This window comes from Tachyglossus aculeatus, chromosome 25, assembly GCF_015852505.1.
Source record: "Tachyglossus aculeatus isolate mTacAcu1 chromosome 25, mTacAcu1.pri, whole genome shotgun sequence".
Classification (NCBI taxonomy): Eukaryota; Metazoa; Chordata; class Mammalia; order Monotremata; family Tachyglossidae; genus Tachyglossus; species Tachyglossus aculeatus.
In genome coordinates, this window is record NC_052090.1 from 24,620,621 (window position 1) to 24,684,767 (window position 64,147).

Consider the following 64,147-nt stretch of genomic DNA (forward strand, 5'->3'; position numbering starts at 1 on the left):
TTATTTATTTTTTATTGATTTTGACACCTGTCTACATGTTTTATTTTGTTGTCTGTCTCCCCCTTCTAGACTGTGAGCCCGATGTTGGGTAGGGACCGTCTCTATGTTGCCGGCTTGTACTTCCCAAGCGCTTAGTACAGTGCTCTGCACACAGTAAGCGCTCAATAAATTTGATTGAATGAATGAATGAATTTAGAAATTTAATTCATTTACTTATCTGTACATTTAATTATTCATTATACTTGTATTTATTTAGAGATTTAATTCATTTACTTATCTGTATACTTAGTTATTAATTTATCAGTTTAATAATAATAATGGCATTTATTACGTGCTTACTATGTGCAAAGCACTGTTCTAAGTGCTGGGGAGGTTACAAAGTGATCAGGTTGTCCCACGGGGGGCTCACAGTCTTAATCCCCATTTAATCCCCAGTGATAACATATAATCCCCATAGTAATAGTAGTAATTATGGTATTTATTAAAATCTTATTATGTGCCAGGCACTTGTTCTAAGTGCTGGGATAGATACAAGCTAATCAGGTTGGACTCAATCCCTGTCCCACATGGGGCTCACAGTCTTAATTCTCATTTTCCAGATGAGGGAACTGAGGCCCCGAGAAGTGAAGTGACTTGCCCAAAGTCACACAGCTGACAATTGGTGGAGCTGAGATTTGAAACCATGACTTCTGACTCCAAAGCCCACGCTCTTTCCACTGAGCCACGCTGCTTCTCTGTTTCATCCTCCAGCTTTCACTATCTGCCAATAATTTCTCTCTGTCTCTCCCATTAGACTATAAACTCCTTGGGGACAATCAAACTGATGGTATTTATTGAGCGCTTTCTTTGCATAAGACACTGTACTAAGACTTTGGGTAGACACAATCCCTGCCTAATGGAATGACTTAGAGACCGACTTCACTTTTAGCAAGAGGTTCACACTTCCCCATGCAGCTTCAGAGGAAAGAATAGTAATAACCGTGATATAGCCTAGTGGCAAGAGTCCGGGCTTGAGAGTCAAAGGATATGGGTTCTAATCCTGGCTCTGCCACTTGTCTGCTGTGTGACCTTGAGCAATTCACTTCACTTCTCTGGGCCTCAGCTAACTCATCTGTAAAATAAGAATTAAGACTGTGAGCCCCATGTGGGACAGGGACTGAGTCCAACCTGATTAACTTGTATCTATCCCAGCACTTAGAACAAGCACATAGTAAGCTTTTAATGAATACCATAATTACTACTATTACTATCACTATTATCATTATTTGTTAAGCGCTTACTCTTTGCCAAGCACTGTACTAAGCACTGGGGTAGATGCAAGATAATCAGATTTCACACGGGGCTCCCAAGCTAAGCTGGAGGGAGAACAGGGATTGAATCCCCATTTCGCCGTTGAGGAAACAGAGGCCCAGAGAAGTGAAGCGACTTGCCCAAGGTCACACGGCAGACAGGTGGCAGAGCCGGGATTTGAACGCTTGTCCACGGATCCCATCTTTTCAAGCCTTCTAGAGAACGTGCTCTAATCTAAATGAATGCCCCGATGAAGAAGAAGAAGCCCCCTTCCCGATTTACTCTTGAAAACACCATCTGTTTTACATATCTCCCATAAGCGGGAGGACTTTAATTTGTCAATCTCCACGGCCACTTAGCGGGTAAGAATATCCAGAGGACAGCGCGATTTATGGCGTGTTTTGTTGTGAAACGCGATGACAAAATGGGGCGGCCTCCTCCCCCCACAACCACCCCCGAATCAATTTTTAAAATCTCTGAAACTTCTGCACTTCATTAGCCGGCTACAGATGGAGCAGGAGAAAGACTCTCTAATGGAGAAAATGTCAACTCCTCACAGCTGTTTGCCCGAGACAGGTAGCCTAGCCGCTTGTAAAACCCATTAAGAGTCTTGCCATTTTCCACCCTGCGCATGAAAAGTGATAACATATAGATCTCCCGGTCATTAAGGCCGTTTCCTTATTCCTGCAGGATTAATTTGCACTGACCTAGAATTCTGTATTTGCTTAACATGAGCAGGGCTTCTTTGATGTTATCTGCTTCTATAAACAGCAAATGCACAGTCCTCTCCTGGGTTAAGACAGCTCCAATTCTACTGAGAATTCCCGGTATTAATCATCCGAAAGTATCCATCATAAGCTCCGTGCCGCGATCTCCCGCCAAATCCCCAGACTCCCATTCATCAACTCTCCTGTTTTCTGCCTGGATATTTGGGGTATAAAGGGTAATTTATTGGAGGAGAGGGGGGACCCATAGGACTCCTTGCCGAATAAATATTGATTCTGGGGCCTTCCGGAAGGAGGCTCTGGCTGGCCGGTCGGATGGCTACAGTCTGATTACCTCAAGTGGACCGGACGGAAAATGGAAACCCAGTCCCTGCCCGGCCGTGTGTCCAAACGAGAGGAGAGCGGGAAAACCGGGAGGGAGGTGGGATTCGGGATGGGGGCGTCAACCGAAATGCCAAAGCTATCGTGGAGAGAATGGGCTGGCCGGGAATGTCCAGAGAGAGTGAGGTGGAGGAATTGTCGTCCGGTCTGTGGCATCCGGGGGGTCAGAAGTCAGTCAGTCAGTCGATCGTATTTATTGAGCGCTTACTGTGCACAGAGCACTGGACTAATCGCTTGGGAGAGGACGATATAACAATAGAACAGATACATTCCCTGCCCACAGCGAGCTGACAATCTAGAGAGAGACACACACACAAATAGAAGTAAATAAAATGACAGATGTGGACGTAAGTGCTGTGGGACTGGGAGGGGGGTGAATAAAGGGAGAAAGTCGAGGTGACGCAGAAGGGAGTGGGAGAAGGGGAAAGGAGGGTTTAGTCAGGGAAGGCCTCTTGGAGGAGATGCTTTGAAGTCGGGGAGAGAGTTTGCTTGTCGGATTTGAGGAGGGAGGGCACTCCAGACCAGAGGAGGGACGTGGGTGAGAGGTGGACGGTGAGGTAGATGAGACGGAGGGACAGTGAGAAGGTTGGCAGTAGAGGAGCAGTGAAGTGAGGTAGGAGGGTGTGAGGGGATTGAGAACTTTAAAGCCAAAAGTGAGGCATTTCCGTTTGATGCTCTGGTGTATAAGTAACTGCTGGAGGTTCTTGAGGAGCAGGAAGACATGAACTCTAAGTGTCCGTTGTATGCAGAGCACCAAATTGGCTGCCTATTGAAGGCAGAAGGCTTTGCTGGGCATCTACTATGAGCAGAGCTCTCTGCTGGGAGTCTGCTATATATGGAACACTGTGCTGAGCGCCTACTGTGTGCCTGATACTGTGCTGGGTGCCTTCTGTGTGCAGAGGAATATCATTGATTAATTGATTGTCCTCTCCCAAGTGCTTAGGACAGTGCTCCGCACACAGTAAGCTGTCAAAAATACTAGTACAAATAATAATGATGGCATTTGTTATTTGTTAAGCGCTTTTTAGACTGTGAGCCCACTGTTGGGTAGGGAATGTCTCTATATGTTGCCAACTTGTACTTCCCAAGCGCTTAGTACAGTGCTCTGCACACAGTAAGCGTTCAATAAATAAGATTGATTGATTGATTGATTACTATGTGCCGAGCACTGTTCTAAGCACTGGGGTAAATACAAGGTAATCAGGTTGTCCCACGTGGGGTTCACAGTCTTAATCCCCGTTTTACAGATGAGCTAATTGAGGCACAGGGAAGTTAAGTGACTTGCCCAAAGTCACACAGCTGATAAGTGGCAGAGCCAGGATTAGAACCCAAGACCTGTGACTCCCAAGCCCGGGCTCTTTCCACTAACCCATGCTGCTTACTGATGGATTGATTGATTGAAGGGGTAGAGTGGGACAGCTCAGGCCAGAGTGTAAATTGAAGAGTTTTCAGCCACCAGCTAGAGAATGTTTTCCAGTAATAATAATAATAATAATAATGATGGCATTTATTAAGCGCTTACTATCTGCAAAGCACTGTTCTAAGCACTGTGGAGGTTACAAGGTGATCAGGTTGTCTCGGGGTGGGGGGGCACTCTCACTCTTAATCACCATTTTACAGACGAGGTAACTGAGGCCCAGAGAAGTGAAGTGACTTGCCCAAAGTCACACAGCTGACAATTGGCGGAGCCGGGATTTGAACCCATGACCTCTGACTCCAAAGCCCATGCTCTTTCCACTGAGCCACGCTGCTTCACAGTAGCCACCTCGGTAGCTGCCAAGAAACCCCAGCATATACAGGACTAGCATTCATTCAGTTCTATTTATTGAGCCCTTACATATACATATATACATATTTATTTATACATTTTATTTATACATATTTATTACTCTATTTTATTTGTACACATTTATTCCATTTATTTTGTTAATATGTTTTGTTTTGCTCTCTGTCTTCCCCCTTCTAGACTGTGAGCCCACTGTTAGGTAGGCACCATCTCTATATGTTCCCAACTTGTACTTCCCAAGCGCTTAGTCCAGTGCTCTGCACACAGTAAGCGCTCAATAAATACGATTGAATGAATGAATGAATGAATGAAAAGCACTAGTCGGGTAACCTGCTTTCTAGTCCCACCTCTGCCACTTTACCTGCTGGGCAACCTTGGCCAAGTCACTTAACTTCTCTGGGCCTCAGTCTCCTCATATTGTACTCCTTATAGCGGACTCTCCCTAGCGCTTAGTCCATACCTCTGCCCACAGGAAGTGCTCAATAAATATGACTGACTGACTGACTCAGTCCAATGATGGGTATGTAGCTGCCGCTCAGTACAGCCCCCTGCACACCGTAGGCACTCAGTAAATACCTCTGATGGATTACGAATATCCCCGTGACCCCATTCTGGCAGCCACATAGGCAGAGCATGGGGAGGATGAGGGCCCGCAGAGACGTGAGCCCCCTCCCCGGGGACGTCTCTAAAGTCTCTGTGTTACACCCTGAGCGTCTGAACACTTCAAGGTTCACCCTGTCCGGCGGCCAATGTGTGGTTGGCAACCTTTGCTGCGCTCCCAATTTATCGGTGTGTGAGTTTATTTTACATTAAGTACTTGAAGAGGAAAAAAAATCCCACCCTTAAATGCCAACAGAAATAACAAAAATATAAATAAATCATTGCGTCCAGCCGTTTGGAGCTGGGTAATTCCTTTCTCTGGCCTGGGACGCCCTCCCTCTTCCTATCCATAGGGTAATTAATCTGCCCACCTTCAAAGCTTTATTGAAGTCACGTCTCCTCCAAGAGGCCTTCCCTGACTAAGCCCTCCTTTCCTCTTCTCCTACACCCTTTTGTGTCACCCTGATTTTCTCCCTTTATTCACCCTTCCTTCAGCCCCAAGGGACTAATGTCCAGATCTGTAATTTATTCATTTATATTTATGTCCACCTCCCCCTCTAGACTGTAAACTCCTTGTGGGCAAGGAATGTGTCTACCAACTCTGTTATATTTTCCTCTCCCAAGCGCTTAGTACAGTGCTCTTCGCAAAGTAAGCACTCAATAAAAAGCACTGATGGATCGTACTCTCCCAAGTCCTTGGAACAGTGCGCTGCACACAGTAAACGTTCAATTGATACACTTGATATATTGATAGATTGAGTGGGTAGAGTGGGATAGGTTTGGGCCGGAGTGTAAATTGAAAAGATTTCAGCCACTCATTAGATAAATTTTTTCCAGTGCAATATTAATAATAATAATTGTGCTATTTATTAAGTGCTTATTGTGTGCCAGGCACTGTAGTAAGAGCTGGGGGGGATACTAGCAAATCAGGTTAGATCCAGTCCCTGTCCCACATGGGGCTCACTGCCTAAGTATCTTAGATATTGATATTCTGATATTATATTGATATGTGATATTCTGGATCCTGCCTAGATCACCGGCCATGGGTGTGGTGTGAGAGCGAACAATAATAATCATTATAATGATGGTCTTTGTTATGCACTTACTATAAGTCTAGTACTGTACTAAGCTCTGGGGTGGTTACAAGTAAATCGGGTTGGACACAGTCCCTGTCCCACGTGGGGCTCACAGTCTCAATCCCCCTTTTCCAGATGAGGTAACTGAGGCCCAGAGAAGTGAAAGTGACTTGACCAAGGTCACCCAGCAGACAAGTGGCGGGGCTGTGCGCTCTGCACGCATTAAGCACTCAATAAATACGTTCGATTGATTGACTGTTCGGCGGCGATGATCAGTGGATGGATTAATCCCCGCTTCTGCCTTCCGCAGACTAGATTCCCCTGTCTTGTTTTCCGGGAGAAAGCACGGAGCGCTTTGAGGAGTCCAAGAGGAGATTTCTGTGTAAACCAAAGGCCCAGGAGCACAAAAGCCGAATTTCCAGTGTGTCCCCCAGTTCTCTCATTACCTCCTTGACCTTTCCCTGGGGAAACGGGGATACGAGGAGAAACTAGGGAACAGGAAAAGGGGCACTCTTGGGACCTCCATTAAGTTGATTTTAAACCAGCTGAATCTTGTCCAGGACCTCTGGACCATCAAGCGTTACAAAGACTGTGAAACTGCCAGGGAAATATTTTATTTAAAGGAACCTACTGTCTCCCAAACCAGCTCTCTGCGTCTTACCTTTCCGCCCTCTTCTCCCACTACACCTCAACTCTCACTCTTCACTCACTCAGTTAGTTAATCAATCATATGTATCGAGTGCTTATCGGGTACAGAGCACTCTACTAAGCGCTTGGGAGAGGACAATATAAAAGGTAGTCACTTCTCCCTAAAAATAATCATGGTGGTATTTGTTCAGCACTTACTATGTGCCGAGCACTATACTAGGTGCTGGGAAAGATGCGAGGCAATCCGTTCGACAGAGTCTCTAACCCTCATGGGGTTCCCAGTTGAGGTGAAAGCAGAACCAGTTATTAAATCCCCATTTCACAGATAAGGAAACTGAGGCACAGAGAAGTGAAGTGACTTGCCCAAGTTCATATAGCAGACAAGTGGTTTCACGCAGCAAACAAGTTCTTCTGACTTTCGGTTCTGTGCTCTTTCCACTAATACTCAAGCGCTTAGTACTGCGATTTGCACACAGTAGGTGCTCAATAAATACCATTGATTAATTGATCGATGCTACTGCTATCAATCAATCAAGGGTAATTATTGAATGCTTATTGTGACAGAGCACTGTTCTAAGCACTTGGGAAATAACAATTCAACAGAGCTGGTAGATGCCTTCCCTGTCTACAAGGAGCTTACAGCCTACATGTATACTTGTATATATGTTTGTACATATTTATTACTCTATTTATTTATTTATTTATTTTACTTGTACATATCTATTCTATTTATTTTATTTTGTTAGTATGTTTGGTTTTGTTCTCTGTCTCCCCCTTTTAGACTGTGAGCCCACAGCTGGGTAGGGACTGTCTCTATATGTTACCAACTTGTACTTCCCAAGCGCTTAGTACAGTGCTCTGCACACAGTAAGCGCTCAATAAATACGATTGATGATGATGATGATGATACAGTGGGAGACAGGTATTAATCCATCAATCAATTAAACAATGGTATTTATTGAGCTCTTTCTATGTGCAGAGCACTGTACTAAGTGCTTACTACAACAGAGTTAGCAGATGTGCTCCCTGCCCACAACAAGAAGCAGCATGTCTTAGTGGAAAGAGCCCGGGCTTGGGAGTCAGAGGTCATGGGTTCTAATCCCTGTTCCGCCACTTGTCTGTTGTGTGACCTTGGGCAAGACACTTAACTTCTCTGTGCCTCAGTTCCTTCATCTGTAAAATGGGGATTAAGACTGTGAGCCCCACCTGGGACATCCTGATTACCTTGTATCTACCCCAGAGGTTAGAACAGTGCTTGGCACATAGTAAGCACTTAAGAGATACTACCATTATTATTATTTCATTATTAACAAGCTTACAGCCTGGAAGAGAGCTTATTTTAAACTAGATTATCTACAGGGGACTACCCCAGAGGTTAGAACAGTGCTTGGCACATAGTAAGCACTTAAGAGATACTACCATTATTATTATTTTATTATTAACAAGCTTACAGCCCAGAGGAGAGCTTATTTTAAACTAGATTATCTACAGGGGTCTATCCCAGAGGTTAGAACAGTGCTTGGCACATAGTAAGCACTTAAGAGATACTATTATTATTATTATTATTATTATTCTAATGATTATTATTATTATTATTATTAACAAGCTTACAGCCTAGAGGAGAGCTTATTTTAAACTAGATTATCTACAGGGGACTACTACTACTATTATTATTATTATTATTACTACTACTGCTACTATTACTACCACCACTCCCCCACCACTACTTACTACTGCTACTACTCATTCATTCAATCATATTTATTGAGCGCTTACTGTGTGCAGAGCACTGTACTAAGCGCTTGGGAAGTCCAAGTCAGCAACATATAGAGACGGTCCCTACCCAACCACGGGCTCACAGTCTAGAAGGGGGAGACAGGCAACTAAACAAAACACGGAGACAGGTGTCAAAATCGTCAGAACAAATAGAATTAAACTCCTACCACTACTACTATCCCTATTATCACATCATTCCTGGAGGAAAGTTAATGTCCTTGGTGTTCTATAATTCTATAATATATTATATTCTGTAATTCTATTTATTGATATTGATGCTATTGATGCCTGTCTATTTGTTTTGTTTTGTTGTCTGTCTCCCCCCTTCTAGTCTGTGAGCCTGTTCTTGGGCAGGGATTGACGCTATCTGTTGCTGAATTGTACTTTCCAAACGCTTAGTACACTGCTCTGCACACAGCAAGCGCTCAATAAATACCACTGAATGTTCAGAAAGTGCAAGTCGGTGTGAGGGCCGCCTGCTCTTCTCCAGATCCCCAGGAGACGAAGCCAGGAGCCAAGTGTCTACTTGAACTGTTTAAAGTCTAAAGGGCTTTACTGATGACATTATTAAGAAGTGTTTATTATTGTGCTATGAAGGGAAAAGTGTGTCATAGCCCGCTCTGCCTCCAATCCCTCTCTCACTTCCTAATAGGGAAGAGCGCAGGCCTCGAAGTCTGAAGGACCTGAGTTCTAATCCCGGCTCCACCACTGGCCTGCCGGGTGACCTTGGGCAAGTCACTTCACTTCTCCAGGCCTCAGTTCCCTCATCCGTAAAGTGGGGATTGAGTCCGTAAACCCCATGCGGGACAGGGACCGTTTCCAACCCGATTTCTTGTATCTCTACCTCAACGCTTAGTACGGTAACTGGCACCCAATAAGCACTTAATAAATTACATAAAGAAGGGTGCTTCTCTGCTACCCTGTGGCAGTTATGTTTTCTCCAATCTCCGTATTATCGAAAATCGGGTTTGGTCCAGGGAAGGTAAGCACTGACTGGATAGGAAGATACTTGGAAAACAAATGTAATGTTTGTGACTCCTGTCGCAAAAACGTGAAATTCCCCTCCTGGACTTTAAGCTCCTTGAAGGCAGGATTGTGTCTACTGCCTCTCTCGTTCTCCACCAAGTGCTCAATTCAGCCCACTAGACTGGAAGCTTTTTGAGGGCAGGGATCATGTCTACTGATTCTACTGTACTCTCCCAAACCCTCAGTACAGTGCTCTACACCTAGTAATCACTCAATAAATACCAGTGATGGGCTGAAGAAGTAATGGGAGATGATAAAGCTTTCTATCAATCAATCAATCATATTTATTGAGCACTTACTGTGTGCAGAGCACTGTACTAAGCACTTGGGAAGTACAAGTTGGCAACATATAGAGACGGTCCCTACCCAACAGTGGGCTCACAGTCTAAAAGGGGAAGACATTTCTACATTTCGTTTGGAGTAGTCTGCCCCTTTCCAGATAATAATCAGTGGTTATTAGCACTAGTGGGTAACCAGATGCTTATTTACACTAGCATAACACCTAATGGTCTGCGTTATTTTATAGCCCATTTTCATCCATAAGCGCTTAGTACAGCGCTTTGCACACAGTAAGCGCTCAATAAGTACGACTGAATGAATGAATCCATGTTCAGTTAATGCATTCCCCTGTTCTTCTGTCGGGCCGTCACGCTTAATAAGTCTGCGATCTGCTGTGATTCCTGGACTTCGCTCACCCTTCAAGACAATCAAAAGACTTCAGATACTGTCAGGGAGAGGAAAGGAAGTCTTCAAGCTAAAGCAAACCTTGCAGCATTACTCTGAAGTGCAAAAACCTTTTGAGAAACATCGAAATCACAATTCAATCATGTTGTGGTGAAAAAGCACTTAAATAATAATAACAGTGATGGTATTGGTTAAGCGTGTACTATGTGTCAAGCACTGTTCTAAGCACTGAGGTAGTGGCAAGATAATCAGGTTGGGCACAGTCCCTGTCCCACCTGGGGCTCACACTCTTCATACCCATTTTACAGGTGAAGGTAACTGAGGTCCAGAGAAGTAGAATGACAGAGTGTTATAATGGGGGATGGTTGAATGTATACATAACCACATTCTGGCAGGTTCTCTACAATTTGGGTGGTGGGCTGGGGTTGGGGAAAGGGGTTGCTCATCAATTTGGTGGAAAAGTGGTTGACTGTAATAATATTAATGGTAATGATTGTGGTAATTATTATTATTATTATTATTATTAATGATAATAATAATAATGATAGTATTTTTTAAGCTCTTACTATGTGCCAAGCACTGTTCCAAGCTTTGGGTAGATACAAGGTAATCAGGTTGTCCCATGTGGGGCTCACAATCTTAATCCCCATTTTTACAGATGAGATAACCGAGGCACAGAGAAGTTAAGTGACTTGCCCAAAGTTAGTGGCGGAGCCGGGATTAGAACCCATGACCTCCGACTCCCAAGCCCGTGCTCTTACCACTAGGCCATGCTGCTTCTCTATTTGTTAAGCACTTACTATGTGCCAAGGACTGTACTACACATCGGAGTAGATGCAAAACAATCAGGTTGGAAACTCCCCCCTCCCTTGTGGCTCACAGCCCAAGAGGGAGGGAGAACCTCCCTTTTATCCCCACTTTACAGGTGAGGAAACTGAGGTCTGAAGATGCGTGAAGTGGCTTGCCCAAGGTCACACAAGCAGAGAAATGGCTGTGTCCTCATTCTTTCCACGAGACCAACCGCTTAACTGCCATGACCCAGTGATGACATATTTCCTGCTTAGAAATTTCGAATAAAAGGATGGGAGATTTGAATTCAGACCAGGTATACGGCAGATTCAGCACGTGTTTCGATCGGGATTTGGCTGTCAGAAAAACACTACCATCAAATTCGGGGATAAACGGTGAGGATCGGAAGGGCTTCGAAGTTTACGATAAAGGCCCCCCCGGGCAGCTCCAAAGTTCAGCCGACAAGCTAGTATTTGTTTAAAATGCCTGTCAGCCGTGTTTTATTCTCTTTTGAAGGATTCCAGATGCAAATGATCTCCACTTCTGTACAGTCCCGGAGTCCCCGTTAGCTGGAAAATGCTTTCAGCAGCCTGCATCCCGAGTAGCTGTTTGGACTATGTAAACCGACTGTTGGAAAGTTTACATTTTGGAGCTGTTCTGTCTCCACTGTGTACACCGAATATGACAAGTTTAAGTAGATCCAAAGTGGATAATATTTTTAATCTTCTTGCTCCTTTAATGGTGACTTTTCAACCCATCTTTTGAGATCTAAGCAGAAAGCACCGTGACATCTGGCATTCCATTTCCCTTCTGTCATCAAAAAGCCATCGATGGAAATGCTGAAATCGTTTCTTTTTCACCTTTTTTTTTTTTTTGCCGGATCGCTGAAATAGGATAGACAACGGAAAAATCCACCCAGTGGTATTCTGTCAAAACACTACTTGATATAGAGAAGGCTCTTAACAAATATTACTAAAAAAAATGTGAATAGACAAGATCCCCCATCATCAAGGAGCTTACTATGATCTCAAAGTTCTTTTTTCTTTAGATGGTATTTGTTAAGCTCCGACTGTGTGCCAGGCACTGTGCTAAGCGCTGGGGTAGATCCAAGCCAATCAGGTTGGACACAGTCCCTGTCCCACTTGGGGTTTACAGTCTTAATCCCCATTTTACAGATGAGGAAACTGAGGCCCAGAGAAATTAAGTGACCTGTGGACAAGTCACCCAGCAGACAAATAGAGGAGCCGGAATTAGAATCCAGGCCTAGGCCTAGCCAATCGGCCACGCTGATTCTCTTGGGAGAATCTAATAGACTAGTAGACAGGATCTATTTATAACAATAATAATAATAATAATAATAATGGCATTTATTAAGCACTTACTATGTGCAAAGCACTGTTCTATGCGCTGGGAAGGTTACAAGGTGATCAGTTTGTCCTACGGGGGGCTCACAGTCTTCATCCCCATTTTACATTTGAGGGAACTGAAGCCCAGAGAAGTGAAGTGACTTGCCCAAAGTCACACAGCTGACAATTGGTGGAGCCGGGATTTGAACCCATGACTTCTGACTCCAAAGCCCTTGCTCTTTCCACTGAGCCATGCTGCTTCTCCCACACTGCTCTTCCCTTGAGGGGTTTACAGTCTAGTGAGGGGAAACCCACACTAAATTATTTTAAGGAGAAGACTTCCAAGGGGCAGTGGTTCAGTAATGATAAATGTCGTACCTGCCTTTAGAACCCTCTGCTCACCTGTGGCACTCAATAAATATCCATTAATGAACTGTGGTATCCGTTAAGTGCTTACTATGTGCCAGGCACTGTACTAAGCACTGGGGTGGATACAAGCAAATCGGGTTGGACACAGTCCCTGTCCCACATGGGGCTTACAGTCATAATCACCATTTTATAGATGAGATAACCAAGGCCCAGAGAAGTGAAGTGATAATAATAATAATAATGGCATTATTAAGTGCTTATTATGTGCAAAGCACTGGGGAGGTTACAAGGTGATCAGATTGTCCCACGGGGGGCTCACAGTCTCATTCCCCATTTTCCAGATGAGGTAACTGAGGCACAGAGAAGTTAAGTGACTTGCCCAAAGTCACACAGCTGACAATTGGCGGAGCTGGGATTTGAACCCATGACCTCTGACTCCAAAGCCCGAGCTCTATCCACTGAGCCACACTGCTTCTCCAGTGATTTGTCCAAGGTCACACAGCAGACAAGTGGCGGAGCCGAGATTAGAACCCAGGACCTTCTGACTCCTGGGTCCAATCTCTATCCACTACACCATACTGCTTCCATGAGTCTAACTGGGGCAAACTGGGATTTAATCTGCCACCAACTGGCCCTTGGAGACAGCCTCATACATCCGGAGACTGCATGAATCAGGAGCTGAGTTGGTTCAGATTTACTAATAATTGTGGTGTTTATTCATAGTCCTGACACTTCAGTAATTACTGTACACTAAACCACTGTGCTAGACACAAGATATTCAGATCAGACACAGTCCTTCGCCCCCGAGTTGTTCATGGTCTCCAAGACAGTGAGAGCTTCCTCCCATTTTACAGATGGGGGAACTGAGGCCCGGAGAGGTTTAACGTCCTGCCGCTAAGCACCTTCGCCAATCTGAGGGAGGTGGGGGGTTCTAACGGGACCGTGAGCCCCACGAGGGACGTTGTTGTGACTATTTTGACACCTGTCTACATTTTTTTGTTGTTGTTTGTCTCCCCCTTTTAGACTGTGAGCCCACTGTTGGGTAGGGACTGTCTCTATATGTTGCCAATTTGTACTTCCCAAGCGCTTAGTACAGTGCTCTGCACATAATAAGCGCTCAATAAATACGATTGATGATGACGATGATGATGATTGAATGAATGAGGGACAGGGACTGTGTCCAACCTGATTAGCTTGTGTCTACCCCAGCGCTCAGTAAAGTGCCTGGTGCATAATAAGCGGTTAACAGATACCGTTAAAAAAGAAAAAAGGATCCCATCCCCTAAGCGCTTAGTCCAGTGCTTTGACCTCAGTAGCCTCTCAGTGAACACCAATGACTGACTGAAAAATGATTTATAAAAACCATAGCTCTTTCCCCTCTAGACTGTTTGCTCGTTTTGGGCAGGGAATGTGTCTACCAACTGTATTATCCTGTATTTTCCTAAGAGCTTAGTTACAGTGCTCTGCACACGGTAAGCGCCCCATAAATAGGAATGATTAATCGATCGATTCCCCCAATCCCAACCCCACTCCACTCCCCACACTTCCCCACTCCAATTCCCACTCCCAACTGTAAGGGCGGGCAGGGCAAGATGGCAAGATGAGACAGCGTGGCTAGGGGAAAGAGCCCGGGCTTTGGAGTCAGAGGTCATGGGTTCAAATCCCGGCTCCTCCCACTGTCAGCTGTGTGACTTTGGGCAAGTCACTTAGCTTCTCTGTGCCTCAGTTACCTCATCTGTAAAATGGGGATTAAAAACTGCGAGCCCCCCGTGGGACAACTTGATCACCTTGTAACCTCCCCTTGTAAGCACTAGGGTAGCACAAGTCCATCAGGTTGGACACAGTCCCTGTCCCACAAGGGGCTCACACTCTTAATCCCCATTTTGCAGAAGAGGTAACTGAGGCTCAGAAAAGTGAAGTGATTAGCCCAAGGTCACACAGCAGCAGACATGTGGCAGAGCTGGGATTAGAACCCAGGTCCTTCTGACTCCCAAGCTGGGGCTCTAACCACTAAGCCACACTACTTCTTGAGGGATTCAGACTCCAGGAGGCCTTCCCAGACTGAGCCCCCTCCTTCCTCTCACCCTACCTCCTTCCCCTCCCCACAGCACCTGTATAGATGTATATACGTTTGTACGTATTTATTACTCTATTTATTTTATTTGTACATATTTGTTCTATTTATTTTATTTTGTTAATATGTTTTGTTTTGTTCTCTGTCTCCCCCTTCTAGACTGTGAGAGCACTGTTGGGTAGGGACCGTCTCTATATGTTGCCAACTTGTACTTCCCAAGCGCTTAGTCCAGTGCTCTGCACACAGTAAGTGCTCAATGAATATGACTGAATGAATGAATGAATGAATGAATGAGGGATCAGTTGCTCCTGTAAACGTTAGCGAGATGAAAACAGTGAGCCAGTGGGGAGAACTTCTCTTCCCCTCCTCAGGAAGTTCTTCTACCTCCATGGTGCCGTCACCGTAAATCCCACGGCCCCCCAAAGGCCCTTTGTCTGTAAGTGATTTCGAGGGCCATCAGAAAAGTGAAACAGACAGACTTAATTGGAGTTCCAGATGCGAGGAAACTCGACTAAAATATTAGCATAATTTCGCCAAAGACGGAGGAAATTGTTCAAATATGTGCGGCGGGGATCGTCTGCGGTTGATCCTGTCCTGGGGGCTGACTCTTGGCGCCCCGCAGTGACAGATCCAAGGGGGTCCCACTGTCCCCCCAAGACCAGACTGGGATCCCCATTCCCAGTATTCCAGTTCCTGGTGCTCACGGATGAAGACTTCATTTTTTTTTAATGGTATTGGTTAAGCGCTTACGATGTGTCAGGCCCTGAGCTAAGCCCTGGGGTAGATACAAGGTCATCAGGTTGGACGCTGTCCCTGTCAATCAATCAATCAATCGTATTTATTAAGCGCTTACTGTGTGCAGAGCACTGGACTAAGCGCTTGGGAAGTACAAGCTGGCAACATATAGAGACAGTCCCTACCCAACAGTGGGCTCACAGTTTAGAAGGGGGAGGCTCCAGTCTCAATCCTCATTTTACAGATGAGGGAACTGAGGCCCAGAGAAGAGAAGCAGGGTGGCTGGATGATGGATAGAGCCCGCGCCTGGGAGTTAGAAGGACCAGGGTTCTAATCCCGGCTCCGCCGCTTGTCTGCTGTGTGAACGTGGGCAAGTCGCTTCACTTCTCTGGGCCTCAGTGACCTCATCTGGAAACTGGGGATTGAGATTGTGAGCCCCATGTGGGACAGGGACTCTGACCAATGCGATTTGCTTATATCCACCCCAGCGATTAGTTCAGTACCTGGCACACAGTAAGCCCTTAGCAAAAACCACAGTTATTATTATTATTATTATTATTGTTATTAAAATTAATAAAATGACTGACCATGGCGTGTCAAAGTTGGCAGTGACACTTGGAAAGGAAGTAGCCATGTTTCCCCCTGGTGCAGCTGGGTGGCTCAAGGGCTGTTGTCTGTGGAGGTTCATCCAGGCAACCAGGTAGACGCCCTCTCTTTCCCTCCTCCTCCTCTTCCCTCTTCCCCTCCTCCTCTCCTGCCTTTTTCCCTGCTCCAGGAATTTTGTTTAAGGCCCGGTCAGTCAGTCGATCTTATTACTGAACATTTACTAGATGCAGAGCACTGTACTAAACAATCGGGAGCACTTCTCACCCAAATCCCATCATCTCCATGACTTCCCTGTTGCTGTAGACAGTGCCACCATCCTTCCTGTCCCACAAGCCCGTAACTGTGACGTTATCTTCGAATCAACTCTCTCATTCAGCATCACCAAATCCCGCCAGTTCGATCTTTGCGACATCACTCAAATCCTCCCTTCCCTCTCCATCCAAACTGCTACCATGTGAATCCAAGCCCTTCTCCTATTCCGCCTTGATTACTGTATCAGCCTCCTTGATGACCTCCCTGCCTCCCGTCTCTCCCCATTCCAGGCCATACTTCGCTCTGCTGCCTGGATCTGATTCCTAAAAAAAAAAAATGCTTCGTCCATGTTTCCCTGGTCCTCAAGAACCTCCGGTGGTTGCTTCCACCTCCACATCTAGCAGAAACTCCTTATCATTGGCATAAATGCCTTAAAGAAGCAGCGCGGCTCAGTGGAAAAGAGCCCGGGCTTTGGAGTCAGAGGTCATGGGTTCAAATCCCGGCTCTGCCAATTGTCAGCTGTGTGACTTTGGGCAAGTCACAACTTCTCTGTGCCTCAGTTACCTCATCTGTAAAATGGGGATTAAGATTGTGAGCCCCACGTGGGACAACCTGATGGCCTTGTATCCCCCCAGCACTTAGAACAGTGCTTTGCACATAGTAAGCACTTAATAAATACCATCATCATTATTATTATTATTCAATCCCATTGCCCCCTCCTACCTCAGCTCACTGCTCTTCTCCTACAACCCAGCTCGCACACTTCACTCCTGTAATGCCAACCTTCTCACTGTTCCTCCCTCTCATCTATCTCACCTCCAACCTCTCCCCCCCCGTGTCCTGCCTCGGACCTGGAATGCCCTCCCTCCATATCCGACAGATTATCACTCCCCCTTCAGCCTTATTAAAAGCACACCTCCTCCAAGAAGCCTTCCCCCGACTAGGCCCTCATTTCCTCTTCTCCCATTCCCTTCTGCGTCCCCCTTTTCAGCCCCACAAAAGGAGAAGCAGGAGAAGCAGCGTGGCTCAGTGGAAAGAGCCCGGGCCTTGGAGTCAGAGGTCATGGGTTCAAATCCCGGCTCCGCCACTTGTCAGCTGTGTGACTTTGGGCGAGTCACTTCACTTCTCCGGGCCTCAGTTACCTCATCTGTCAAACGGGGATTAAACCTGTGAGCCTCACGTGGGACAACCTGATCACCTTGTAAACTCCCCAGCGCTTAGAACAGTGCTTTGCACATAGTAAGTGCTTAATAAATGCCATCATCATCATCATCATCACAAAACTTACATCCATAACCTTACTTCATTTATTTTTATTAATGTCTGCCTCCCCCGGCTCTAGAGACTGTGAGCTCATTGTGGACAGAGAATGTGTCTGTTACATTGTTCATCATCATCATCATCAATCGTGTTTATTGAGCGCTTACTATGTGCAGAGCACTGTACTAAGCGCTTGGGAAGTACAAATTGGCAACATATAGAGACAGTCCCTACCCAACAGTTGGCTCATGGTCTAAAAGGGGGAGAATTGTTCCACTGGACGCTCCCAAGTGCTCTGCACACAGTCAGTCAGCGCTCAATAAATACCGTGGATGGATTGAACCACCTCTCAGATCTTCCCAGACCCCACACCACCACACAAACACACACATATGCCCACGCTGACCCTCCCACGCACCACGTCAATCAGTCTCCTCTCAGCGGATCGGTAACCTCCTCATTTGTCCGTTTCCACGCTGCTGCATCACCAAACATCGGGCCCACTTGGCTCGAAAAGATAAACATCTCACCCATCTGGGGTCCGTCTTTGATCTCCGGCCGTCTGCCGGGGGGTCAGCGGCCCGGCCCCTCCTGGCCGGCCTGGCCTTCAGATGGCTCCTTTCATTCCCCTCTATCCAGTCAGTCGTGGCCAGGACGAAGCCGGCAGCGTAGGGTAGTGGACAGAGCCAGGGCCTATGATTCAGAAGGTCATGGGTTCTGATCCTGCCTCCGCCACTTGCCTGCTGTGTGGCCTTGAGCAAGTCACGTCACTTCTCTGGGCCTCAGTTCCCTCAGCTGGAAAATGGGGATGAAGACTGTGAGCCCGATAAGGGACGGGGACTGCGTCCAACCCAATTTGCTTGTACCCACCCCAGTGTGTAGTACAGTGCATGGCACACAGTAAGCCCTTAACAAATACTACAGTTATTGTTATTATTATAATGCTGATCTGGAGGTAGAAGGATGTAAAGGGGGGAGTTCCCCAAGAAACCGCAAAATAGGTGATTATAAACCACTTATCAGGGTAGTACAGCATTTGAGATAAAGAATACCTTCTGAAGGTGCTTTGTTACCTGCAACGGGGAGAATGATGCTAATACTGAATTCTGCTCTGGTGGCAGTCCCTCTCCCAACGATGCACAAGTAGACAAGAATTAGAAAAATCAAAATTATAAAATTGGGACAATGGCAGAGGATCAGGCTTCCTACCAAACAAGGGCTAAAAGCTGGTATGATCTCTGCTCCTCTAATGCCCAGCTAGTCACTGTACCTCCATCTCCTCTAACTCACTGATCTCTCACCCACCTCCTGCCTCTGGACTGGAGCTCTCTCCCTCCTCATATCCGACAAACAATGACTCTCCTCACTTCAATGCCTTATTGAAGGCCATCTCCTCCAAGAGGCCTTCCCTGATTCAGCCCTCATTTCCTCTTCTCCCACTCCCTTCTGCTTCACCTGATTTGCCGCCTTTCTTCCCCCCTCCTTCAGCCCCACAGCAGTTATGTCCATATCTGTAATTTATTTATTTAGATTCATATCTATCTCCCCCTCTAGACTGTCAGCTCCTTGTGGGCAGGGAACGGGTCTACCAACTCTGTTATATTGCCCTCTCCCAAATGCCTAGTCCTGTGCTCTGCGTACAGTATGTGCTCAATAAATATGATTGATTGATTGAATGAGGTCTAAAATACTTTGAATTTCTATAACACTTTAATTCTCCTAAAACCCTTCCACAAATACTTGTCTCCTTTTCCTCTCACACCATCCCTTTAAAGAAGGGAGAGGTGGATATTCTGCGGCTTAATGGAAAGAGCCCGGGCTTGGGAATCAGAGGTCGTGGGTTCTAATCCCGGCTCCGCCACTTGTCAGCTGTATGACTTTGGGCAAGTCACTTAAATTCTCTGTGCCTCAGTTACTTCATCTGTAAAATGGGGATTCAGACTGTGAGCCCCACGTGGGACAACCTGATTACTTTGTTTCTACCCCAGCGCTTAGAAAAGTGCCTGGCACATAGCAAGTGCTTAACAAATACCATCATTATTATTATTATTATTATCCTCACTTTACAGATGAATAAATGGAGGCCCAGAGAAGTCAACTGACTTGTCCAGAGTCACACAGCAGGCCTGGGGAAGAAGTGAGACTAGAAACCAGACTGCTCGGCTCTGTGGTTGTTGGACCTGGCCCTACCCTAGAAGTCTCGCCCAGCTTCTTGAACAGCTATCATCATCATCATCGTCATCATCATCATCATTATTATCATCATCATCATCATCCATAACTGTACTGACCTAAATACTGGGATACATATATAGTAATCAAGTGATACATGGTTCCAACCTTCCTGGGCCTCACAGTCTGGAGAAGAAGGGGAGAGAGAGAAAAAAAATGGGGACTGAATCCCCATTTTACAGATGAGGAAACTGAGGCCCAGAAAAATAAAATGACTTGCCCAAGTTCCCACACTCAAGTAAGCGGCAGAGCCAGGATTAGAACCCAGGTCCACTGACTCCCAAGCCCCCATTCTTTCCACTAAGCCCACCCTGTTGGGTAGGGAATGTCTCTATATGGTGCCAACTTGTACTTCCCAAGCACTTAGTACAGTGCTCTGCACACAGTTAGCACTCAATAAATTTGATTGATTGATTGATTGCCTCTGTTTCTCCACCTACCTGATAGGAGACGGGTCGTCCTATCTGCCTCAAGAGTCCATGGTGGAGGCTGAGGATGGATGGGTATGCCCATCTCTCGAATTCAGAGCTGATCCTACTAAATCATCATCATCATCATCAATCGTATTTATTGAGCGCTTACTGTGTGCAGAGCACTGTACTAAGCGCTTGGGAAGTACAAGTTGGCAACATACTAAATGCAAGAGCCAAGTCACGTGTGTAGGAATGGCAGCACAGATCCGTGTACAAAACAGCGCTGTACCACCCGGCCTGTTGTTGCTAGATTGCGAACGCTTGGGAAAGCTTCATTCTCAAGGTCTCCAACACAGATTGCTCACTTAATCCATGTGGCTTTCGGTCAAAGCAAAACAGTGGAGAAACCGTTGGGGAATATCAAGGTTATTATAAAACTAATAATGGTATTTGTTAAGTGCTTACTATGTGCCAACCACTGTTCTAAGTGCTGGGGTAAATACAAGGTAATCAGGTTGTCCCACACCAGGCTCACAGTTTAAACCCCCATTTGACAGATGAGGGAACTGAGGCAAAGAGAAATGACGTGATTTGCCCAAAGTCACACAGCTGATAAGTGGCAGAGCCGGGATTAGAACCCATGACCTCTGACTCCCAAGCCCCTGCTCTTTCCACAGAAACCTTAGATCCTGTAATTGAGTTTTAACTCAGTACTTATGGAGGGAGCATACGCTAAAATTGTACCAACTTCATTCATTCATTCAATCATATATATTGAGCGCTTACTGTGTGCAGAGCACTGTACTAAGCGCTTGGGAAGTACAAGTTGGCAATATATAAGAGACAATAAGAGACACTAAGAGACACTAAGAGGCAATACTTTCTTAGGTGTGAGCGAATGTGTTGGTCTAGCATTCAGAGTGCACATAGTAAGCGCTCAATAAATACGATTGATGATAACAATAGTAATTATACTAATAATAACAATCGGGGTATTTGTTAAGTGCTTACTATGTGTCAGACACTTCCAGGGTTTAGAACAGTGCTTGGCACATAGTAAACGCTTAACAAATACCATAATTATTATCACTAAGCGCTAGGGAAGATACAAGCAAATTGGGTTGGACACAGTCCCTGTCCCAGATGGGGCTCACGATCTCAATCCCCATTTTACAGATGAGGTGACTGAGGCCCAGAGAAGTGAAGTGACTTGCCCAAGGCCACATAGCAGGTAGGTGGCATAGCCGGGATTAGAACCCATGACTTTCTGACTCCTAGGCTCATGCTCTATCCGCTATGCCGTGCTGCTTCTGTGTTGAGACAGACGACGACTGGGAATGCCGGCATCATTCCTGGTGGATACTATCCTGCCATTTATTACTCTATTTATTTATTTATTTATTTTACTTGTACATATCTATTCTACTTATTTTATTTTGTTGGTATGTTTGGTTTTGTTCTCTGTCTCCCCCTTTTAGACTGTGAGCCCACTGTTGGGTAGGGACTGTCTCTATATGTTGCCAACGTGTACTTCCCAAGCGCTTAGTACAGTGCTCTGTACACAGTAAGCGCTCAATAAATACGATTGATTGATTGATTGATTGGATGTGTCATGAACGGGACCTTTGGAGAGGGAAAAGGGGAGAAGCAGTGTGGTCTAATGGATAGGACACAGGCCTGGGAATCGGAAGGACCTGGGTTCTAATTCCGGCTCTGCCAGTAGTCTCATGAGTGACCCTGGGCGAGTCACTTCACTTTTATAGGCCTCGTTTGCCTTATCTGTAAAATGGGGATTAAGACTGTGAGCCCCACGTGGGACGTGAACTTTATCCAACTTGGTTAACTTGCATCCACCCCAACATTTAGTACGGAAGACCAGGCATTGACTCCCCATTTTACAGATGACGAAACCGAGGCCCAGAGAAGTGAAGTGACTTGCCCAAGGTCACACAGCAGGGGAGTGGCAGAGCCAGGATTAGAACTCAGGTCGCAGGCAGGGTGTCCCCATTATCTCTAGAGTGGGTGCTTGTTGAGGGCAGGGAATGTGTCTGTTGTTGTACTGTCCTCTCCCAAGCGCTTAGTACAGTGCTTTGCTCACAGTAAGCGCTCAATAATTGAAGGATTGAATGAATCGCCCAAAGAAGATCTTTCAGGTCCGATTTCCTTTTGTTATTTTTTTTTTCCCAGCGCAGCAAACCCGTACTGAAGAAGCGAAATTGTTCGGGGTCAATCAGCCTAACCCGAAAGAGGGGAAGTCACCCTTCATTTCCCACCAGATTGTCTTTAATTTGGAAGCCACGCTGACAAGTGTCTTCATCACTAGGGCGGACCCAGACCACCTTGACGATATCGGAATCTACGCGGACGGCTTTGAAGTCGGCCCGGATCCTGGATCGTATGACACACGGTACCGGTGCCGGGAAAACTTGAGCCGTTGGAGGAGACAAAGTCGTAGGCCTGGTGGGGAGGTCCCAGGATTTTTCCGTCGGCCGGACGGCTGGGAGGGGAGCGGGAAGAACTTCGACCTCCGTCGAGGGATTCGGCGTGGGTGGGAGAGATTAAAAAGTGGCCCCGGACCGGAGAGGGTGACGCCCCTCAAAAGCAGCAGTGTGAATTGAGGACCATCTGACTGAAGCCGGCTGAAGTCAATCGGTTTTATTTATAATAATAATAATAATAATGGCATTTATTAAGCGCTTACTATGTGCAGAACACTGTTCTAAGCGCTGGGGAGGTTACAAGGTGATCAGGTTGTCCCACCGGGGGCTCACAGTCTTCACCCCCATTTTACAGATGAGGTAACTGAGGCCCAGAGAAGTTAAGTGACTTGCTCAAAGTCCCACACCTGACAGGTGGCAGAGCCGGGAATAGAACCCACAACCTGTGACTCCAAAGCCCGGGCTCTTTCCACTGAGCCACACTGCTCTCCACTATTATTACTGTTTGTTAAGCACTCCCTATGTGCCAGGCGCTGTACTAAGCGCTGAGGTGGATACAAGTAAATCAGGGTGGACACAGTCCCTGTCCCACGTGGGGCTCAGGGTCTTAATCCTCATTTTTTAGATGAGGAAACTGAGGAACAGGGAAGCAAAGTGATTTGCCCAAGGTCACACGACAGACAAGTGGCAGAGCCGGGATTAGATCCCGCAACCCTCTGACTCTTATTATTACACGTATGGTAATATGTGTACTATGTTGCCAGCTTGTACTTCCCAAGCGCTTAGTACAGTGCTCTGCACACAGTAAGCGCTCAATAAATGCGATTGAATGAATTATTATGGGTACAAAGAGGTGCTCAACAAATACCACGGATTTGCAGTACTTTGTGCACAAAGGGGCTCAGTAAATACCAACCTGATGATGGCACATAGGAAGCACTTAACAAACATCATAATTATTATTTATTACCACTGGTCGGTTGATTTAGTTCAGTGCTCTGTGCGCGGTGGGTGTCCAATAAATACTACCGATTGACTTAGCACAGCACTCTATACACCGTAAGCACTCAATAAATTTGATTGAACGAAATACGATTGAATGAAGGACTCATTCTGATTTATTGATTGAATTCATTCATTCAATCGTATTTATTGAGCGCTTACTGTGTGAAGAGCACTGTACTAAGCTCTCGGGAAGTACAAGTCGGCAACACTTAGAGACGGTCCGAAGGTGGGGAGAGTGAGAAGTAGTGTGGCTCAGTGGAAAGAGCCCGGGCTTGGGAGTCAGAGGTCGTGGGTTCTAATCTCGGCTCCGCCACTTATCAGCTGTGTGACTTCGGGCAAGTCACTTCACTTCTCTGTGCCTCAGTTACCTCATCTGTAAAATGAGGATTAAGACTGTGAGCCCCACGTGGGACAACCTGATTACCTTGTATCTACCCCGGTGCTTAGAACAGTGCTTGGCACATAGTAAGCGCTTAACAAATACCATCATTATTATTATTATTCTTATCGCCCCCAGACCCTCGCTGCCCTGTAACCAGGAAGTGTCCTCCTTGACTTCCCGGGTCCGGGATCTCCTCAGTGGACGCCAGGCCCCATCGGTCTCCAGGCCTGGAAGTGGTTTTCCAGAAGCCGGAGATTTCCAAACCTCCAGGCCCGCTGCAGTTGTAAATTGTTAATTATCCGGAGCCGGGGACCGGCCGCCCTGTGCTATATAAAACTCATCCTTCCTTCCTCGGGAACACCGCAGGGTGGATGGAGGTGGGGAGTAAGTTGACCCCACGAAAGCCTTTGGGGTGTGGGGGGGGTCTCTCAATCAATCAATCAATCAATCAATCAATCAATCAATCGTATTTATTGAGCACTTACTGTGTGCAGAGCACTGTACTAAGCGCTTGGGAAGTCCAAGTTGGCAACATCTAGAGACAGTCCCTACCCAACAGTGGGCTCACAGTCTAGAAGCGGGAGACAGAGAACAAAACCAAACATATTAACAAAATAAAATTAATAGTATAGATGTGTAACAAGTAAAATAAATAAGTAAATAGAGCAATATATATGTACAAATATATATACATCTATACAGGTGCTGTGAGGAAGGGAAGGAGGTAAGATGGGGGGGATGGAGAGGGGGGCGAGGGGGAGAGGAAGGAAGGGGATATATTTCCCCCTGCGCTCAGAACAGTGCCTGGCACGTAGTAAGCGCTTAACAAATACCACTATTAGTATTGTTATCTCTCCACTTCATGCCAAAACGCCCCCGCTCAGATTAATAAGCAGCATGGCTTAGTGGCTAGAGCCTGCCACTTGTCTGCTGTGTGACCTCAGGCAAGGCGCTTCACTTCTCTGGACCTCACTGGAGAATGGGGATGGAAGCTGTGAGCCCCATGTGCGACAGGGATTGGGTCCAACCTGATTTGCTTGTATAATAATAATAATGGCATTTGTTAAGCGCTTATTATGTGCCAGACACTGTTCTAAGCACTGGGGTAATCATCATCATCATCAATCGTATTTATTGAGCGCTTACTATGTGCAGAGCATAATAATGATAGTATTTGTTAAGGGCTTACTATGTGCAAAGCACTGTTCTAAGCGCTGGGGAGATTACAAGGTGATCAGGTTGTCCCACATGGGGCTCACAGTCTTAATCCCCATTTTACAGATGAGGGAACTGAGGCCCAGAGAAGTGAAGTGACTTGCCCAAGGTCACACAGCTGACAAGTGGCGGAGCCGGGGATTTGAACCCATGACCTCTGACTCCAAAGCCTGGGCTCTTTCCACTGAGCCATGCGGGTAGATACAAGGTAATCAGGTTGGACACAGTCCCTGTCCCACATGGGGCTCACAGTCTTAATCCCCATTTTACAGGTGAGGGAACTGAGGAGCAGAGAAGTGAAGCGACTTGCCCGAGGTCACACAGCAGACAAGTGGCGGAGCCAGGATTAGAACCCACAACTTTCCGACTCCCACGCTTGGGCTCTATCCACTGAGCCATGCTGCTTCTCCAATCTACTCCAGGGCTTAAAACAGTGATGGGTACATAGTAAGCGCTTAACAAATACCACAGTGATAATTGTTATTATTATTATTGAGGAACGGGCTGGCTTCCATATTCATTCATTCATTCAATCGTATTTATTGAGCGCTTACTGTGTGCAGAGCACTGTACTAAGCGCTTGGGAAGTCCAAGTGGGCAACATCTAGAGACGGTCCCTACCCAACAACAGGCTCACAGTCTAGAAGGGGGAGACAGACAACAAAATAAAATATGTAGCTAGCTCTCTTCCTCCCTTCAAAGCCCTACTGAGAGCTCACCTCCTCCAAGAGGCCTTCCCAGACTGAGCCCCCTTTTTCTTCTCCTCCTCCCCATCTCCCCAGCCCTACCTCCTTCCCCTCCCCACAGCACTTGTATATATATTTGTACAGATTTATTACTCTATTTTACTTGTACATATTTACTATTCTATTTATTCTGTTAATGTGTCTATAGCTATAATTCTACTTGTTCTGACGACTTTGACACCTGTCTCCATGTTTTGTTTTGTTGTCTGTCTCCCCCCTTCTAGCCCGTGAGCCCGTTGTTGGGTAGGGACCGTCTCTCTATGTCGCCGACCTGTACTTCCCAAGCGCTTAGTACAGTGCTCTGCACAAAGTAAGCGCTCAATAAATACGATTGAGTGAATGAATGTAGACAGGTGTCAAAGTCGCCAGAACAAACAGAATTAAAGCTATGAAGCAGAGAGGTGTCCTGGGCTAAAAGAAGCAGTGGGGCTCAGTGACAAGAGCCCGGGCTTGGGAGTCAGAGGTCATGGGTTCTAATCCCACCACTGCCACTTGTCTGTTGGGTCACCTTGGGCAAGCCACTTAACTTCTCTGCGCCTCAGTTCCTTCATCTGTAAAATGGGGATTAAAAGTGTGAGCCCCATTTGGGGCCACCTGATTACCTTGTATCTACCCCAGCGCTTAGAACAGTGCTTAGCCCATAGTAAGTCAATCAATCAATCAATCAATCGTATTTATTGAGCGCTTACTGTGTGCAGAGCACTGTACTAAGCGCTTGGGAAGTCCAAGTTGGCAACATATAGAGACCGTCCCTACCCAACAGTGGGCTCACAGTCTAAAAGGGGGAGACAGAGAACAAAACCAAACATACTAACAAAATTAAATAGAATAGATATGTATAAGTAAAATAAATAGAGTAATAATCAATCAATCAATCAATCACATTTATTGAACGCTTACTGTGTGCAGAGCACTGTACTAAGCGCTTGGGAAGTACAAGTTGGCAACATCTAGAGACAGTCCCTACCCAACAGTGGGCTCACAGTCTAAAAGGGGGAGACAGAGAACAAAACCAAACATACTAACAAAATTAAATAAATAGAATAGATATGCACAAGTAAAATAAATAGAGTAATAATCAATCAATCAATAAATCGCATTTATTGAGCGCTCACTGTGTGCAGAGCACTGTACTAAGCTCTTGGGAAGTACAAGTTGGCAACATATAGAGACAGTCCCTACCCAGCAGTGGGCTCACAGTCTAAAAGGGGGAGACAGAGAACAAAATCAAACATACTAACAAAATTAAATAAATAGAATAGATATGTACAAGTAAAATAAATAGAGTAATAATCAATCAATCAATCAATCAATCGCATTTATTGAGCGCTTACTGTGTGCAGAGCACTGGACTAAGCGCTTGGGAATTACAAGTTGCCAACATATCATCATCATCATCAATCGTATTTATTGAGCGCTTACTGTGTGCAGAGCACTGTACTAAGCGCTTGGGAAGTACAAGTTGGCAACATATAGAGACAGTCCCTACCCAACAGTGGGCTCACAGTCTAAAAGGGGGAGACAGAGAACAAAACCAAACATACTAACAAAATTAAATAAATAGAATAGAAATGTACAAGTAAAATAAATAGAGTAATAATCAATCAATCAATCACATTTATTGAGCACTTACTGTTCGCAGAGCACTGTACTAAGCGCTTCGGAAGTACAAGTTGGCAACATATAGAGACAGTCCCCACACAATAGTGGGCTCACAGTCTAAAAGGGGGAGACAGAGAACAAAACCAAACGTACCAACAAAATTAAATAAATAGAATAATGTGCAAGTAAAATAAATAGAGTAATAATCAATCAATCAATCGCATTTATTGAGCACCTACTGTGTGCAGAGCACTGTACTAAGCGCTTGGGAAGTACAAGTTGGCAACATATAGAGGCAGTCCCTACCCAACAGTGGGCTCACGGTCTAATCCTGGACTTCCTGAGCCTGGAATGCCACTAAAAAAAAGGAGCCGGTGAGAGTGGAGGAGTCAGAGAGACCATTATGGAACGACCACTGTACTAAGCGCTTAGTCCAGTGCTCTGCACACGGTAAGCGCTCAATAAATACGATTGAATGAATGAATGACCATTGGAAACCTGGTCCGGAGCGGCCCCTGCTGACTCAACCTAGGCTGGAGGAGTCGTTTGTTCGTTCATTCATTCATTCGGGCCTATTTATTGAGCGCTTACGGTGTGCAGAGCACTGTACTAAGCTCTTAGTAGAGTGGTCGTTCCATAATGGACTAAGCACTGGACTAAACCCTTGGGAAGGACAATTGAGCAACAAAGAGAGACAAACCCTGCCCACAACGGGCTCACAGTCTAGAAGGGGGGAGACAAACATCGAAAGAAGCAAACAGGCATCATCATCATCATCAATCGTATTTATTGAGCGCTTACTATGTGCAGAGCACTGGACTAAGCGCTTGGGAAGTACAAATTGGCAACATATAGAGACAGTCCCTACCCAACAGTGGGCTCACAGTCTAAAAGGGGGAGACAGAGAACAAAACCAAGAATACTAACAAAATAAAATAGAATAGATATGTACAAGTAAAATAAATAAATAAATAGAGTAATAAATATGTACAAACATATATACGTGTATACAGGTAGCATCGTTATAAATAAATAGAATTTTAGATAGAAACACATCGTTAATAAAACTAAATAGAATTATAATTATAAATATGTCCATAGATACACAAAGGGGGTGGGTTGGGACAATGGGGAGGGGAGGGGGAGCAGAGGAAAAGGGGCGCTTAGTCTGGGATATCAACAGAAATTATTAAAACTAATAATAATGGTATTTGTTCATTCATTCATTCATTCAATCGTATTTATTGAGCGCTTACTGTGTGCAGAGCACTGGACTAAGTGCTTGGGAAGTACTAGTTGGCAACATGTAGAGACGGTCCCTACCCAACAGCGGGCTCACAGTCTAGAAGGTAATCAGGTTGTCCCATATGGGGCTCACAGTCTTCATCCCCATTTTCCAGATGAGGGAACTGAGGCCCAGAGAAGTGAAGTGACTTCCCCAAAGTCCCACAGCTGACAAGTGGCCGAGTCGGGATTAGAACCCACGACTTCTGACTCCCAAGCCCGCGCTCTTTCCACTGAGCCACTCTGCTTCTCTGAATAAATAAATAAAGTGACGGGTATGGACATCAGTGGTGTGGGCCTGGGGGAGCGCTTAGTCCAGTGCTCTGCCCATAGTAAGCGCTCAATAAATACGATGGAATGAGAGGGGAATGAATAAAGGGAGCGATTCACCTCACTTCTCTGTGCCTCAGTGACCTCATCTGGAAAATGGGGGTTTAGACTGTTAGCCCCGGGCGGGACAACCTGATTACCTTGTATCTATCCAGTGTTTAGAACAGTGCTTAGCACGTAGTAAGCGCTTAACAAATACCATAATTATTATTAAAATTTACTGATTTATTTATATTAAAGTCTATCTCCCCCTGTACACTCTCAGCTCATTATGGGCAGGCAACATCTCTGCTAATTTTGTTGTATTGTCCTCTCCCAAGTGCTTAGTACAGTGCTCTGCACATAATCGCGTGGCTCAGTGGAAAAGAGCCCGGGCTTTGGAGTCAGAGGTGATGGGTTCAAATCCCTGCTCCTCCAATTGTCAGCTGTGTGACTTTGGGCAAGTCGCCTCTCTGTGCCTCAGTTCCCTCATCTGTAAAATGGGGATTAAGACTGTGAGCCCCCCGCGGGACAACCTGATCACCTTGTAACCTCCCCAGAGCTTAGAACAGTGCTTTGCACATAGTAAGCGCTTAATAAATGCCATTATTATTATTATTAGCATTATTATTATTCAAATACCATCATCATTATTATTATTATTATTATCTCCCCCTGTACACTCTCAGCTCACTATGGGCAGGGAACATCTCTGCTAATTTTGTTGTATTATCCTCTCCCAAGTGCTTAGTACAGTGCTCTGCGCATAATAAATGTTTAATAAATGTCACTGATTGATTAATTGATTGATTACAGGCCCAGGAGTGCCTGGGACAGGGGCATGTCCTCTGTGTTGTCTCCCCCTTCTAGACTGTGAGCCCACTGTTGGGTAGGGACCGTCTCTAGATGTTGCCAAATTGTACTTCCCAAGCGCTTAGTACAGTGCTCTGCACACGGTAAGTGCTCAATAAATATGAATGAATGAATGTTTACCATTTCTGGGCCCCTCCATTGACAACCACCGTCCCTCCAACCCTCTGGTGTGAAGCAGCCGTGGGCCTTGTCGGGGAGAGGCAGGTAAACTGAGTCAAGAACACTCCCTCCGAAGCTCCGAGCTCGATGCTGAATGCGGCCGGGAATCCCTGCCAGAGTTGGGGCGAGTCACAGACGGTCCCCTCGTGCCTCGGTTTACAGATCTGCGAAATGGGCCCCATGGCCACCTCTCCTGACTCCGAGGACTGTGGTGTGTGGGGGTCTGACCTGAGCATCACCAGCGCTTAGTACAGTGCTTGGAACACATGAGAAGCAGCATGGCGTAGTGGTTAGAGCATGGCCCTGGGAGTCCGAAGGTCATGGGTTCTAATCCTGGCTCCACCACGTGTCTGCTGGGTGACCCTGGGTAAGTCACTTCACTTCTCTGGGCCTCGGTTCCCTCGTCTGTAAAATGGCAACTGAGACTGTGAGCCCCACGTGGGACAGGGACTGTGTCCAAACCGAATTGCTCATATCCACCCCAGTGCTTAGACTCAATCAATCGTATTTATTGAGCGCTTACTGTGCGCAGAGCACTGTACTAAGCGCTTGGGAAGTACAAGTTGGCAGCATATAGAGACAGTCCCTACCCAACAGTGGGCTCACAGTCTAAAAGGGGGAGACAGTGAGTGCCTGGCACATAATAAGCACTTAACAAATATGATAACCATTATTATTACACAGTTATGTGCTTAACAATTATTAATAGTAATTATCAATAATAATTATGGTGTTTGTTAAGTGCTTATTACCTGCCAGGCACTGTTCTAAGCACTGGAGTGGATACAAGTGCCTGGCACATAATAAGCACATAACAAATATGACAATCATTATTATTACATAGTACTCACTTGACAATTATAATTAATAATAGTAATAACAATAATGGTACTTGTTAAGTGCTTATTATGTGCCGGGCACTGTTCTAAGCACTGGAGTGGATCCAAGAAAATCGGGTTGGATGAGTCCCTGTGCCTTGTAGAACTCACAGTCTCCATCCCCATTTTACAGATGAGGTAACTGAGGTCCAGAGATGTGAAGTGACTTGACTAAGGTCATACAGAAGATTGTTGTTTTGGTTGCTTATTTTTTAATGGCATTTATTTATTTATTATTTATTTATTTATTTTAATGGTATTTATTAAGTGCTTACTAGGTGACAAGCACCGTTCTAAGCGCTGGGGGAGATACTTAACTTCTCTGTGCCTCAGTTTCCTCATCTGTAAGGATTAAGACTGTGAACCCCAGGTGGGGCAACCCGATCACCCTGTAATCTCCCCAGCGCTTAGAAAGGTGCTTTGCACATAGTAAGTGCTTAATAAATTCCATTATTATTATTGTTATTATTATTACAAGGTCATTAGGTTGTCCCATGTGGGGCTCCCAGTCTTCATCCCCATTTGACAGATGAGGCAACTGAGGCCCCGAGAAGTGAAGTGACTTGCCCAAAGTCATATAGCTATCAAGTGGCGGAGCCAGGATTAGAACCCACGACCTCTGACTCTCAAGTCCGGGTTCTTTCCACTGAGCCACACTGTTTCTCTTCCTTTTTTTTTCCTCTTCCCTTTTTTGGTTAAATTTATTTAAAATTATTATATTATAATTATATTATTTATATTATATTTTCTATTCTATTCTATTTTCTATTCTATTCTATTCTATTCTATTCTATTCTTCTATTCTATTCTATTCCACTCTATTATAGTGCTTGGCTTGAGGTAATAGCATTGTCCACGAGAGGATCACTCTTGACCTATGTGCCAAGCACTGGGTTAGATACAAGATTATCAGGTTGTCCCAGGTGGGGCTCACGGTCTTCATCCCCATTTTACAGATGAGTTAACTGAGGCTCAGAGAAGTGAAGTGACTTCCCCAAAGTCACACAGCTGACAATTGGTGGTGGCGGGATTAGAACCCACGACCTCTGACTCCCAAACCCGGGCTCTTTCCACTAAGCCACACTGCTTCTCTGGAGCGTTACTTGGTCAGTTGGGAAATCTTCATATCTTGCTCCAAACTGGTTCTCTGCGCGGTAGTCAGCGGAAATAGCCTGGGCTTGGGAGTCAGAGGTCATGGGTTCAAATCCCGACTCCACCGCTTGTCAGCTGTGTGACTTTGGGCCAGTCACTTCACTTCTCTGGGCCTCGGTGACCTCATCTGTAAAATGGGGATGAAGACTGTGAGCCCCACGTGGGACAACCTGCTCACCTTGTCTCCTCCCCAGCGCTTAGAACAGTGCTTTACACATAGTAAGCGCTTAACAAATGCCATCATTATTATCAAAGCACTACGCGTAGAACAGGGCTTGGCACATAACAAGCGCTTAACAAATACCATCATTATCATTCCTATCATTATTATTATTATCTTTTGGCAGTGGCCTCTGGGAAGTACATATATACTATTCTGTTTATTTTGTTATTGTCTGTTGCCTATTTATTTATTTATTTTACTTGTACAAATTTATTCTATTTATTTTATTCTGTTAATATGTTTTGTTTTCTTCTCTGTCTCCCCATTCTAGATTGTGAGCCCACTGTTGGGTAGGGACCGTCTCTATATGTTGCCAACTTGTACTTCCCAAGCGCCTAGTCCAGTGCTCTGCACACAGTAAGCGCTCAATAAATACGGTTGAATGAATGAATGAATGAATAATGAGGTGCATATAGCTATAATTCTATTTATTCTACAAGTTTTGATTTGTTGTCTGTCTCCCCCTTCTAGACCGTGAGCCCGTTGTTGGGTAGGGACCGTCTCTAGATGTTGCCAATTTGTGCTTCCCAAGCGCTTAGTCCAGTGCTCTCTCTGCACACAGTAGGAGCTCAATAAATATGGTTGAATGAATGAATGAATGAATTAATTAATTAATTAATAATGAGGTGCATATAGCTATAATTCTATTTATTCTACATGTTTTGTTTTGTTGTTCGTCTCCCCCTTCTAGACCGTGAGCCCGTTGTCGGGTAGGGACCGTCTCTATCTGTTGCCAACTTGTGCTTCCCAAGCGCCTAGTACAGTGCTCTGCACACAGTAAGCGCTCAATAAATACGATTGAATGAATGAATGGATGAATAGGGGGTTCCCTGTCAAAATTAAATCAGCCACGAGATGGCGCCATCCCCCCGCCTCGGACAGCGCCTTGAAACACCCCCTCCCCCCCATCCGCCGGTGTTTCCCTGAGGGACCAGCAGGGGGCGCTGAGAACGGAAAGTTGGATCATTCATTCATTCATTCATTCATTCATTCATTCATTCGTTCATTCGTTCATTCGTTCGTTCCTTCGTTCGTTCGTTCATTCATTCATTCAGTCAGTCAGTCAGTCAGTCGTTCGTTCGTTCGTTCATTCATTCATTCATTCAATCATATTATTGATTGCAGAGCAATCTGTGTGCAGAGCACTGTACTAAGTCTGTACATATTTATTACTCTATTTATTTATTTTACTTGTACATATCTATTCTATTTATTTTATTTTGTCTCCCCCTTTTAGACTGTGAGCCCACTGTTGGGCAGGGACTGCCTCTATATGTTGCCAACTTGTACTTCCCAAGCACCTAGGACAGTGCTCTGCACACAGTAAGCGCTCAATAAATACAATTGATTGATTGATTGATTGTTAGTATGTTTGGTTTTGTTGTCTGTCTCCCCCTTCTAGACTGTGAGCCCACTGTTGGGTAGGGACTGTCTCTATATGTTGCCAACTTGTACTTCCCAAGCGCTTAGGACAGTGCTCTGCACACAGTAAGCGCTCAATAAATACGATTGATTGATATTGATTGATTGTTAGTATGTTTGGTTTTGTTGTCTGTCTCCCCCTCCTAGCCTGTGAGCCCACTGTTGGGTAGGGACCGTCTCTAGATGTTGCCAACTTGGACTTCCCAAGCGCTCAGTACAGTGCTCTGCACACAGTAAGTGCTCAATAAATACAATTGATTGATTGATTGATTGATTGTACTAAGCGCTTAAACTTGTCTCTACCCCAGGACTTAGCACAGTGCTTGGCACATAATAAGCGCTTTTTCCTCTGCTCCTCCTCCCCTCCTCATGGCCCCAACTCACTCCCTTTGCTCTTCAACCCCCCCACAGCACTTATGTATATATGTACATATTTATAATTCTATTTATTTATATTCATGACGGGTCTATATCTATGATTCTATTTATTTTTATTGATGCCATTGATATCTATAATTCTGTTTATTTTGAGGCTATTGAGGCCTGTCTACTTGTTTTGCTTTGTTGTCTGTCTCTCCCTTCTAAACTGTGAGCCCGTTGTTGGGTAGGGACCGTCTCTATTGCCGAATTGTACTTCCCAAGCGCTTAGTACAGTGCTCTGCACACAGTAAGCGCTCAATAAATACGATGGAATGAATGGGGGGGGGGAATCTTTTGCACAGTGCGTCCATAAATTAAGGTGGAGCCCCCACCGTGCCCCTCGCCTGAGCCATGCCCAGGTGCCAACCGCGAACGGTTTGAAGACGGATCTTCTCACCAGCTGGGCCTCAGCTTGAGCCTGGGAAAGCAGCGTGGCCTAATGGATAGAGCGCCGGCCTACGAGTCCGAAGGTGTGACCTTGGATAAGTCACTTCACTTCTCTGGGCCTCAGTGACCTCATCTGTAAAATGGGGATGAAGACCGCGAGCCCCGTGTGGGACGGGGACCGGCTCCAACCTGATTTGCTTGTACCCACACCAGCACTTGGTACAGTATCTGGCACATAGTGCTTAACAAATACCATTATTATTATTATTATTATTATTATTATTAATGAGGGGATGTAGGGGTGCTAGAGGGGTCGTGGGAAGAGGGGAGTGGGGGTGGGTGAGGGGTGATGGGCCTGGGGACTGTAGTTTGGGGAGGGCCAGTGCTCATGGGTTTCCAGCAGTCTAACACCCGGGACCGTGGCTTAGTGGCAAGAGAAGCAGCGTGGCTCAGTGGAAAGAGCCCAGGCTTGGGAGCCAGAGGTCATGGGTTCAAATCCCGACTCTGCCAATTGTCAGCTGTGTGACTTTGGGCAACTTCGCTTCACTTCTCTGGGCCTTGGTTACCTCATCTGTAAAATGGGGATTAAGACTGTGAGAGCCCCCATGGGACAACCTGATCACCTTGTATCCACCCCAGCGCTTAGAACAGTGCTTTGCGCAGAGTAAGCGCTTAACAAAATGCCATCATTGTTATTATTAACTTCTCTGGGCCTCAGTTCCCTCATCTGTAAAATGGGGATGAAGACTGTGAGCGCCCCCGTGGGACAACCTGATCACCTTGTATCCTCCCCAGCGCTTAGAACAGTGCTTTGCACGGAGTAAGCGCTTAACAAAATGCCATCATTTTATTATTAACTTCTCTGGGCCTCAGTTCCCTCATCTGTAAAATGGGGATTAAGACTGTGAGCGCCCCCGTGGGACAACCTGATTACCTTGTATCCTCCCCAGCGGTTAGAACAGTGCTTTGCACAGAATAAGCACTTAACAAAATGCCATCATTATTATTATTAACTTCTCTGGGCCTCAGTTCCCTCATCTGTAAAATGGGGATGAAGACTGTGAGCACCCCCGTGGGACAACCTGATTACCTTGTATCCTCCACAGCGCTTAGAACAGTGCTTTGCACAGAGTAAGCGCTGAACAAAATGCCATCATTATTATTATTAACTTCTCTGGGCCTCAGTTCCCTCATCTGTAAAATGGGGATTAAGACTGTGAGTGCCCCCATGGGACAACCTGATTACCTTGTACCCTCCCCAGTGCTTGGAACAGTGCTTTGCACATAGTAAGCGCTTAACAAAATCCCGTCATTATTATTATTAACTTCTCTGGGCCTCGGTTACCTCATCTGTAAAATGGGGATTAAGACTGTGAGAGCCCCCATGGGACAACCTGATTACCTTGTATCCTCCCCAGCGCTTAGAACAGTGCTTTGCACGGAGTAAGCGCTTAACAAAATGCCATCATTGTTATTATTAACTTCTCTCGGCCTCAGTCCCCTCATCTGTGAAATGGGGATTAAGACTGTGAGCACCCCCATGGGACAACCTGATTACCTTGTATCCTCCACAGCGCTTAGAACAGTGCTTTGCACAGAGTAAGCGCTTAACAAAATGCCGTCATTGTTATTATTAACTTCTCTGGGCCTCAGTTCCCGCATCTGTAAAATGGGGATTAAGACTGTGAGCGCCCCCGTGGGACAACCTGATTACCTTGTATCCTCCCCAGCGCTTAGAACAGTGCTTTGCACAGAGTAAGCGCTTAACAAAATGCCGTCATTGTTATTATTAACTTCTCTGGGCCTCAGTTCCCGCATCTGTAAAATGGGGATTAAGACTGTGAGCGCCCCCGTGGGACAACCTGATTACCTTGTATCCACCCCAGCGCTTAGAACAGTGCTTGGCACAGAGTAAGCGCTTAACAAAATGCCATCATTACTATTATTAACTTCTCTGGGCCTCGTTTACCTCATCTGTAAAATGGGAATTAAGACTGTGAGCGTCCCCGTGGGACAACCTGATTACCTTGTATCCTCCCCAGCGCTTAGAACAGTGCTTGGCACATAGTAAGCGCTTAATAAATGTCATTACTATTATTAAGAGCACTGGTTTGGGAGTCAGAGGACGTGGGTTCTAATCCCGGCTCCGCCACTTGTCTGCTGGGTGACCTTGGGCAAGCCATTTCAGTGCTCTAGGCCTCAGTTACCTCATCTGGAAAATGGGGATGAAGACTGTGAGCCCCACGTGGGACAACCTGATCACCCTGTATCCTCCCCAGCGCTTAGAACAGTGCTTTGCACATAGTAAGCGCTTAACAAATGCCAATTATGATTATTATTATTATTATTATTACCTCAGTGCATAGAACAGTGCTTGGCACATAGTAAGTGCTTAACAAATGCCATCATTATTATTATTGCTATTATCCTAGAGCTTTAGGAGTTTGTTGGCGAGGGAGACTGGGCTGGTAGGAATCTGGGAAGAGGAATGAGGGAATGTGGCTGGGCTCTTGAGGGTCCGGGATCTCTAATGGAATGGGGGTCCGGGAGCTGAGGCAATCTGGGCGTTGTAGGACAAGACTGTGAGCCCATTTCATTGTTGGGTAGGGACCGTCTCTAGATGTTGCCAACTTGTACTTCCCAAGCGCTTAGTACAGTGCTCTGCACACAGTAAGCGCTCAATAAATAGGATTGGATGAATGAATGAAAGAGGAGAAGCAGCATGGTGGAATGGCTAGAACCCAGGCCTAGAAGTCAGAAGGTCCTGGGTTCTAATCCTAGCTCTGCCCCTTGTCTGCTGGGTGAAATCACTTCACTTCTCTGGGCCTCAGTGACCTCATCTGGAAAATGGGGACTGAGACTGTGAGCCCCACGTGGGCCAAGGGACTGGGTCCAACCCCGTTTGCTCGTATCCACCCCAGCGCTTAGTACAGTGCCATAGTAAGCGCTTAACAAATACCGTAATTATTAATAATTATTATTGGGAGGGCTACGGTGGTCATCTTGGGGAATCTTCTAGAGATGAAGTCATCTTCTAGACTGTGAGCCCGTTGTTGGGTAGGGACTGTCTCTATAGGTTGCCAACTTGTGCTTCCCAAGCGCTTAGTACAGAGCTCTGCACACAGTAAGTGCTCAATATGTATGATTGAATTGATCCCCCTCTCCATCCCCCCATCTTACCTCCTTCCCTTCCCCACAGCACCTGTATATATGTATATATGTCTGTACATATTTATTACTCTATTTATTTATTTATTTATTTTACTTGTACATTTCTATCCTATTTATTTTATTTTGTTGGTATGTTTGTACTTCCCAAGCGCTTAGTACAGTCCTCTGCACATAGTAAGCGCTCAATAAATACGATTGATTGATTGATTGATTACTCTATTTATTTATTTTACTTGTACGTATCTATTCTATTTTATTTTGTTAGTATGTTTGGTTTTGTTCTCTGTCTCCCCCTTTTAGACTGTGAGCCCACTGTTGGGTAGGGACTGTCTCTATATGTTGCCAATTTGTACTTCCCAAGCGCTTAGTACAGTGCTCTGCACATAGTAAGCGCTCAATAAATACGATTGATTGATTGATTGATTACTCTATTTATTTATTTTACTTGTACATATCTATTCTATTTATTTCATTTTGTTAATATGTTTGGTTTTGTTCTCTGTCTCCCCCTTTTAGACTGTGAGCCCACTGTTGGGTAGGGACCGTCTCTAGACGTTGCCAATTTGTACTTCCCAAGCGCTTAGTCCAGTGCTCTGCACACAGTAAGCGCTCAATAAATACGATTGATGATGAATGACTGGATGAATGAGTCCCCACGGGGCGGGCGAAGCAGGCGGCCTGAGAGTCATCGGAAAGTGTTTAATGGTATTTATACAAAAATAAAGTCATTTACATTCGCTCCACGCGGCCATGGATCCCACTTCTCCACGTGGGGCTGGACCGGGGGGACGAGAGGGCTCGAGGGTCACGGCCCTGCGACCTCTGACCCCCCGTCACTCCTGCTCTCCATCAGTCCGGAGTCTGGGCTCTCCTTGCTGTCAATATATCGGCAAATCCGTGCGCCCTGGGGGAGTCCTGGGTCCCCCCAGGGGGACGTGGGGAGCAGGCGGACCACCCGACGAGGCCGGGCCTGGGGGCTAAGCCCTCGTTCCGCAGAGTCGAGTGGAGGCAGGGACGTCCTTGGAGTCCTGCTCGGGTCTCCCGGACACCACGAACGGCCAGGTCTGCGGAGAGAGGCGGCAGGGGTTAGCGGAGAGGGGCCCGAAGACGGACGTCGATCGCTCAATGTGCATGTATATATGTTTGTATGTATTTATTACTCTATTTTATTTGTACATATTTATTCTGTTTATTTTATTTTGTTAATATATTTCGTCTTGTCTGTCTCCCCTTCCCACTGTTGGGTAGGGACTGTCTCTATATGTTGCCAACTTGTACTTCCCAAGCGCTTAGTACGGTGCTCTGCACACAGTAAGCGCTCAATAAAGACGATTGAATGAATGAATGACTCTGGTTTCCTTCCTTCCCAAATCTTCCTCCTGGAACCCACGGGGAACTCGGAGGGGAGAGTCACGGGCGCCGGAGGGTCCCGGCTGGGTCACTGGGTGGGGGAGAGGCAGGGATGGAGAGGGGAGGAAGAGTCAGGGTCATTGGGTTAGTCAAGCGCTTAGTACAGTGCTCTGCACATAGTAAGCGCTCAATAAATACGATTGACGATTGGGTTGTCCATGTTGGGTCAATGGGGGAGGGTCCATGCTTGGTCACTCAGTATGTTTTGTTTTGTTGTCTGTCTCCCCCTTCTAGACTGTGAGCCCGCTGTCGGGCTCTAGAAGTTGCCAACTTGGACTTCCCAAGCGCTTAGTCCAGTGCTCTGCGCAAGGTAAGCGCTCAATAAATACGATTGAATGAATGAATGAACCAAAGAAGAAAACCACAGCCAACCTCAAAACCCCTGTTCAGAACTGAATGAAGGAGTCTCCTCGCCTCGCACACCAAAACCATTTACGCTTTCGTCTCTCCCTTCTCACAACAGCCAGACCCCCTGGACCTCAGGAACCGCAGAGAGGAATCGTGTTCGAAACCCAAACGGCCCAAGAGTTTAGCAAGTCAATCAGTCAATCAATCAATCAATCGTATTTATTGAGCACTTACTGTGTGCAGAGCACTGGACTAAGCGCTTGGGAAGTACAAGTTGGCAACGTATAGAGACAGTCCCTACCCAACAGTGGGCTCACAGTCTAAAAGTCATTCAAAGGGGTGTTGAATGGTCCATGCCGGTGATCGCAGCATTCAGTACAGTGTTCTACCCACCTTAAGTGCTTAATAATAATAATGATGATGACATTTATTAAGCGCTTACTATGTACAAAGCACTGTTCTAAGCGCTGGGGAGGTTACAAAGTGATCAAAGGCCCTGCTGAGAGCTCACCTCCTCCAGGAGGCCTTCCCAGACTGAGCCCCTTCCTTCCTCTCCCCCTCGTCCCCCTCTCCATCCCCCCATCTTACCTCCTTCCCTTCCCCACAGCACCTGTATATATGTATATATGGTTGTACATATTTATTACTCTATTTATTTATTTATTTATTTTACTTGTACATTTCTATCCTATTTATTTTATTTTGTTGGTATGTTTGGTTCTGTTCTCTGTCTCCCCCTTTTAGACTGTGAGCCCACTGTTGGGTAGGGACTGTCTCTATGTGTTGCCAATTTGTACTTTCCAAGCGCTTAGTACAGTGCTCTGCACATAGTATGCGCTCAATAAATACGATTGATTGATTGATTGATTGATCAACTGGTCCTACTGCGGGCTCACAGTCTTCATCCCCATTTTTGCAGTGGAGCTAACTGAGGCCCAGAGAAGTTAAGTGACTTTTCATTCATTCATTCAATCGTATTTATTAATAATAATGATAATGGCATTTATTAAGCGCTTATTATGTGCAAAGCACTGTTCTAAGCACTGGGGAGGTTACAAGGTGATCAGATTGTCCCACGGGGGGCTCACAATCTTCACCTCCATTTTCCAGATGAGCGCTTACTGTGTGCAGAGCACTGTACTAAGCGCTTGGGAAGTACAAGTTGGCAGCATATAGAGACGGTCCCTACCCAACAGCAGGCTCACAGTCTAGATTGCCCAAAGTCACACAGCTGACAATTGGCAGAGCCGGGATTTGAACCCGTGACCTCTGACTCCAAAGCCTGGGCTCTTTCCATTGAGCCACGCTGCTTCTCAATAATAATGAATCATTATCATTGATTATTACTATTAATTAATTAATAATCTTCTCAATAAATACTGTCACTCCTACTGCAGGGGAAAAGTCAGGGGCCGAGAGGGGAGAGTCCACTGTGAGCCCACTGTTGGGTAGGGACTGTCTCTATGTGTTGCCAACTTGGACTTCCCAAGCGCTTAGTACAGTGCTCTGCACACAGTAAGTGCTCAATAAATACGATTGATTGATTGATTGATTGAGAGTCAGGGGTGTTGGATGGTTCTGGAGGCCTTCCCAGACTGAGCCCCCTCCTTCCTCTCCCCCTCCTCTCCCTCTCCATTTCCCCCGCCTTACCTCCTTCCCTTCCCCACAGCACCTGGATATATGGATATATGTTTGTACATATTTATTACTCTATTAATTTATTTATTGTACTAATATCTCTTCTATTCTATTTTATTTTGTTAATATGTTTGGTTTTGTTCTCTGTCTCCCCCTTCTAGACTGTGAGCCCGCTGTCGGGTAGGGACCGTCTCTATATGTTGCCAACTTGGACTTCCCAAGCACTTAGTACAGTGCTCTGCACACAGTAAGCGCTCAATAAATACGATTGATTGATTGATTGATTCGATGGTGGGTCACTGGGGGAGAGTCAGGGATGGAGAGGGGAGAGTCGGGGGGTTGAGTGGTCTGTATTGGGTCACTGGGGGAGAATCGGGGCTGAAGAATGAGGGGTTTTGGCCAATTCACACTGGATCACTATGGAAAAGAGTCAGGAGAGTGGGATGATCGGCGCTGGGTCAGTGTGAAGTCACTGCATCCACCCCAGCGCTTAGTACAGTGCCCGGCACGTAGGAAGCGCTCAACAAACACCATCCTTATTATTACATGGGGATCCCCCACCTCTAGACTGTGAGCTCGTCGTGGGCAGGAATGTGCCTGGTGCTATACTGAGAAGCAGCGTGGCTCAGTGGAAAGAGCCCGGGCTTTGGAGTAATAGGTCACGGGTTCAAATTCCAACTGCCAATTGTCGGCTGTGTGACTTTGGGCAAGTCACTTAACTCCTCTGGGCCTCAGTTCCCTCATCTGTAAAATGGGGATTAAGACTGTGAACCCCCTGTGGGACAACCTGATCACCTTGTAACCTCCCCAGCGCTTAGAACTGTGCTTTGCACATAGTAAGCACTTAATAAATGCCATTATTATTATTATTATTATTATTATTATTATTATTATTATTCTCTGGGCTTCAGTTAACTCATCTGTAAAATGGGGATTAAGACTGCAAGCCCCCCGTGGGACAACCTGATCACCTTGTAACCTCCCCAGCGCTTAAAAGGGTGCTTTGCACATAGTAAGCACTTAATAAATGCCATTATTATTATTATTATTCTCTGGGCTTCAGTTACCTCATCTGTAAAATGGGGATTAAGACTGCGAGCCCCCCCGTGGGACAACCTGATCACCTTGTAACCTCCCCAGCGCTTAGAATGGTGCTTTGCACATAGTAAGCGCTTAATAAATGCCATTATTATTATTATTATTATTATTATTATTATTCTCTGGGCTTCAGTTACCTCATCTGTAAAATGGGGATTAAGACTGAGAGCCCCCCGTGGGACAACCTGATCACCTTGCAATCTCCCCAGCGCTTAGAATGGTGCTTTGCACATAGTAAGCACTTAATAAATGCCATTATTATTATTATTATTATTATTATTATTCTTTGGGCTTCAGTTACCTCATCTGTAAAATGGGGATTAAGACTGTGAGCCCCTCGTGGGACAACCTGATCACCTTGTAACCTCCCCAGCGCTTAGAACGGTGCTTTGCACATAGTAAGTGCTTAATAAATGCTATTATTATTATTATTATTATTATTATTATTCTCTGGGCTTCAGTTACCTCATCTGTAAAATGGGGATTAAGACTGAGACCCCCCCATGGGACAACCTTATCACCTTGTAACCTCCCCAGTGCTTAGAATGGTGCTTTGCACATAGTAAGCGCTTAATAAATGTCATTATTATCATTATTATATTGTCCTCTCTCAATAATAACAATAATGATGGTATTTGTTAAGCGCTTATATCATGCCAGGCACTGTCCTAAGCACTGGGGTGGACCCAATCCCTGTCCCACATGGGGCTCACAATTTTCATCCCCATTTTTACAGTCAGAGGATCTAGGCGGTCCATCCCTAATCCTGAAGCAGCGTGGCTCAATGGAAAGAGCCCGGGCTTGGGAGTCAGAGGTCCTGGGTTCAAATCCCGACTCTGCCAATTGTCCACTGGGTGACTTTGGGCAAGTCACTTCACTTCTCTGGGCCTCAGTTCCCTCATCTGGAAAATGGGGGTGAAGACTGTGAGCCCCCCGTGGGACAACCCGATCACCTTGTAACCTCCCCAGCGCTTAGAACAGTGCTTTGCACATAGTAAGCGCTTAATACCATCATTATTATTATTATTATTATGAGGGTGGGTGTCTAGAGGAGTGACTAGCATATAGTAGCTCCAAGCAGGCTGGTGGCCCTGAGGGGTTTGAACTTGCCAGGGCCTCTGGGGATTTATAAATTGGGTGTCTGGCACTTGGCAAGCCTCCTCAGTGCCTGGGCCTGCTGGAGGGGCATATATTGGACGGCTCTCACGGGACACAAGGGGCAGAGAAAGGCTCGGGGGGTCGACGGGGCTGGAACTGGGGACAGGGGGTACATTTGGGGATTAGGGAGAGACTTTTGAGAACCTTCCCCAAGTGTCTGTTTGTTTGCATCCACCCCAGCGCTTAGTACAGTGTCCGACACATAGGAAGCGCTCAACAAACATCATCGTTATTATTACATGGGGATCCCCTGCCTCTAGACTGTGAGCTCATTGTGGGCAGGAATGTGTCTGTTATTATATTGTCCTCTCCCAATAAGAATAATAATAATAATGGTAATGATGGTATTTGTTAAGCGCTTACTATGTGCAAAGCACTGTTCTAAGCGCTGGGAAGGTTACAAGGTGATCAGTTTGTCCCACGTGGGGCTCACAGTCTTCATCCCCAGTTTACAGACGAGGTAACTGGGGCATAGAGAAGTGAAGTGACTTGCCCAAAGTCACACAGCTGACAATTGGCGGAGCTGGGATTTGAACCCATGACTTCTGACTCCAAAGCCCGGGCTCTTTCCGCCAAGCCACACTGCTTCTCTAATAATAATGATGATGGTATTTGTTAAGCGCTTACTATGTGCCGGGCACTGTCCTAAGCACACAGACAAATCGGGCGGGACCCAGACAAATCTGGCTGGACCCAATCCCTGTCCCACAGGGGGCTCACAATCTTCACCCCCATTTTACAGATGAGGAAACTGAGGCCCAGAGAAGTGAAGTGACTTACCCACGGTCCCCTGGCAGCGGACAAGTGGTGGAGCTAGGATTAGAACCCATGACCCTCATAACTCTTTTAGACTGTGAGCCCACTGTTGGGTAGGGACTGTCTCTATATGTTGCCAATTCGTACTTCCCAAGCGCTTAGTGCAGTGCTCTGCACATAGTAAGCGCTCAATAAATACGATTGATGATGATGATGATAACTCCCAGGCCCAATCCACTAGTAACCCACGAGAAGCAGCGTGGCTCAGTGGAAAGAGCCCGGGCTTGGGAGCCAGAGGTCTTGGTTTCTAATCCCACCTCTGCCACTTGTCGGCTGTGTGTCTTTGGGCAAGTCACTTAACTTCTCTGGGCCTCAGTTCCCTCATCTGTAAAATGGGGATTAAGACTGTGAGCCCCTTGTGGGACAACCTGATCACCTTGTATCCCCCCCCAGCACTTAGAACAGTGCTTCACACATAGTAAGCGCTTAACAAATACCATTATTATTAGTACTGTGGGAAGCGGCATGGAGTAATAATAATAATGGTACTTGTTAAGTGCTTACTACAGCCCAGCACTGAAGGGCTGAGCACTGTTCTAAGCGCTATAGTGGATAGAGCCTGGGCATCAGAAGGTCATGTGTTCTAATCCCGTCTCTGCCACCTGTCTGCTGTGTGACCTTGGGCAAGTCACTTCACTTCTCTGAGCCTCAGTTACCCCATCTTTACAATGGGGATGAAGACTGCGAGCCTCAAGAGGAACAGGCCAACTTGTACTTCCCAAGCGCTTAGTACAGTGCTCTGCACACAGTAAGGGCTCAATAAATACGATTGATTGATTGATTGACAGGGACTGTGTCCAACCTGATTTCCTTGTATCCACTCCAGTGCTTAGTACAGTGTTTGGCACATAGTAAGCGCTTAACAAATACCGTCATTATTTATTATTATCAGAATCCAGGACCCTCGTGACTGTCTCCCCCTCTCCTAGACCATAAGCCCATTGCAGACAGGGATAATCTCTCTTAATAATAATAATAGTATTTTTTAAGCGCTTACTACATGCCAAACACTGTTCTAAGTGCTGGGGAGGATACAATCATCATCATCATCATCATAATGGCATTTATTAAGTGCTTACTATGTGCAAAGCACCGTTCTAAGGTGATCAGTTTGTCCCACACGGGGCTCACAGTCTTCATCCCCATTTTACAGATAAGGGAACTGAGGCACAGAGAAGTGAAGTGACTTGCCCAAAGTCACACAGTTGACAAGTGGCAGAGCTAGGATTAGAACCCATGACCTCTGATTCCCAAGCCCGGGCTTTAGCCACTGAGCCACGCTGCTCCTTTGTTGCTGAATCGTCCTTTCCAAGTGCTTAGTCCAGTGCTCTGCACACAGTGGGTGCTCAATAAATACGATTGAATGAGTGAATGAATCCCAGGCTCCATCCACTACCCCACACTGCCCCCTGAGCGCTTAATGCAGTGCTTTGCGCACAGTGGGTGCTCAATAAATATGATCGAATGAATGAATGGAGTGATCTGCACACAATAAGCGCTCAATAAATACCATCAAATGAATGGAGTGCTTTTCACACAGTAAGCGATCAATTAATATAATAATGATAATGATGGCATTTATTAAGTGCTTACTATGTGCGAAGCACTGTTCTAAGCGCTGGGGAGGATACAAGGCGATCAGGTTGTCCCACGAGGGGCTCACACTTTTAATCCCCACTTTACAGATGAGGTATCTGAGGCCCAGAGAAGTGAAGTGACTTGCCCAAAGTCACACAGCTGACAACTGGTGGAGCCGGGATTTGAACCCATGACCTCTGACTCCAAAGCCCGGGCTCTTTCCAGAGCCACGCTGCTTATTATTATTATTATATTCATTCATTCAATCGTATTTATAGAGCGCTTACTGTGTGCAGAGCACTGTACTAAACGCTTGGGAAGTACAAGTTGGCAACATATAGAGACGGTCCCTACCCAACAGCGGGTTCACAGTCTAGGAGGAATGAATGAATGAATCCAGTGTTCTGCACACATTGAGAGCTCAATAAATATGATCTAATGAATGAATTGGTCTGCACACACTAAGCGCTCAATAAATACCATCGAATGAATGAACAGAGTGCTCTGCACACAGTAAGTGCTCAACAAATATGATCGAATGAATGAATGGAGTGCTCTGCACACACTAAGCGCTCAATAAATACCATCGAATGAATGAATGAGTGCTGTGAACACAGTAAGCGCTCTTCTAGCCTGTGAGCCCGCTGTTGAGTAGGGACCGTCTCTATATGTTGCCAACTTGGACTTCCCAAGCGCTTAGTACAGTGCTCTGCACACAGTAAGCACTGCGTGGCTCAGTGGAAAGAGCCCGGGCTTTGGAGTCAGAGGTTATGGGTTCAAATTCCGGCTCTGCCAGCTGTCAGCTGTGTGACTTTGGGCAAGTCACTTCACTTCTCTGTGCCTCAGTGACCTCATCTGTAAAATGGAGATGAAGACTGTGAACCCCCCCCCCCCCCCCGTGGGACAACCTGATCACCTTGTAACCTCCCCAGCGCTTAGAACAGTGCTTTGCACATAGTAAGCTCTTAATAAATGCCATTATTATTATAATACGATTGAATGAATGAACAAATATGATCGAATGAATGAATTAATTCATTCAATCGTATTTATTGAGCGCTTACTCTGTGCAGAGCACTGTACTAAGCGCTTGGGAAGTACAAGTTGGCAACATATAGAGACGGTCCCTACCCAACAGCGGGCTCACAGTCTAGAAATAATAATGGCATTTATTAAGCGCTTACTACGTGCAAAGCACTGTTCTAAGCGCTGGGGAGGTTACAAGGTGATTAGGTTGCCCCTCGGGGGGCTCACAGTCTTTATCCCCATTTTACAGATGAGGGAACTGAGGCACAGAGAAGTGATCTGCACACGTTAAGCTCTCTCTTCCTCCCTTCAAAGCCCTACTGAGAGCTCACCTCCTCCAGGAGGCCTTCCCACACTGAGCCCCCTCCTTCCGCTCCCCCTCCCCCCCCTCCATCCCCCCCACTTACCTCCTTCCCCTCCCCACAGCACCTGTATATATGTATATATATTTGTACTGATTTATTACTTTATTTATTTTATTTGGACATATTTATTCTATTTATTTTCTTTTGTTAATATGTTTTGTTTTGTTCTCCGTCTCCCCCTTCTAGACTGCGAGCCCCCTGTTGGGTAGGGACCGTCTCTAGATGTTGCCAACTTGGACTTCCCAAGCGCTTAGTACAGTGCTCTGCACACAGTAAGTGCTCAATAGATACGATTGAATGAACTAAGCACTCAATAAATATCATCGAATGAATGAATGGAGTGCTCTGCACACCGTAAGCGCTCAACAAATACCTTCAAATGACTGGAGTGCTCTGCACACTGTAAGCGCTCAACAAATAGCATCAAATGACTGGAGTGCTCTGCACACCGTAAGCGCTCAATAAATACCCTCGAACGAATGAACGACCGGATCGCTATTTATTCTATTTCTTTTATTTAGTTAATATGTTTTGTTGTCTGTCTCCCCCTTCTAGACTGTGAGACCGCTGTTGGGTAGGGACCGTCTCTATATGTTGCCAACTTGTACTTCCCAAGCGCTTAGTACAGTGCTCTGCACGCAGTATTCATTCACTCATTCAATCGTATTTATTGAGCGCTGACTGTGTGCAGAGCACTGGACTAAGCGCTTGGGGAGTCCAAGTTGGCAACATCTAGATCTATAATAACATAATAATATATAATAGATATATAATAGATGGCAACATCTATAATAATAATGATGGTACTTGTTAAGCGCTTACTATGTGCAAAGCACTGTTCTAAGCGCTTGGGAAGTCCAAGCTGGCAACATCTAGATCTATAATAACATAATAATATATAATAGATATATAATAGATGGCAACATCTATAATAATAATGATGGTACTTGTTAAGCGCTTACTATGTGCAAAGCACTGTTCTAAGCGCTTGGGAAGTCCAAGTTGGCAACATCTAGATCTATAATAACATAACAATATATAATAGATATATAATAGATGGCAACATCTATAATAATAATGATGATACTTGTTAAGCGCTTACTATGTGCAAAGCACTGTTCTAAGCGCTGGGAGGGATACAAGGTGATCAGGTTGTCCCACGTGGGGCTCACGGTCTTCATCCCCATTTTACAGATGAGGGAACTGAGGCTCAGAGAAGTGAAGCGACTGGCCCAAAGTCACACAGCAGCCATGCGGCGGAGTCGGGATTCGAACCCATGACCTCTGACTCCGAAGCCCGGGCTCTTTCCACTGAGCCATGCTGCTTCTCTAACCTGTGAGCCCACTGTCGGGTAGGGACCGTCTCTAGATGTTGCCAACTTGGACTTCCCAAGCGCTTAGTCCAGTGCTCTGCACACAGTAAGCGCTCACTAAATACAACTGACTGAATGAATGAATATTAACAAAATAAAATAAATAGAATAAACACAGTAAGCGCTCAATAAATACCCTCGAACGAATGAACGACCCCAGTGGGCGCTCAATGGAGAGGACGAACGCAGACGCCCCCAGCCCCCATATGTCTTGCTTTGTAGCGTGGCTCAGTGGAAAGAGCCCGGGCTTTGGAGTCAGAGGTCGTGGGTTCAAATCCCGCCTCCGCCACTTAATGATAGCATTTATTAAGCGCTTACTGTGTGCAAAGCACTGTTCTAAGCGCTGGGGAGGTTACACGGTGATCAGTTTGCCCCACGGGGGGGCTCCCAGTCTTCATCCCCATTTTACAGTTGAGGTCACTGAGGCCCAGAGAAGTGAAGTGACTTGCCCAAAATCACCCAGCTGACAAGTGGCGGAGCCAGGATTTGAACCCAGGACCTCTGACTCCAAAGCCCGGGCTCTTTCCACTGAACCACCGTGCTTCTTGGGACTTTGGGCAAGTCACTTCCCTTCTCCGGGCCTCAGTTCCCTCATCTGTCAAATGGGGATGAAGACTGTGAGCCCCCCGTGGGACAACCTGATTACCCTGTATCTCCCCCAGCGCTTAGAACGGTGCTTTGCACATAGTAAGCGCCTAACAAACACCAACATTATTATTATTGTCGTCCGTCTCCCCCTTCTAGACTGTGGGCCCGCTGTCGGGTAGGGACCGTCTCTAGACGTTGCCAACCTGGGCTTCCCTAGCGCTTAGTCCAGTGCTCTGCACACAGTGAGCGCTCAATAAGTACGACTGAATGAATGAGAGTGAATCCAATCAATCAGTCGTATTTATTGAGCGCTTACTGTGTGCAGAGCACTGGACTAAGCGCTTGGGAAGTACAAATTGGCAACATATAGAGACAGTCCCTACCCAACAGTGGGCTCGAGAGCCACGAGAAGCAGCGTGGCTCAGTGGAAAGGGCCCGGGCTTTGGAGTCAGAGGTCCTGGGTTCCAATCCCGACTCCACCACATAATAATAATAATAATGTTGGTATTTGTTAAGAGCTTACAATATGCAAAGCACTGTTCTAAGCGCTGGGGTAGATACAAGGTAATCAGGTTGTCCCACGGAGGGGGCTCACAGTCCCAATCCCCACTCCCAAGCGCTTAGTCCAGTGCTTTGCACCCAGTAAGCGCTCAATAAATACGATTGAATGAATGGATGAATGAGAAGGTCCTTCCCAGACTGAGCCCCCTCCTTCCTCTCCCCCTCCTCCCCATACCACCCTCCTTCCCTCCCTCCCCTCCCCACAGCACCTGCATACCTGTTTGTACGTATTTATTACTCAATTTATTTATTCTACTTATACATATCTAGTCTATTTATTTTATCTTGCCAATATGTTTTGTTCTCTGCTGTGTAATCTCCCAGACTGAGCCCCTTCCTTCCTCTCCATCCCCCCTTCTTACCTCCTTCCCTTCCCCACAGCACCTGTATATATGTATATATGTTTGTACAGATTTATTACTCTATTTATTTATTTATCTTACTTGTACCTATCTATTCTATTTATTTTATTTTGTTAGTATGTTTGGTTTTGTTCTCCGTCTCCCCCTTTTAGACTGTGAGCCCACTGTCGGGTAGGGACCGTCTCTCTCTGTTGCCAGTTTGTACTTCCCAAGCGCTTAGTCCAGTGCTCTGCACAAAGTAAGTGCTCCATAAATACGATTGATGCTGATCTTGGGCAAGTCACTTCACTTCTCCGGGCCTCAGTTCCCTCATCTGTCCCAAGCGCTTAGTACAGTGCTCTGCACATAGTAAGCGCTCAATAAATACGATTGATGATGATGATGATCTGCCAAATGGGGATGAAGGCTGGGAGCCCCACCTGGGCCAACCTGATCAATCCTATTTATTGAGCGCTTACTATGTGCAGAGCACTGGACTAAGCGCTTGAGAAGTCCAAATTGGCAACATATAGAGACAGTCCCTACCCAACATGGGGCTCACAGTCTAAAAGGGGGAGACAGAGAAAAAAAAAAACTAAACATACTAAGGATCACCCTGTATTCTCCCCCAGCGCTCAGAACAGGGCTTTGCGCGCAGTAAGCGCTTAACAAATGCCATCATTATTCTGAGGAAAAGCAGCCCCCGGAGCGGCCAGGCCGGAGGCGTCTCAATCAATCAATCAATCAATCGTATTTATTGAGCGCTTACTATGTGCAGAGCACTGTACTAAGCGCTTGGGAAGTACAAATGGCAACACATAGAGACAGTCCCTACCCAACAGTGGGCTCACAGTCTAAAAGGGGGAGACGGAGAACAAAACCAAACATACCAACAAAAGAAAATAAATAGGATAGAAATGTACAAGCAAAATCAATCAATCAATCGTATTTATTGAGCGCTTACTATGTGCAGAGCACTGTACTAAGCGCTTGGGAAGTCCAAATTGGCAACACATAGAGACAGTCCCTACCCAACAGTGGGCTCACAGTCTAAAAGGGGGAGACGGAGAACAAAACCAAACATACCAACAAAAGAAAATAAATAGGATAGAAATGTACAAGCAAAATCAATCAATCAATCAATCAATCGTATTTATTGAGCGCTTACTATGTGCAGAGCACTGTACTAAGCGCTTGGGAAGTCCAAATTGGCAACACATAGAGACAGTCCCTACCCAACAGTGGGCTCACAGTCTAAAAGGGGGAGACAGAGAACAGAACCAAACGTACCAACAAAATGAAATAAATAGGATAGAAATGTACAAGCAAAATAAATAGAGTAATAAATATGTTACAACCATATATCCAGGTGCTGTGGGGAAGGGAAGGAGGTAAGATGGGGGGATGGAGAGGGGGACGAGGAGGAGAGGAAGGAAGGGGCTGAGGGTGGGAAGGCCTCCTGGAGGAGGTGAGCTGTCAGTAGGGCCTTGAAGGGTAGGGTAGGGTCTCCCCCGCTCCTCCTGCTCACCAGGTTGACGGGGTGCACGTAGCCGGCGTCGAAGGGGGAGTCCTGCAGGAGCTGGCGGAGGTGGGCGATGTAGCTGGCTGCCAGGCGCAGGGTGTCCAGTTTGGAGAGCTTGGTGTCCGCGGGCACCCAGGGCAGGCTGGTCTTCAGCCTGGAGAACGCTTTGCTGAGCACCCTCATCCTGGCCCTCTCCCGGGCGTTGGCAGCGTTCCTCTGCGACTGTTTCCCCTCCCCCGGAGCGGGCTTGGGCATGGGGGGCTTCCTCCCCACGCCCCCCGGGCTGGCACGGCTCCTCTTCCTCTTGGCACCACTCCTGGTGCCCAGGGCGCACAGCTCTTCTTCTTCTTCTTCTTCCTCCTCCTCCTCCTCCTCTTCTTCTTCTTCTTCCTCCCCTGCTGAGGAGGGGTCAGCAGCCAGGCCGGGGTCTCCCCCAGCCCCGGGCCCACCCCCTGCCCGGCCCGGCCTCGGTGGGTACCCCAAATTCAGGGCCCGCAGGGCCATGGGGGGCAGCTCCTCCTTGGACATGGAGGGAGGGGGCCGGGAGGTTGGGGGGCTGCCCCCTCCCCCCCTGAAGGGGGGCACAAAGAGGGGGGCGAGGCCGAGGGGAGTCCCCCCCCCCGATGGGATGGGGCAAGGCCGAGGCGAGCCAGACTGGGGACGGCGGCCAAGGTGGAGGAGCTATTTATGGGGCGCCCCTGGAGCCAATCGGCCCCCTCAGCCCGCCCCCCGCCCAGCATTAGGAACGGGTGGGGGGATAAAGGAGGGGACGGGGAAACCTCCCCCTTCCACCCCCTTGGTTTCCAATCCCGGCCCTGCCACGTGTCTGCTGGGTGACCTCAGTGACCTCATCTGGAAAATGGGGGTGGACACCAGCAGCCCCACGTGGATATTTATTTTATTTTGTTAGTATGTTTGGGTTTGTTCTCTGTCTCCCCCTTTTAGACTGTGAGCCCACTGTTGGGTAGGGACTGTCTCTACATGTTAATAATAATAATAATAATAATAATAATAATAATAATAATGGTATTTGTTAAGCGCTTACTACGTGCCATGCACTGTTCTAAGCGCTGGGGTACATACAAGGGGAACCGGGTTGTCCCATACGGCGTTCACAATCCTAATTTCCATTTTACAGATGAGGTCACTGACTCCCAGAGAAGTGAAGTGACTCGCCCAAGGTCACACGACAGTCAAGTGGCGGAGCCGGGATTAGAACCCACGACCTCTGATTCCCAAGCCCGGGCTCTTTCCACTAAGCCACGCTGCTTCCCGTCCTTTCCCTTCTTAAGAAAAGAGTCGAGACAAAATCTGGTTCTGGCAGAGAAAAGAAAAGAATGGAAGGGCTGGAGGGACAGAGAATCAAGTGGCAAAAAAGAAGAGGGTGAGGACTAAACTACAAGCAGCAGCATGGTGTAATAATAATAATAATAATATGTTGCCAACTTGGACTTCCCAAGCGCTTAGTGCAGTGCTCTGCACACAGTAAGCGCTCAATAAATACGATTGATTGATTGATTGACGGGGGACTAGGTCCAACTCAGTTTGTAATAATAATAAATGGCATTGATTCAGCACCTACTATGTGCAAAGCACCGTTCTAAGCGCTGGGGAGGTTACAAGGTGATCAGGTTGTCCCACGGAGGGCTCACAGTCTTAGTCCCCATTTTACAGACGAGGTCACTGAGGCCCAGAGAAGTGAAGTGACTTGCCCAAAGTCACACAGCTGACAGCTGGCAGAGCCGGGATTTGAACCCACGACCTCTGACTCCAAAGGCCGGGCTCCTTCCACTGAACCACGCTGCTTGTCCCCCCCGCCCCAGTGTTTAGTACAGTGCCTGGCACAGTGTAAGCACTTTAAAAATGCCATTATTATTACCATCCTTTAAACCCCCTTCTCCAGGCCAGAGAACCCCGGAGGTCTGAGCGCCCACCGGGTAGGGGGGTCGTCAGCCCGGGGTGGTGGGATGGGGAGGGGGTGGCCCAAACCAAGCCCTCCTTGCATAGTTGGGACCCTGGAAAATGCATGCCAAGGTGCCCCAGAAAACCCCAGCAGGGGTTGGAATCCTGGAAAACTCATGCCAAGGCAACCCAGATAATAATAATAATAATAATAATAATAATAATAATAATAATAATAATAATATTAGTTCAGCACTTACTATGTGCCAAGCACTGTTAGACACACTGGGATAGATACAAAGTAATCAAGTTGGACACAGTCCCTGTCCCACATGGGGCTCACAATCCCCATTTTACAGATGAGTTGACTGAGGCACAGAGAAGTGAAGTGACTTGCCTATGGTCACACAGCAGACAAGTGGCGGAGCAGGGATTAGAACCCATGACCTCTGACTCCCAAGCCCGGGCTGTTGCTACTGGGCCAAGATGCTTCACTTAACCGCATCACTCAGTGCCATTTTTCTTAAATGATATTTGTCTTAAATGATATTTGTCCATCGCTTACTAGGGAACAAGCACGATCCAAGGAAATCAGCTGGATTCAGTCCCTGTCCTACAGAGTTTCCAGTTTAAACTGGAGGGAGGAGAGTTTAATCCCCGTTTTACGGATGAGGAAGCTGAGGCCCAGAGAAATGAAGCGATTTTAATCATGATAATGATGGTATTTGTTAAGCGCTTACTATGTGCCAAGCACTGTTCTGAGCGCTGGGGTAGTTACAAGGTAATCAGGTTGTCCCACGTGGGGCTCACAGTCTTCATTCCTAATTTCCAGATGAGGTAACTGAGGCCCAGAGAAATGAAGCGATTTTAATCATGACAATGATGGTATTTGTTAAGCGCTTACTATGTGCCAAGCACTGTTCTGAGCGCTGGGGTAGTTACAAGGTGATCGGGTTGTCCCACATGGGGCTCACAGTCTTCATTCCTAATTTCCAGATGAGGTAACTGAGGCACAGTGAAGTTAAGTGGCTTGCCCAAGGTCACACAGCAGACGGTTGGCAGTCACGCTCATGAACACTGTAAACTCGTTGTGATCAGGGAATGTGTCCGTTTATTGTTGTATTATCCTCTCCCAAGTGCTTGGTACAGTGCTCTGCACATAGTATTCATTCATTCATTCATTCAATCGTATTTATTGAGCACCTACTGTGTGCAGAGCACTGTACTGAGTGCTTGGGAAGTACAAGTTGGCAACATATAGAGACGGTCCCTACCCAACAGCAGGCTCACAGTCTAGAAGGGGGAGACAGACAACAAAACAAAACATATTAACAAAATAAAATAAATAGAATAGATATGTACAAGTAAAATAAATAAGTAGAGTGATAAATATGCACAAACATATATACATATATGCAGGTGCTGTGGGGAGTGGAAGGAGGTAAGGTGGGGGGGATGGGGAAGAGGAGGAGGGGGAGAGGAAGGAGGGGGCACTCAATAAATATGATAGAATGAATAAGTGCTCAATAAATACAATTAAATGAATTAATTTGTTCATTAAATGGAAGAGCTAACTAAGTCTTTATTTAGTTGTTCTGGAAGTTTTGACACCCGTCTCCATGTTTTGTTTTGTTGTCTGTCTCCCACTTCTAGACTGTGAGCCCGTCGTTGGGTAGGGACCGTCTCTATATGTTGCCGACTTGTACTTCCCAAGCGCTTAGTACAGTGCCCCGCATACAGTAAGCGCTCAATAAATGCAATTGCATGAATGAATGAATAGGTCTCCAACCACGACACTACCCACTACTAGCAAGTTGCATTTAATAATAATAATAATGGTATTTGTTAAGCGCTTACTATGTGCACAGCACTGTTCCAAGCTCTGGGAAGGTTACAAGGTGATCAGGTTGTCCCACGGGGGGCTCACAGTTTTAATCCCCATTTTACAGATGAGGTCACTGAGGCTCAGAGAAGTTAAGTGACTTGCCCAAAGTCAGTTGGCGGAGCCGGGATTTGAACCCACGACCGCTGACTCCAAAGCCCGGGCTCTTTCCACTGAGCCACGCTGCTTCTCCAAAAGAAGACCGAATGATCCACTGTAGGACTTTTCAACTTTTGTTTCTTACTGAGGTAAATTTTTCCCCCATTTTAGGCAACCAACAGTTTCTCAGGCAGAGAGGGTAGGCACCTCAAAAAGCCCCCTGCCCAAGACTGTAAGCTCACTGTGGGCAGGGACTGTGTCTATTGTTGTACTGTCCTCTCCCATGCACTTAGTAATAATAATAATAATAATGGCATTTGTTAAGCACTTACTATGGCAAAGCACTGTTCTAAGCGCTGGGGGGATTCAAGGTGATCAGGTTGTCCCGCGTGGGGCTCACGGTCATCATCCCCATTTTACAGATGAGGTAACTGAGGCTCCGAGAAGTTAAGTGACTTGCCCAAGGTCACCCAGCAGACATGTGGTGGAGCGTGGGATTCGAACCCATGACCTCTGACTCCAAAGCCCGGGCTCTTTCCACTGAGCCACGCTGCTTCTCAGAGTACCATGCTCTGCACACTGTAAGTGCTCAATAAATACGGCTGAATGAATGAATAGCAAGCTTTTAATCATATACAGCGCCTTTCCATTAAAGTGACCCAACACAGTTTCTTCAACCATCACCCTGCTTTCCCAAGGGGCTTGGTGTGACCTTGTTTGGAAATTCTGCCCCAAAGGAAATGAAGGGTATAGTAATCATAATAATGAAAATAAAGTAATAATTGTAATGGTTTTAGCCAAGCCCTTACTATGTGTCAGGCACTGTCCTAAGCACTGGGCTAATCAGATGGGACAAAGTCCCTGTCCCACTTAGGGCTCACAGTCTTCATCCACATTTTACAGAGGAGGAAACTGAGGCCCAGAGAAGTTAAGCGACTTGCCCAAGGTCACTCAGCTGAAAAGTGATAGAGTTGGGATTAGAACCCAGGTCCTTCTGACTCTGAGAGCCCAGGCTCTACCCATTAGACCACACTGCTTCTTGCTCCCTGCTCTCTCCCATCATGTGCTCCATGGCGTTGGACAAGTCCTTCCGCCTCAGTTTCTCCTTTTTCACAAAATAAGAGGTAGAGTCTGTTCCCTCCCTCCCCAGAGCCTTCTTTTTAAAATGCATCTACCTCTCCAACTCCCGCTGCTATCCTTCCCTTCCCCACAGCACCTGTATATATGTATATATGTCTGTACATATTTATTACTCTATTTATTTTACTTGTACATATCTATTCTATTTATTTTATTTTGTTAGTATGTTTGGTTTTGTTCTCTGTCTCCCCATTTTAGACTGTGAGCCCACTGTTGGGTAGGGACTGTCTCTATATGTTGCCATCTTGTACTTCCCAAGAGCTCTGCACACAGTAAGCGCTCAATAAATGCGATTGATTGATTGATTGATTGATCAAAAAACAGGGTGTTTTCCAAGCCACGCAACTAAATGTGTGTCAGTGAAATAAGGAACAAATAGATGTTTTTTGTCCTGTGGTAACTGAAGAGTCACCGATAAAGCATATAACACTGCACCAGCTAAAAGCAAACAGAAACACTCTTTATTCATGCTCTCTTTCTCAAGGCACACTTTTATTTACTAGCAGGATTAAAGAAAAGCCGTAATGAAGCCATTACAGCAAGGGAGAGAGAGAATTGTCTGGGAAATAACCCAGTAGATTAGGGATGATCTGACATATGTGGTGTTTACCATCACATAAATCGCTAAAGTCTCTCTCGCGCTCTTAATGAGTGACAATAACATATCTGGTCGACATCTGCTCTGGGAAAGAACACAGCAAGTGCTTCGAGCGTTCTTTCCCTGGAAAAATGTCGATGATGCTGAGCCCTTCGTATCAGACATGCGTATCGTATTGGGGCATGAAATGCCTTCGGTGGTGAAAAGTTCGCATCTTCCTGTTGATTTCCAAACGGCAGGGGCTGAGTTCTAGTTTAAATCGAATCATTTTTAAGGCTGGAGTTGGAAGGAAGAGTTTGAAACTTCCAACGCACTACATTTCACGTCGGTTTTAGAGGGTTTATCCCGGACGTGTGGGAGAGGGAGGGAGAGAGAGCGAGCGAAAACGAGAGCTGTGAAAAATTAAACATTAAACACTGCTTGCAGTATCACCCTCACATTAATGTAGCTGTTCTTTTTTTTCTTTTTCAACTGTCATGCATGTTTTGGCTGGCACAATTACAATATATTCTTGTAATCCCAGGCCGGCAAATTCCCATCAGCATTAGCAGCAGCTGCAGCTTATATAAAGTTATCAATATCTCCACCTGTGGTTCTCCCCTCAACAACAGAAAACCATGACGTCTTCTCCCTCCTCTTCCTTCCCCCCCTCTCTTTCTCTCTCCCCCTCCCTTCCTCTTTCCCCTATCCAATTTGGAGATGTCTGGGGCTCAGAGGATGAACTTTCCAGAGTACAGGATTTGAGGCAAGTCCCGCAAAATCTTCTTTGTGCAGAGAAATGACGGAACGAGCCAATTACTTCAAGTTGTGTTGGAGTAGTGTTGTCATTTCAAAGGGGAAATTTCTCCGTGATGTTGTTTAAAAAGTAAATTTCCTTAAAAAAAATTACATTTAGGTGTACATTATGGTATTTAAGCAGTTGCTATGTGCCAGACACTGTTTTAAGCACTGGGGTAGATAATAATAATTGTGGTATTTAAGCGCTTACTGTGCGCCAGGCACTGTACTAAGCACTGGGGTGATCAGATTGGACACAGTCCATGTCCTTCATGGGCTCAGTCTTAATTCCCATTTTACAGAGGAAGTAACTGAGGGCCAGAGAAATTAAGTGACTTGACTAAGGTCACACAGCAGATAAGTGGCAGAGGCAGAACTAGAACCCAGGTCCTTCTGACGCCCAGGTTCTATCCTCTAGGCTGCACTGCCCCTCTGCTATTTTCTCTTTGAATGCTTTGGTTGTTCAAATGCTACAGCGGGCTGTGTGACCTTGGGCAAGTCACTTCACTTCTCTGGGCCTCAGTTCCCTCATCTGTACAATGGGAATTGAGACTGTAAGCCCCACATGGGACAGAGACTGTCCAACCCAATTTGCTTATCTCCATCCCAGCGCTTAGTACAGTGCCTGGTATACAGTAAGCGCTTAACAAATGTCACAATTATTCAGATGTCCAAGGGTTTTGCACAAGCAGAGAATTCTGTAAATACGCCGACAGTGATGATAGAAATAGCATTTATTAAGCTTGGATTGTGTGCAGTGCACTGTACTAAGTGCCGAGGAAGAGAATATAAGTGGGAATTAAACACGGACCTTGTCCCGCAATTTAGATGCTGTGTTTTGGCTCGGAAGTGAGTGCTCAGTGGACAGATGAGGCGACAGGCTCAAAACCTCACCCTCATCTGTCTCTTTTTTACTTTGGGGGAATCTTGATCCACGGTGACTGGGAGGAGGTGAAGGTTTTTTATTGCTGACATTAGCTTAGCGTGATGTTAATCTGATGGAATCCTTCCTTTTCCAGTTGTGTTTAATTGCACACAGAAGAGAAGGTCCCAGCTCAGGGAACTTTTGTCTGGTCTTCTTAACAAACAGAGAGGGAATCTCATTACTTGTTGATTGCCTCATCAACCATTGTAAATGAGGCTTACGAAATGAAGGTAGTGGCCTTCTGGGTACCAGCTGAGCTAGACAGGTTTGGCTTCAACTAAATTCAGCTGGGTTCTTGGTTTAATCCTAACCCATTTTTCAGAGCTGTCCCGACTACTTTCAAATCCTCCATTTTGTAGCCGCCCAGAGATAAAGCTAGGTAGAAAAATCCAGCGATCTGGTAAGAAAAATGAATCGATTCCTATTTATAATAATAATAAAATAATAACGATGGCATTTATTAAGCGCTTACTACGTGCAAAGCACTGTTCTAAGTGCTGGAGGGTTACAAGGTGACTAGGTTGTCCCTCGTGGGGCTCACAATATTAATCCCCGTTATACAGATGAGGTCACTGAGGCCCAGAGAAGTTAAGTGACTTGCCCAAAGTCACACAGCTGACAATTGGCAGAGCTGGGATTTGAACCCATGACCTCTGACTCCAAAGCCCGGGTTCTTTCCGCTGAGCCACGCTGCTTCTCAAATTTATGATCTCGTTCATTCATTCATCTGTATTTATTGAGTGCTTAGTGTGTGCAAAGCAATGTACTAAGCGCTTGGGAGAGTATACATCCAAGAGGCCAACCTAACAGTGTTTACAGAGAGTTAGGCGGAGTTTGAAGGTCATCTATTGTTGGGTAGGGACCGTCTCTATATGTTGCCAACTTGTACTTCTCAAACGCTGTGTTCTGCACACAGTAAGCGCTCAATAAATATAATTAAATGAATGAATTTATGATTAGTTTGGTCTCCAGGCAAAATCATACCCCTTTCTCAGCCATCGCTATGCCTCACAGGTGCGCTGTGAGAAAATATTCTCCCCCCCGGCAGTCAAGTATGGACACTTTATTTAAAGTGTTTCAGTCCCACAGCGAGAAATTAACAATGCCGAGTCTGTTTTCTTTTTAATATTTCTCATATTTCTTCTTCTCATCCTGCAGGAATGCCCTTCCCTAATCCACAGCCAGATTCTCATCCATTCATTAAATCCCGGTGCTCAAAAGGGTTTCACATGAAAACTCAGAATCGGATGGCTCTCTGGCTTCCAAACTGGGCTTTGGTTAAAAGCAGGCCATCTTTGAACGCGTCATCTGCTGAGGGATTGGGTTTCCCCCGCGCGCTCAGTGACATGATCGGGGGAATGTGGCCCTTTGCCATTTCCTCCCCGGCTCCGAACAAACGGTATCGCGTCCGGGTTGTCTCCGGACCACCTCCCCTTGATTATAATCAATCGATCTTTTTTTAATTGCATTTGTTAAGCACTTATGTGCCAGGCACTAAACTAAGCGATGGGGCAGATACAAGCTTAACAGGTTGGACACAATCCTTGTCCGGCACGGGATTCACAGTCCTAATCTCCACTTTACAGATGAGAGAACTGAGGCGCAGAGAAGTGAAGTGACTTTCCCCAGGTCACACAGCAGATGTGGCGGAGCTGGGAGTAGAATCCTCATCCTGTTCTAGGCACTGGGGTAGATGCAGGGTGATCGGGTTGTCCCATGGGGGGGCTCCGTCTGGGCCAAGCGCTTAGTCCAGTGCTCTGCACACAGTAAGCGCTCAACAAATATGAATGAATGAATGGGCCTCAGTGACCTCCTCTGTAAAATGGGGGTTAAGACTGTGAGCCCCCCGTGGGACCACCTGATCACCTTGTATCTACCCCAGCGCTTGGAACAGTGCTTTGCACATAGTGAGTGCTTAATAAATGCTATTATTATTACTAATATACAATAATTATTATATTACAGTATTATATTATTATAATTGTATTGCAGATCATTATATTATTAGTTATTAATTATATACATATAAATTCTATAATCATTATATTATTAGTGTGAGCCCCCCCATGCTGTTCTACCCCAGCACTTAGAACAGTGCTTTGCACATAGTAAGTGCTTAATAAATGCCGTTATTATTATTATTATTATTACTGTTATCCTCTGGACCCCAATTTTCGGAGTCTATGCACTAGGCCAGGCCACTTCCCAGTGCTGTTTCCCGCTCTCATCTTCACAATCCATTTTGTCCATATCTGTTACTTTATTTCTATTAATATCTATTTCCCCCTCTAGCCTGAAAGCTCATTGTGGGCAGGGAATGTGTCCGCTTTTTGTTACACTGTCCTCCCCTAAGGGCTTAGTCCAGTGCTCTGCGCACGGTAAGTGCTCAATAAATGCGATTGAATGATCGAATGAATGAATGAAGCACTTGCTCTGTGGATAATTAACCTGGAGAGGGAAGTTGTGAGCCCTCTAAATTAAAGGACTGCCTTTGAGAATTGCCTAAAAACCTTGCTCTTCTTTGTAAAATGTCAGGCGGCCCTCTCGGCTCAACACGACAAACGCCTTTCAGTAACGTGTCTACGGTTTGGGAGGTTTCGAATAAGTGTGAAGTTTGAGATGTTCCCTGATTCAGAGATTTATGGTGGGGACTAGGGTGACATCCTGGAACTGAAGAAGAGATTTTAGAGGTAGTTTCCCCAGTAAATTCTTCTTCCACCAGTAAAGAGAAAAAAGAAAAGCATATTAAATGATTTGTTAGATCAGTTATGGAGCACTTACTGAGCTACTCGATTGAGCTGTTTACTTGAGAAGCAGCACAGTGTAGTGGTTACAGCACAAGCCTGGGAATCAGAAGGCTGTGGGTTCTTATCCTGGCTCCGCCACTTGTCTTCTATGTGACCTTAGGCAAGTCACTTCTCTGTGCCTCAGTTACCTCTTCTGTAAAATGGGGATTTAGACTGTGAACCCCACATGGGGCAGGGACTGTGTCCAACTCGATTTGCTTGTATCCATCCCAGTGCTTAGTACCGTGCCTAACTGCTTAACAAATGTCATTAAATGTCTTTAGAGAAGCAGCGTGGCTCTGTGGAAAGAGCACTGGCTGGGAAGTCAGAGGTCATGGGTTCTAATCCCAGCTCCATCACATGTCAGAAACCAGCCAGAACCCCCAAAGGTGCGACCCAAGGTTTTCCTGTAGGACACCTTGGCCTACCTGGGAATGCTGGAAACATGGCAATGAAATCATGGTGTCCAAAAGAATAGGTTTTTCATTTTTCGTTTTTCATTTTTCATTTCATTTTTCGTTATTATTATTATTCTCTGGGCTTCAGCTCCATCATCTGTAAAATGGGGAGTAAGACTCTGAGCCCCATGTGGGACAGGGACTGTGTCCAACTTGATTGGCTTGTCTCTACCCCAGAGCTTAGTACAGTGCCTGGCACAGAGTGAGCGCTCTCCCCCTTCTCCCCCTCTCCGTCCACCCGGCCTTACCTCCTTCCACTCCCCACAGCACCTGTATATATGTATATATGTTTGTACCTATTTATTACTCTATTTTATTTGTACATATTCTATTCATTTTATTTTGTTAATATGTTTTGTTCTCTGTCTCCCCCTTCTAGACTGTGAGCCCACTGTTGGGTAGGGACCATCTCTATAGGTTGCCAACTTGTACTTCCCAAGTGCTTAGTACAGTGCTTTGCACACAGTAAGCACTCAATAAATACGAATGAATGTCTGCTGTGTGACCTTGGGCAAGTCACTTCACTTCTCTGAGCCTGTTATCTCATCTGTAAAATGGGGATTAAGACTATGAGCCCCACGTGGGACAACTTGATCACCTTGTATCCCCCCCAGCGCTTAGAACAGTGCTTTGCACATAGTAAGCGCTTAACAAGTGCCATCATTTATTTATTTTTATTTATGTAGTAAATGACTAATAATTACCACAATTGCAGCATCGATTAACGTATCCCTAAACTCCTTTACCATAGCAATTATCTACACTTACTCTTGGATATTGTTTCGTATTCTGTTTTGTAATGTTGTCAGATTCCCTGCCCACGTCGAGCTTACAGTCTTGAGTAGGGGAGACAGGCATCAATACAAATAAATAAAAATGAGAGATATGGACATAAGTGCTGTTGGGCTGGGAGGGGGAAGAACAAAGGGAGCAAGTCAGGGCGACACAGAAGGGAGATGAGGAAAAGTAGGGCTTAGTTTGGGAAGGCTGCTTGGAAGAGATGGGCCTTCAGTAAGGTTTGGTTCATTCAATCGTGTGTATTGAGCACTTACCGTAAGCAAAGTACTGTACTAAGCGCTTGGGAGAGTATAATAGAACAATAAACACAGTCCCTGCTCATAACAAGCTTGCTGTCGAGAGGGGGAGACAGATAAAGAAATAAATTACAGGTATGCACGTATGCTCCACTCTGCTTCTCACATGGTGAAGCATACCTTACAAAACGCTTGGGAAATACAAAACTGAGAGGCAGTGTGGCCTAGTGTATGGACCGTGGGAGTCAGAGGACCTGAGTTCTAATCCCAGATCCGCCACTGGTCTGCTGTTTTGACCTTGTGCGGGTCACTTCTCTGTGCCTCAGTTTCCTCATCTGTAAACTGGAGATTAAGACTGTGAACCCCATGTGGAACAGGGACTGCGTCCAATCCGATTATCTTGTATCTACCCCAGTGCTTAGTACAGTGCCTGGCACATAGCAAATGCTTGATAAATACCTTTTTCATTATTATTAGAATAAAGGAGTGAGACAGTCCCTGCGTGCCAAATGGAAGGTCATGTGGCAGCATTTTGAACCCAGGTTTCCAAACTCCCAGGCAGGGATAGTTCTGCTTATTATTATATTGTCCTCTCCCAAGAACTTAGTACTGCACTCTGCACACAGTAAGCGCTTAATAAATATAATATAAATGAATATGTATTCGCAAGAAATCTTTAAGACCAGCGCCTGACCCCTCAAGAGTCACACATTTCTCACCCTTCCCCAAATAGTGATCTAAGGTCCACACGGGCTATCGAATGTCCACTCTCTCTCTCCTGGGAATTGAAAATGATTTCTCTCAAGCCGAGTTCTCCAGTTTCACCAGCTGTGAAGGCGATGAATTAGCCAGAGGGAGGAGGACGTGGAGTGCTCTCACGGGGGGATCTTCAGTGCTCCGTTCGACTGGAACACCACTTTTTGGTCACTTAGGATGCAATCTCTCCACAGTGAGCATCTGGGATAGAATTCCAGACAGTTTGGGTCTATC

At 46.0% G+C, this 64,147-nt stretch overlaps 1 protein-coding gene across 1 annotated transcript; it reads right to left on the reverse strand.

Moving 5' to 3' along the window:
• Positions 1 to 38,483: 38,483 nt before the first annotated feature.
• On the reverse strand, positions 38,484 to 59,878 carry MSC (musculin). Its single transcript, XM_038766532.1, has 5 exons — positions 59,864 to 59,878; positions 57,345 to 57,490; positions 52,013 to 52,127; positions 51,563 to 51,916; positions 38,484 to 38,798 (listed from the first exon to the last, which is right to left on the reverse strand). Exons 1-5 carry the CDS (start codon positions 59,876 to 59,878, stop codon positions 38,712 to 38,714), a joined length of 717 nt encoding a protein of 238 aa, XP_038622460.1. The 3' UTR covers positions 38,484 to 38,711.
• Between the last annotated feature and the right edge of the window lie 4,269 nt (positions 59,879 to 64,147).

Excerpts from the sequence above, each read along its gene's own strand:
- MSC (XM_038766532.1), bottom strand. Across the intron at positions 52,128-57,344 it reads TTCATGCCCCAATACGATAC|GGGGGGAGGGGGCAGCCCCC; the intron begins GCATGTCTGATA and ends GCCCCCCTTCAG. Across the intron at positions 51,917-52,012 it reads ACCCACCGAGGCCGGGCCGG|GAGGAAGAAGAAGAAGAAGA; the intron begins GCAGGGGGTGGG and ends GAGGAGGAGGAG.